At 42.3% G+C, this 66,135-nt stretch overlaps 1 protein-coding gene and 1 long non-coding RNA gene across 15 annotated transcripts; one reads left to right on the top strand and one right to left on the bottom strand.

Moving 5' to 3' along the window:
• The first annotated feature begins 36,017 nt into the window (after positions 1-36,017).
• Positions 36,018-56,528, top strand: ZBTB38 (zinc finger and BTB domain containing 38). Of its 14 annotated transcripts, none has more exons than XM_075201623.1 (4): positions 36,324-36,677; positions 37,268-37,555; positions 41,100-41,358; positions 50,748-56,528. In XM_075201623.1, the coding sequence occupies exon 4, from the start codon at positions 50,768-50,770 to the stop codon at positions 54,518-54,520; it is 3,753 nt and encodes a 1,250-aa protein (XP_075057724.1). In that variant the 5' UTR covers positions 36,324-36,677; positions 37,268-37,555; positions 41,100-41,358; positions 50,748-50,767; the 3' UTR covers positions 54,521-56,528. The 14 variants fall into 14 exon arrangements, with proteins under 14 accessions (XP_075057727.1, XP_075057733.1, XP_075057724.1 ...); XM_075201619.1 differs by having other exon boundaries at positions 36,324-36,809; XM_075201626.1 differs by lacking the exons at positions 36,324-36,677; positions 37,268-37,555 and adding an exon at positions 36,018-36,304.
• Positions 38,184-47,477, bottom strand: LOC142143639 (uncharacterized). Its single transcript, XR_012689558.1, has 3 exons — positions 47,403-47,477; positions 44,975-45,051; positions 38,184-38,271 (listed from the first exon to the last, which is right to left on the bottom strand). It is a non-coding gene; the product is annotated as an uncharacterized LOC142143639 (long non-coding RNA).
• Positions 56,529-66,135: the final 9,607 nt, after the last annotated feature.

Genomic DNA, 66,135 nt, shown 5'->3' with positions numbered 1-66,135 from the left:
TTTGTAGGATAGCTAAGAACAATGACTATAAGATGCATTCTTATGTACCGCCCCCTAGTGGCGTTTTAGTAAAACCTTGCACCTCAGTGAGTACAGGAGGGGTCACCTAGAGGGCAAGCTAGAAGTTTATGAAAAGTTAAATAAACTGGTTACCATGGTGATAACCCAGCCCAGCCTGTCAGACTGAGTGAGAAGAAGGAGGGGCTGTCAGAAAGGGGGGTAAAAGAGATAGAGGGAGAGAAGAGACAGGAGAAGAGAGATGTAGCTGGGGACCTGGGAGAGTGGGGTGGAAGCTCCAGGATTCCCCAGCATTGCCTGGAAGTCTGAGCACGGTGACTGTGCCAGGGCAAGTAATGTGTGCCCTGGATGAGGGGGAGAACTCCATGTCACTATAGAGAACCCAAGAGAGAGGGGGACACTTTTCATGGAAGAGACCCTGGAGTGAGGGTTGCTACAAGAGGCATGGTAGCTGTATTGTCAGACCCTGAGGCTGAGAGAACACAGAGTGAAGTGTCAGAGCCCACAGGAGACATCATCCCGCAGAGGAGGGGTGAGCTGCGGTTGAGAGGTACACAGAGTGTGTCAGAGCTGCATGGAGAAGAAGCTGCCTGCCTGTTAGCATCCATGTGAGTGCCCCTGCAGAGGAGGGTGATCTGCAGTGACGTATGGAGTGTAAGAGACATGTGAGTTATGTTATATAACATCTGGATAACATTAAGAACTGTGCAGGAGGAGTAATAAGATATTTGCAACTATATTCATATTGCTCATTAAGAACTGTGCTGGAGAGAGTAAGGAGCTGTATATATTTCTTTATTGCTGCAACCATTATGATTATCGTGCTGGAGGAAGAGGAGTGTAAATAAAGAGTTCAGTTTGTCATAGAGATGGTCTGGCGCCCAAATTATTGTGACTTCTATTACACTGCACGAAAGTGACATCCCCTCTGTCCCACTAACTACAAAGAAACACCTGCATGTTCAGGGGCCCCCTGATCATTTACACTCATGCCCATCGGCTAGCCAAGGCTTGAGAAGTCGGTGCACTGTGTACCCTTTGCACCCCACACTACACACAGTGACAGGGGGTTACATAATGGCGCCCAACGTGGGGCTCAAGCACAACAGATAGAGCAAGTGCTTGCAGGACACAGGGACTGAGTGCAGTGTGCCCAGCCGGAGTAACACCCTTGGGGCACCATGTCTGACTGTCTCTAGGTACCCAACAGAGACCAAGGGTAATAAGGAAGAGGTAAAGCAAGTTGTTTGCTGAGTAATTCTGTCCGGGACAGTATATGGAGCAGCAGTGTGCTTGTTGCTGAGACTTGTAGTGCCACTTAACCCAGCTCAGTGGGAAGCAAAGGAAGAGAAGGTTCAACGTGTGAGGTGTAATTATAATGCAGTCTGTATATTGCCTTTCCTGAGGATTTGGGAGAGCAAAGAGAGGCAGGCTGTGCAATGTGACATCTGTATATTGCCCTTACGGAGGATTAGGCAGAGCAAAGAAAGGCAGGTTGTCCACGTTGGAGAGAAAGGGGGGAAGGCGACCCTGCTGGTTACATGCCACCCCTGCATATATTGCTGAGAAGTATTTGTTGGGAGGGGCCCACGAGAGCCACCTGTCTCTTTTTGACCCAGGAGGGGGGAGACATGGGCAGGCACAGGCAGGTGCTACATTGCTTTGGCATAAAGCCACATTTGAATGTACATTGAAAGAAAACAAGACACCTGTGACTCACATGTTTACATCCATTGGGAGTGTTGTGGGGTATGCAATGTGAAATGTGTTTTATATTCATACTACCATTGTATTGCTATGCTGTATTCACTTTACACTATGATTTTTCATGCAATAGTGATGTAGAAAAATTTACATGTGTGTGCTCATATGTGAGTTAGGTGTGAGTGAGATGAGCTAGGCAGTTCCACTAGGTGTAGTTTAGGGTGCCCAGCTAATCGGGGGAGAATGTAACGCCCCCTAGTGGTGTTTTAGTAGAACCTTGCACCTCAGTGAGTACAGGAGGGGTCACCTAGAGGGCAAGCTAGAAGTTTATGAAAAGTTAAATAAACTGGTTACCATGGTGATAACCCAGCCTAGCCTGTGAGACTGAGTGAGAAGAAGGAGGGGCTGTCAGAAAGGGGGGTAAAAGAGATAGAGGGAGAGAAGAGACAGGAGAAGAGAGATGTAGCTGGGGACCTGGGAGAGTGGGGTGGAAGCTCCCAGGCTCCCCCAGCATTGCCTGGAAGTCTGAGCACGGTGACTGAGCCAGGGCAAGGAATGTGTGCCCTGGATGAGGGGGAGAACTCCATGTCACTATAGAGAACCCAAGAGAGAGGGGGACACTTTGCATGGAAGAGACCCTGGAGTGAGGGTTGCTACAAGAGGCATGGTAGCTGTATTGTCAGACCCTGAGGCTGAGAGAACATAGAGTGAAGTGTCAGAGCCCACAGGAGACATCATCCCGCAGAGGAGGGGTGAGCTGCAGTTGAGAGGTACACAGAGTGTCAGAGCTGCATGGAGAAGAAGCTGCCTGCCTGTTAGCATCCACGTGAGTGCCCTGCAGAGGAGGGTGATCTGCAGTGACGTATGGAGTGTAAGAGACATGTGAGTTATGTTATATAACATCTGGATAACATTAAGAACTGTGCAGGAGGAGTAATAAGATATTTGCAACCATATTCATATTGCTCATTAAGAACTGTGCTGGAGAGAGTAAGGAGCTGTATATATTTATTTATTGCTGCAACCATTATGATTATCGTGCTGGAGGAAGAGGAGTGTAAATAAAGAGTTCAGTTTGTCATAGAGATGGTCTGGCGCCCAAATTATTGTGACTTCTATTACACTGCACCAAAAAGACATCCCATGTGTCCCACTAACTACAAAGAAACACCTGCATGTGCAGGGGCCCCCTGATCATTTACACCCATGCCCATCAGCTAGCCAGGGCTTGAGAAGGAGGTGCACCCTTTGCACCCCACACTACACACAGTGACAGGGTGTTACACTTAGAAGATAGTTAATTTGCCATTTAAAGAAATAAAAGCTATCAGATTTCTGCTTTAATTAATTTTCTGTAAGTATATTGTTATGAAGGAAAAAAAAACCACAGACAGTATACCATGATGGAAAAATAAAAATAGCTTTGCTTTGCATTCAGTTCAATGATAGCTTACAGTCATAGAAAAGTTATAGTTTGTTCTCTATTACAGCAATTCTAGACACAACTCTAATATTCTTCTCTGATGAAGAAGTCCAGCAGAGAAATTAGGGAATATGATTTAGACAACCAATTACTAAGGGCTCAATTCATTAAGTGGCAAAAAGTCTTATTGATGATGAAAACAGGTGTTTTTGCTACTGATAGGGCTCATTACTGCATCACCCTATCTATCAAACTGCAGATGATAGTCCCATTGGTATTAAGTGTAATTGATGAAGGCTCCCACATGCTTATGTATAGGGAATCCTTTAAAATGAGTAAAGCATTATTTAATGGAGTAATGTTTAAATAATATTGATTCACTTATCAAAATAAATACAAATTATTATTATTATTATTTATCTTTAATTTATAAGGTGCCACAAAGGGTCCGCAGCGCCTTACATGACATACAGAAAACAGTGAGCCATGACACAACATGATGGAACGTGGAAGATCGTTCCACAGCTGGGGAGCAGCCCGGGCAAAGTCCTGGAGACGGGAGTAAGAAGAGGTGATCAGAGAAGCAGTGAGGCAGTGCTCACAGGCAGAGCGGAGGGGGTGGCTAGGAGTGTAGGTAGAGATGAGATTGGAGATGCAGGGATGGGAGGATTGTTTAAGAGCTTTAAAGGTGAGGAGTTTAAATTTAATTCTGTAGGCCATGGGGAGCCAATGTAGTGACTGTTGGAGGGAGAAAGCAAAGGTAGAGTGGGGGGAAAGAAAAATGAGGCGGGCAGCAGCATTGAGGATAGACTTAAAAGGGTCAAGGTGAGAATCAGGTAGGCCACAGAAAAGGAGGTTACAATAGTCAAGGGAGATTACAAGCGAATGAACAAAGGTTTTCTTCCGTGGTGAGAAAGGGACGTATCTTGAATATATTCCGAAGGTGGAAGTTGCAGGATTTTGAGAGGGACTGAATGTGAGGCATGAAGGAGAGGGAGGAATCAAGGATGACCCCAAGGCATCACACTTGAGGGACAGAAACAAGGGTAGTGTTAATAGAGAGGGGGGGTGAGAGAGTCCTGGACGGGGAAGACGATAAGCTCAGTCTTGAAAATATTGAGTTTAAGGAAGCGTTGAGACATCCAAGATGAGATGGCCGAGAGACAGCAGGAGACACAAGACAGAAGGGAAGGGGAGAAATCAGGTGATGAAAGATAGATTTGGGTATCATCAGCGTAGAGGTGGTACTGGAGGCCAAAGGAGCAGATGAGGACACCTAGGGAGGAGGTGTAGAGGGAGAAAAGCAAGGGGCCAAGAACTGAACCTTGAGGAACACCAACAGGTAAGGGAAGAGGGGTGTGGTGTGGAGTCATGTGTAGAGACTGAGAAGGAGCAGTTGGTGAGGTAAGAGGAAAACCAGGAGAGGACAGTGTTAAAGAGGCCTATAGAATTGAGAGTTTGCAAAAGGAGTGCGTGGTCAACGGTTTCGAATGCAGCAGAGAGTTGTGATAAATGGAACATTTTCTAATTGGTCAAAAGTCTTAAGTGGAGTACCTCAAGGTTCCATGCTGGGACCACTCCTTTTTAATATATTTATTAATGACCTTGGTGATGGTTTAGAGAGTAAAGTTTCTATTTTTGCAGATGACACTAAACTATGTAAGGTAATAAAATCAGAGCAAGATGTAGCTTCTCTACAGAGGGACTTAATTAAACTGGAGGATTGGGCGGCTAAATGGAATATGAGGTTTAACACAGATAAATGTAAGGTTATGCATTCAGGTATCAAAAACAAGAACGCAATCTATAAATTAAATAGAATTAATTTAGGAGAATCTATAATGGAAAAGGATTTGGGAGTGCTCATAGACAGTAGACTTAGCAATAGTGCTCAATGTCAAGCAGCAGCTGCAAGGGCAAACAAAGTATTGGCATGCATAAAAAGGGGCATAGATGCAAGGGAAGACAGTGTAATTTTGCCACTGTATAAATCGTTGGTAAGACCTCATCTTGAATATGCAGTACAGTTCTGGGCACCACTCTATAAAAAAGATAATTTGGAACTAGAAAGGGTTCAGAGAAGGGCGACAAAATTGATAAAGGGTATGGAGTCATTAAGTTATGAGGAAAGGTTAGCCAGTTTAGGCATGTTTACTTTAGAAAAGAGGCGTCTAAGGGGAGATATGATTACTATGTACAAATACATTAGGGGTCAATACGGAGAGCTTTCATGGGAACTTTTTACCCCAAGGACCATACACAGGACACGTGGTCATCCCCTAAGGTTAGAGGAGAGGAAATTTCACAATCAGCAAAGGAAGGGGTTCTTTACAGTAAGGGCAGTCAAGATATGGAATTCATTGCCAGGGAAGGTTGTGATGGCAGATTCAATAGATATGTTTAAGAAAGGGTTAGACAAATTTTTAGCGGAAAGGTGTATCCAGGGATACGACCGTTAATTTAAAATAAAGGATAGTAGTGGATATAGGGTAAAAATTGGATTGCAATATTGAGTCTGGAGGGATTTTCAAAATTGAAACAGATTGGCGGTTGCTTACTCTGGATATATTTCAAATATAAGTGCAGGATCGCAGGAGATCCAAAATAGGTTGAACTTGATGGACTGGTGTCTTTTTTCAACCTCATCAACTATGTTACTATGTAGAGGTCAAGAAGGATAAGAAGGGAGTAGTGTCTTTTGGATTTAGCAAGGAGGAGGTCATTAGTGACCTTAGTTTCAGTGGAGTGGAGTGGGCAAAAATCGGATTGGAGTGGGTCAAGGAGTGAGTGCGAAGAGAGAAATGAGGCGAGATGGTTGTAGACAACCCGTTCAAGGAGTTTGGAGGCAAAAGGAAGAAGCAAAATAGAGTGGTAATTAGAGAGAGAGGCGGGATCAAGGGACGGTTTCTTGAGTATGAGGGAAACAAGAGTATGTTTAAAAGAGGAGGGGAAGAATCCAGAGGAGAGGGATAGGTTAAGGAGGTGGGCAAGGTCGGAGCAGGCTTCAAGAGAGAGGGAGTGGAGGAGGTGAGAGGGAATTGGGCCCTGTGGGCTCGTGGAGGGGGGTAAGGAAGAGAGAAGGGTATGGACTTCATCTGCAGATACCGAAGTGAAGGAAGAGAAGGAGGGTGAGCTAGCAAGAGGGGAGGGGACAAAGAAGGTAGCAGTCGCAAAGGAGGATGGGCAGGGAGGGGGGAGAGGGTGGGGTAAGAAGGGACTGCTGGGAGATGTCATGACGTATAGACTCAATCTTGGAGGTGAAGTGGGTAGCAAAGTCGACAGCAGAGAGCTTGGGGGGGAGGGGGAGAGGGGGAGGGGAGAGGAGGGAGCTGAAGGTGGCAAAAAGCCGACGGGGGTTGGAGAATTTGGAAGAAATGAGATCTTTAAAGAAGGATTGTTTAGAGAGCGATAGGGCCGAACTGTAAGAGGCAAGTATGAACTTGAAGTGGAGGAAGTCAGCATGAGTGCGTGACTTTCTCCAGCCATCTCCTGCCCTAGTCACAGCGCTGCTAATGCAATGGCTGCAGAATAAAGCACAAGGTGTCACACTGCTCTCCTCCAATCAGCAAGCTAGGTGGCTGGAGTGTGATGAATGATGCGGAAACTGGAATAGACTGAGGATGGGAGACAAAGTGCGGACCTTGTCTCTGCCACCACTGGAATGGTGCCACCTGTGGCACGTTTATCACCTTGTCTTGGAAAGGAATGGCCCTGATAGGGCCCATTTCAAAGGGCCCTATCAGGGCTTATGCTATTTTGTGATGTCATGCACCTATTCTTGAGTAAAAGCACCCATTTTGTTTATGGATCCATAACAATTTGTGGGCCAATATGGTGGCATCTGTGAGAGTGCAACATTTTGCATCTTCTGATTGGAGGAGCTGGGTGGATTGAGAGTGTAGGTGAATGCACCTGCTTTTGCACCCACATTTGAAAATGAGATTTCATATCCTGGGATGAAATTGTTTAAATAGAGAGAGATAAATGAATTGAGACACATTTAAATGTGAGCAGACTGGCCCTGTTTTTGAACTGCATTTTCCTCTCTGCTTGGGACTCAGGAGGTCCCAGTAATCAGAAGTTGTCCTATACTTTCAATCGAACTTATTTTGCACCTTGATTTTTTTATTACATTTTTATAGAGGAGGAGCAAGATACATCTCGACTAATGTAATAAAAACATTCAAACACACAGAAATAACACATATAACAAATTGAGATTGTCTTTATTGTAAAGTACTAATGACAGTCCCAATGTCCTATCATTCCCATGATTCATTTTAGACATTCTGTAATTAAAGCCAAACCAAGCAAAGACAAAACAAGCGAGTATTTTAGGGAAAAAAATGTAAGTGTTTAAATTAATGATGGGTTTGTCCTAAGTGGTAGTAGGTTATACTTGGAAGTGTCACTTTTACTGTATCCACCATGAGGATTTCCAGTGAGACCCACAATTCCATAAAAGTAGGCACAAATTAATTTCTGAAGCACTAAGCCACTCCCATTCCTCTAAAAACACGCTTGTACTGCCATGCACCAGAGGTACCTGGTGAGCAGGGACATACCTCACAACATCCAGTCAGAACAAATGTTGGGATGGTACCCTCAAATCGGGACTGTCCTACCAAAATAGGTACATTTTGTAAGTATACATTCAATCTGTGCTCTCAGCACGAGTATCTGCTGAGGCAGGAGAATAAACTGTTTGGAGATATTTCACTAACAGCAAGTGTTCTGGACATAAGATCTATCAGATTCTACTAATTGGAGGGAGAAAGAGTTAAACATTTCCGCTGAGTGGAGTTCTTTTTTAATAGTGTTAGACGGAAATTATGAGAACTAGCAGCAAGTGTTGCCTCCCCTCTAGTGGTCAATGACAGACAGAGCACTAAGGAAAAAGTACAATATTCTTTATGCTGTTAATGCTTAGGATTTTGTTATTTTAAATAGAAACCAAGGACATCATTTTGACACTGGCCTTCCCCAGTCCATAAAAATTCACCATTCATTTATTTGTTAATGTCAAATCAAGTAAGACTGTTATAGTAACCTGTTTCCACAAAACCCATAAATCTACCACAGGAAGAAATTAGAGATGAGCGCACTCGGATTTCTGAAATCCGAGCCCACCCGAACGTTGCCGATCCGAGTCGGATCCGAGACAGATCCGGGTATTGGCGCCAAATGAAAACCTGAAACCGAGGCTCGGAGTCATAATCCCGCTGTCGGATCTCGCGATACTCGGATCCTATAAATTCCCTGCTAGTCGCCGCCATCTTCACTCGGGCATTGATCAGGGTAGAGGGAGGGTGTGTTAGGTGGTCCTCTGTCCTGGTAGATCTCGTGCTGTGCTGTTTAGTTCTGTGCTGTGCTGTGCTGTGCTGTGCTGTGTTCTGCAGTATCAGTCCAGTGGTGCTGTGTGCTGTGCTCTGTCAATTTTGAGTTCAGTGGTGCTGCTGGGTCCTGTGCTGTGTCCTGTTCAGTCCAGTGGTGCTGTGTCCTGTGCTCTGTGCTTCTAAGGCCATAGTTATTTCCCCATTATTCCCAAGTGTTTAAAAAATTAAAAAAAACTTTAAAAAAAAATACAAAAAAATAATTTAAAAAAAAATTAATTACAACAAAATTTGCAAAACCAATCCTGCAGTATAAGCCCATTGGTACTGCAATATTACCAAGTTCACACATTCAGCAGTAAAAGTCCAGTGGTACTGCAATATTACAAAGTTCACACATTCTGCAGTATCAGTCCAGTGGTGCTGTGTCCTGTGCTCTGTCCTTCTGAGTTCAGTGGTGCTGCTGGGTCCTGTGCTGTGTCCTGTTCAGTCCAGTGGTGCTGTGTCCTGTGCTCTGTGCTTCTAAGGCCATAGTTATTTCCCCATTATTCCCAAGTGTTTAAAAAATTAAAAAAAACTTTAAAAAAAAATACAAAAAAATAATTTAAAAAAAAATTAATTACAACAAAATTTGCAAAACCAATCCTGCAGTATAAGCCCATTGGTACTGCAATATTACCAAGTTCACACATTCAGCAGTAAAAGTCCAGTGGTACTGCAATATTACAAAGTTCACACATTCTGCAGTATCAGTCCAGTGGTGCTGTGTCCTGTGCTCTGTCCTTCTGAGTTCAGTGGTGCTGCTGGGTCCTGTGCTGTGTCCTGTTCAGTCCAGTGGTGCTGTGTCCTGTGCTCTGTGCTTCTAAGGGCATAGTTATTTCCCCATTATTCCCAAGTGTTTAAAAAATAAAAAAATTTTTAAAAAAAAGTAATTATAACAAAATTTGCAAAACCAATCCAGCAGTATAAGTCCATTGGTACTGCAATATTACCAAGTTCACACATTCTGCAGTATCTTGTGCTACATATAATGGAGACCAAAAATTTGGAGGATAAAGTAGGGAAAGATCAAGACCCACTTCCTCCTAATGCTGAAGCTGCTGCCACTAGTCATGACATAGACGATGAAATGCCATCAACGTCGTCTTCCAAGCCCGATGCCCAATCTCCTAGTACAGGGCATGTAAAATCCAAAAAGCCCAAGTTAAGTAAAAGTAGCAAAAAGAGAAACTTAAAATCATCTGCGGAGAAACGTAAAGTTGCCAATATGCCATTTACGACACGGAGTGGCAAGGAACGGCTTAGGCCCTGGCCCGTGTTCATGACTAGTGGTTCAGCTTCACCCACGGATCTTAGCCCTCCTCCTCCTCCCCCCCCTACAAAAAAATGAAGAGAGTTATGCTGTCAGCAACAACACAGCAAACAACTCTGCCTTCTAAAGAGAAATTATCACAAATCCACAAGGCGAGTCCAAGGATGTTGGTGGTTGTCAAGCCTGACCTTCCCATCACTGTACGGGAAGAGGTGGCTCGGGAGGAGGCTATTGATGATGTAGCTGGCGCTGTGGAGGAACTTGATGATGAGGATGGTGATGTGGTTATTGAAAATGAGGCACCAGGGGGGGAAACAGCTGATGTCCATGGGATGAAAAAGCCCATCGTCATGCCTGGTCAGAAGACCAAAAAATGCACCTCTTCGGTCTGGAGTTATTTTTATCCAAATCCGGACAACCAATGTATGGCCATATGTAGCTTATGTAAAGCTCAAATAAGCAGGGGTAAGGATCTTGCCACCTAGGGACATTCTCCCTTATATGTCACCTGAATAACCTTCATAGTTCAGTGGTTAGTTCAGGAACTGGGGCTAGGACCGTCATCGGTACAGGGACACCTAAATCCCGTGGTCCAGTTGGATACACACCAGCAACACCCTCCTCATCAACTTCCTCCACGATCTCCATCAGATTCAGTCCTGCAGCCCAAGTCAGCAGCCAGACTGAGTCCTCTTCAATACGGGATTTATCCGAGAAATCCTGCAGCGGTACGCCTACTACTGCCTCTGCTGCTGTTGCTGCTGTTAGTCGGTCATCTTCCCAGAGGGGAAGACCGCTAAGTCTTTCACAAAACAATTGACCGTCCAACAGTCGTCTGCCATGACCACAAAATACGATAGTAGTCACCCTATTGCAAAGCGTATAACTGCGGCTGTAACTGCAATGTTGGTGTTAGACGTGCGCCCGGTGTCCGCCATCAGTGGAGTGGGATTTAGAGGGTTGATGGAGGTATTGTGTCCCCGGTACCAAATCCCGTCGAGATTCCACTTCACTAGGCAGGCGATACCAAAAATGTACAGAGAAGTACGATCAAGTGTCCTCAGTGCTCTAAAAAATGCGGTTGTACCCACTGTCCACTTAACCACGGACATGTGGACAAGTGGTTCTGGGCAAACGAAGGACTATATGACTGTGACAGCCCACTGGGTAGATGCATCCCCTTCCGCAGCAACAGCAACAGCTGCATCAGTAGCAGCATCTACAAAATGGCTGCTCGTGCAAAGGCAGGCAACATTGTGTATTACAGGCTTTAATAAGAGGCACAACGCTGACAACATATTAGAGAAACTGAGGGAAATTATCTCCCAGTGGCTTACCCCACTTAGACTCTCATGGGGATTTGTGGTGTCAGACAATGCCAGTAACATTGTGCGGGCATTAAATATGGGCAATTTCCAGCACGTCCCATGTTTTGCCCACACCATTAATTTGGTGGTGCAGCATTACCTCAAGAGTGATAGGGGTGTGCAGGAGATGCTTGCGGTGGCGCGCAAAATTGCTGGACACTTTCGGCATTCAGCCAGTGCCTACCGCAGACTAGAGGCACATCAAAAAACCATGAACCTGCCCTGCCATCACCTCAAACAAGAGGTTGTGACGCGCTGGAACTCCACCCTCTATATGCTGCAGAGGATGGAGGAGCAGCAAAAGGCCATTCAGGCCTACACAGCCACCTACGACATAGGCAAAGGAGTGGGGATGCGCCTGAGTCAAGCGCAGTGGAGACTGATTTCCATGTTGTGCAAGGTTCTACAGCCGTTTGAACTTGCCACACTGCCAGCTTGAGTCAGGTCATTCCCCTGATCAGGCTGTTGCAGAAGCAGCTGGAGAAAGTGAGGGAAGAGCTGGTAAACCATTGCGATTACACCAAGCATGTAGCTCTTGTGGATGTAGCCCTTCGTGCTCGATCCTCGGTTTAAAGCGTATGTTGTGTCTCTGTTTCCGGCGGACACAAGTCTACAGCGGTGCAAAGACCTGCTGGTCAGGAGATTGTCCTCTGAAGAGGACCGTGACATGCCAACAGCTCCACCCTCATTTTCTTCCACATCTATGGCTGCGAGGAAAAAGCTCAGTTTTCCTAAAAGAGCCGCTGGCGGGGATGCTGATAACATCTGGTCCGAACTGAAGGACCTGCCAACCATTGCAGACATGTCTACTGTCGCTGCATTGGATGCTGTCACAATTGAAAAAATAGTGGAGGATTATTTTGCTGACACCATCCAAATAGACATGTCAGACAGTCCATATTGTTACTGGCAGGAAAAAAAGGCAGTTTGGAAGCCCCTGTAAAAAAACTGGCTCTATTTTACCTGAGTTGTCCCCCCTCCAGTGTGTACTCGGAAAGAGTTTTTAGTGCAGTGGGGAACCTGGTAAGTGAGCGGCGCAGGAGGTTGCTTCCTCACAACGTTGAAAAAATTATGTTTATAAAAATTAATAATCAATTCCTTATCGAAGTACAGCACTGCTCTCCAGATAGTACAGAGGGACCTGTGGTTGTGGAGTCCAGCGGGGACGAATTGATAATGTGTGAGGAGGAGGAAGGAAGTACACACTGTAGGGGGAGAGGAATCAGAGGTTGAGGATGAGGACGACATCTTTCCTCAGTAGAGCCTGTTTAGTTTGTACAGGGAGAGATGAATTGTTTTTTTGGTGTGGGGGCCCAAACAAACCAATCATTTCAGCCAGTTGTTTGGTAGGCCCTGTCGCTGAAATGATTGGTTTGTTATAGTGTGCATGTCCTATTTCAACAACATAAGGGTGGGTGGGAGGGCCCAAGGACAATTCCATCTTGCAACTCTTTTTTTGGCATTATGTGACCATTCAACAGTCGTTTGCCATGTTCAAAAAGTAAAACAAAATGTCAACAAATTCAAAAAATGAAACCAAAAGTAAAATGCCCTGTCATTATTTAAAACAAGAGGTATTGACATGCTAGAATTACTGTAGTGTTTATATGTTATAAACACTACACTTGGAAGTTGGAGGAGGTATTGTGGTCCCGGTACCAAATTTAGTACCGGGGCCACTCCACTATGCAGTCCAGATAGAGGTGTATCAGATATTAAACAACGTTGACTGTTGCTGCAAAATTTTTAAATAATATTGTGGGGAACACTACACTATGCAGTCCATAAACTTTTTTGGTGGAATTCAGACCCGTGGAGGGTTTTTATAATTATGTTGTGGCCCCGGTAAAAAATTGTGTACCGGGGCCACCCCACTACGCAGTCAAGAAACTTTTTTTTGGGAATTCAGACCCGTGGAGGGTTTTTTAATTATATTGTAGGGACCACTCCTCTACGCAGTCCAGATACATTTTTTGGTGCGATTCAGACCCGTGGAGGTTTTTTTTAATTATATTGTAGGGACCACTCCTCTACGCAGTCCAGGTACATTTTTTGGTGCGATTCAGACCAGTTCAGGGTTTTTAAATTATATTGTGGTGACCACTCCTCTATGCAGTCCAGGTACATTTTTTGGTGCGATTCAGACCAGTTCAGGGTTTTTAAATTATATTGTGGTGACCACTCCTCTACGCAGTCCAGGTACATTTTTTGGTGCGATTCAGACCAGTTGATGGTTTTCTTATTATATTGTGGTCACCACTCCTCTAAGCAGTCCAGGTACAATTTTTGGTGTAATTAAGACGAGTTGATGGTTTTCTTATTATATTGTGGGGACCACTCCACTACGCAGTCCAGAAAGATACCTCGTTGCAACTTTTGGACTAATAATAATATTGTGAGGTGTTCAGAATACACTGTAAATTAGTGGAAATGATTGTTATTGAATGTAATTGAGGTTAATAATAGCGTAGGAGTGAAAATAAGCCCAAAAACTTGATTTTTGAACTTTTTATGCTTTTTTAAAAAAAAATCCAAATCCAAAACCTTAAATCCGAACCAAAACCTTTCGGCAGGTGTTTTGCGAAACAAATCCGAACCCAAAACCTCAAGAAAATCCGAATCCAAAACACAAAACACGAGACACCAAAAGTCGCCGGTGCACATCCCTAGAAAAAATACAGTATTGACTACAGAACTTTAAGATTGATAATGCACCTGGCCCAGATGGCAGCAATCCAAATGTGCTAATTTCCAGAATTAATAGATCTCTATTTATTTGTTGTATGGACTAAATATTAAAAGGGTCTCTATTATATGCTATGTTGAAACATTTTGTACCAGAAAAACATATTATACTACTTTCCTACCTTTTTTTTCCCAATGCTATTTATTGAAAGTATCATAAAGAGTCGAAATGAAAGCTACAGTATCCCAATAGAAACATGCATTATTCAATTGGACCCATGACCCTATGATTCCTCATTGGGTGCACACATATATCTTGACAGGAAACACCGCCAGGTAAGACACACATTTCATGACCACCAATTGGTGTACACCTGGAGACTCCAGCAACCTTTACGACCGTGACTACATTTTTTCCTCCTATCCGCATGGAGTCTATGCTAGGATAGACTATATTTTTCTTGGTCATAGACATTTACACCTCTTACAAGAGGCGGGGATAGACTCCATAACCTGGTCAAGTCAGGCCCGTACATTTTCTACTATTCGATTGCCTGGTTCGGACTTTAAACAGTAGGCTTGGAGACATTTGTTTCAGGACATCTTTTGTAATACTCAATTAGAGTCCTCCATAGAGGATTATATAGCTATCAATGATAAAATCTCGATCCTGGAAGCACATAAATGTGTCATTAGAGGTAAATGTATTCAGCTGGGGTCTTTCATGAAACAACAGATAGAAGCCCAAATTAACTGCCTTCTACAAAAAATGTTAAAAGAAATACCTCCTACTTCCAAAGTATTAAGGATTATAAAGGACACACATTTTGAAATGGGGGAGATAGCCTCCATCCTCCATTTTTATTATACTAAAATGTATATCGCTGGTTCAAAATCCACATCATGTTTTGAGGAGCAGGATCGTCGGGAGGAGATTGACAGCTACTTCATCATCATCATCATCATCATCATTTGTTTATATAGTGCCACTAATTCTGCAGTGCTGTACAGAGAACTCACTCACATCAGTCCCTACCCCATTGGGGCTTACAGTCTAAATTCCCTAACACACACACACACACACACACAGACTAGGGTCAATTTGTTAGCAGCCAATTAACTTACCAGTATGTTTTTGGAGTGTGGGAGGAAACCGGAGCACCCGGAGGAAATCCACGCAAACACGGTGAGAACATACAAACTCCTCACAGATAAGGCCATGGTCGGGAATTGAACTCATGACCCCAGTGCTGTAAGGCAGATGTGCTAACCACTATGCCACCGTGCTGCCCAATATGAGGTTTGGCTCTCAGTATCAGACCAGAATGAGTCCAGCTTCATTTCACAAGTCAGAATTCCAAGATCATAATATTACTTGCAATCGCTTAACATTTTCGCAACTTTATGTTGAGGATAGAGAATCTCTGGAATAGTCTTTTACTTCTCAGGAGCTGTAACAAGCTATTCTCTGTCTAGTAAGAGCCGGGACCAGATGGCTTCACCATTGTTATGTACTTGCCCTTAGATTTGCCCTCATTCAAGATGGCCGTGATTGCCTCATGAAGTTTCCATCTTGGATCTCTGTTATGAACTTGCCCTTACAATAGCCTTTATCCAAGATGGCCGGGACTGTCTCATGAAGATTCCATCTTGGATCCCATTTCCTGTTTGGGCCTAGAAAATGCACTTCCTGTTATGAAGCCTTTGCACGAGTATTGTATTTGTATCTGACCCAGATACTTCCAAAGAACCTTGCTTCCTTGTGATTTGGACTACAAGTACTTGATACTTCCACCAGACCTTTATCCTCTTGTGACTTTGGACTTTATTTGTTGGACTCTGGAGATTTATTAATATACCAAAATAAATCCTGTTTATTTTAGAAATACCTGGCTATTGGGTTCCGTTTGTGATACCAGAAGTGTGACAACCATCTTCTATGTTAACACCTTTAGGGATAAACTTGTTCCTTTGCGTCTTTCCGGATTTAATGCAGTATCTGTGGACTCAAAATAAAACACTAGTCATGCTAATAATGTAGCCAAGCTGATTTTATAATTTTTTTAAATAAATTATTGATGTCAACATCTCTGTAACCCCTGAGTAGATTGGTTCCAATAATATGATGGAGTGATGATGGAGTGATGTTTGGGCAGGACCACCAGATATGTAGAAAAGATCCCACCTTACCGCAAACTCTTCAGCATTGCTCAGAGATTGTACCATAAATAATTTTTAACCATGCTGGAACCAGGTATCACCTAAAGTACACTTTATAAACATTCTCCTTGTCAAGGGAAGAAATTAAGTCTTTAAAGACCCTTATCCTCACTGTAGTTCAGGTGCCCTCTTTCAGTGGTCTGCCTAAATCAGTTTCCCAATTAAATTCACATTTGGGGGTAGTAACTTGTTTGGTAATAAGCAGGTTATAAACCATGGAGATAATGCTTCTTGGGAGAGGGTTGTGTACAGAGAGTGATTTGAGTCAGAGACCTAATAATATCACGCTTAGGAAGGGAGTCTACAAAGTGCTTCACCTGTAAGTATGCAAATGAGCTGATAGATGGAATATCAAATTCTTCTTGTAGGATAGCCAGCGGAATGCAGTGGCCAGAATCAATGACATCTCCAACCATCCTTATATCTTTCTCATGCCAAAATAGTAAATGAGAGATACATTGCCCTGGAGAGAAGTCAGGGGTGTTCCAGAGGGGCATAATGGAGGAGGGAACTGAAGTGGTCTCAAAATGAAATTTGCAGTAATCCCATATTTGACATGTAAAAGTAAAGACTACCGCCAGCTGGCAAACCCAATGATGATGCCAGAGAGGGCATTTTACAAAATAAGGATTCCTGACGAAACCAAGCTACAGCCTAACTCAGGTGAGTCAAACAATAGTAGAAACAGATGTTTGGAAAGCCCCTTCCACCCTTAGAGTTTGCCCTATGCACTGTCGAAAAACTGGTACGTGGGTGCTTATTTCTACACATAAATTGGGAAAACCAGCTGTGCAATTGTGTCAAAATAGATCTGGGTACCTTGACTGTGTGGGTGTGAAAAAGGTAGAGCAGTAACGGCAAGACATTCATCTTGAGTGTTTCAATTCTACCCGACCATGAAATAATTAATTACAATTTTTACCATCTGAGCAGATCCAATTTGATTGATTTGATCATTCAGGGAAAATTTTCAGCGTAAAGAGTTTCATATCTCAAGTTTATATAGATACTCAAATATTTGATTTTTGCATGCTGCCAGGAGAAACTATAATTGCTCTTCAGGAGTTCTAGGGTAAGAGGCGGTAAATGAAGAGCAAGGGATTCTGTCTTAGAAAAATTAACTTTATAGCCCAGGATTGCTCCTTATATGGAGAGTATGCGAAACATGTTTGGTTTGGATATGCGAAGGGAGGTCAGTGTGAGGAGTATATCATCTGCGAATATACTCAATTTTCATTAGTCCCAACCATAACACCTTTGATGTCTAAGAAAAGGCGAATTCTCGTCACCACGGACTCAAAAATTAGAGCATATATGAGAGGGGACAACGGACACCCCTGCCTCTTGCCATTAGTAACTGGAAGGCGATTTGAGAGTACACCATTTACAGAGACCATGGTCAATGGACATGAGTACAAAGTCTGAATCTCTTTAAGAAAGGCTCTGCCAAAGCCAAATTCCTTGAGGGTTTCTAGCATAAATTGGCAGCTAATACAATCAAATGCTTTATCTGCATTCTGTTCTTTTTAGAATACAATGAATAAGGCTAATGACCTACCTGGCGTTATCACAGGCTTGCCTACCAGGTATAAACCCTACCTGATCGTTATGAATCAGTTCAGGCAAAACTATATTAAGATGCTCTGTAAGAACTATCACACAAATCTTAATGTCAGTGTTCAGCAGTGAAATAAGTAGGTAATGAGTGCAGTTGAATGGACCCTTGCCCTTTGGAGATTACAACAATTCTAGATTCAAGTGCCTCTATCGAAAAAGAGACATCTTTTCACACACTGTTGAACACTTCAGCAAGATAAAGCGAGAGCAATGCTTTAAATGTTTTGTAATAAATAGCCATGAAGCCATTAGGGCATTGTGCCTTGATGGATTTTAACTTTTAAATAACATCTGAGATTTCTTGGATAGTGAATTCCGCACCTAGCATCTCGAGTGCACCAGGGGCAAGCCTGGGTAAGTTAGTAGGGCGGGTAGTCTTAAGTAGATTCCACAGGAGAGGAGAAGGGGCTCACATTTTGTGAAATATTATAAGGTCTACTGTAAAATTGTCTGAACTACTCTCAGATCTTATTAGGGCTATGTGTCATTTTACTCATAGGTGATTTGATCGTAAGAACATTGCTTTGTGAAAGTTTTGCCACCTGTCCGCCTTATCACCCTTTTCAGAGAAATTTGGTTTAACTATTTAAGTGAGTCCCCTGCTTTAGCGGAAAGCAGGAAGTTTAGCTCACCTTTAGTGGCTAATAATTTATTATAGTTCCCTGCAAAACTCATAGGTTTGTTGATCTAATCTAGTCTTGCAACCACTTTAGAGGCATCAAATAATATCTGTAACCTAACTTTTTTTGCATATGTGATAGCTTTAACTAAACTAACCTGGATTACAGCTATATGGGCATCCCAGCATGGGTTAAATCATTGGTTCAGCATTAGTTGAGAAATAATGTCAGAGTTCACAATTAATTTCTCATTTTAGCTGGGTATTGAAGAGAGTTCTTTATTTCTAAGAGTCAGGTAAATTGCCGCAATCCAGACTGAGGGACCTCAATATCCACCTTTACTGGGCCATGATCCAACCAAGTGCTGGGGAAGATGTCGACACTAAGGATATGTCATGCAACATCAACACTCAGAAGACCATGTCTAAATGTGTGTGGACATCATGGACAATGGAGTAAAAGATGTAATTTTTAGCAGTGGGTTCTTGACTTTCCATGCATCAAAGTGGAGATGCTGGGTGAGAGGGACCCAAGGGCTCTAAAATGATTAGCAGTGATCTGATCAGTTGGTTTAGGTTGGGGCTTGGATCTATCCAGCTGGTTATCGAGTGTAGTATTAAAGTCATCTGCCAAGACCACCCTACCCTTCCGGTGTTGTGATATGAGATTGCTCAGGATATAGAAAAATTGAACTTTAAAATGTTCTAGGGAATCCAAAAGAAGTAAGAAATATAAAAAAGTCCAGGAGATCACTAGTTAGGAAAGGATCATAAAATTTTAGGTCTAGGCATCCGCCTTGAGAACGGGATAAAATGTACTGAACTGGTGAATGTCCTTAAAAAGTCCAACAGGGATAAGTGAACCAATAGAAGAACAACTAGGGGTAACTGATGTAATTGGAGGAAGTTTTTAGGAGGCAGGTTGCCAGACCTGCTTTGGAGTCCTCTGAGGCAAAAAGAGAATCATTCTTTTCTGGTGGATGGCCTGGAGATAAAGATGCAGGGAGCTGGAGGTTCAATTTCCAGAATATAAGTTGAGCATCATCAAGGGATTTTGCCATTTGCATTGTAGCATCCCCTAGAAATTGGAGGAAGAAAAGAAAGCCCCACCTGTATTTTATTTTGTTGCCTCACATCTTGTGTCACATATTTCATATCCTTGCACTTGAGTAAGGTTGTCACAGGTCTCCCCAGGTATCTCCACCCGAGCCTCTAAACAACGACTATCCCTTTAAACCTCTCTTCTTAGCACAGGCTGTCAGCCACGGTTTGCACTATTGATTACTTCACCTGTGTGTTAGTCAGTTCTGCCATTGGTCAGCCTCCCTTTATAAGGTCCCTCCTTTCACCTTCTCATTGCTGGTTCTTCAAGTCATACTTGACCTGATTCCTCCTCCATGATCCATCGGCCTGCACTGCTGACTACTGCTGCCTTGTTCCACATCCCGTGGTAAGCTGTGCTTTATGGTTGCTGTGTGTCTGGACTCCATTGATCTCTGTACACCTGTTCCACTGTCTGTGGTATGGCTGTAATCAATACCCGCTATCTACTCTCCCTGCACTGCTGACTACTGCTGTCTCGTTCCACATCCTTGTGGTAAGCTGTGGCTCATCGTTGCTGTGTATGTCTGGACCCTGCTGATCTCCATGCACCAGTTCCACTTACCAGTGGTAATCGCTGTGATCAATGCTCGCTATCTACTCTGTCTGCACCGCTGACTACTGCGGTTATGTTCTACATCCTGGTGATAAGCTGTGGCTCATCGTTGCTAGACTTTGCTGATCTTGTGTACCGGTTTCACTTATCCATGGTGGTCGCTGGGATCAACGTTTGCTATCTACGTTACCTGCACCATTGTCTACTGCCAACTCATTTTACATCCCTGTGGTGAGCTGTGATTCATTGTTGCTGCATATCTGGATTTCGTTGATCTGCTCATCTCCAGTAAACTTCATTGAATTGTGTATTATGTTCCACTCCCTGGTGGTACCTGTTGTGATTATACTCGTAGGGTAATCTATCTGCACTATTGAACTTTTGCTGACGGTTCCTACTTTCTTGTATGTCAAGAAAGGAAGCCCAAATTCCCTTGTGGGAATCCCTGGTGAATACCTTTTATCTTGTTAGACTCCGTGCCACTAGGGAAGTCCAGTCAATACCAGTTGAAACAGCAGGATCTCACTCATTCATTCGTGAGCTAACCTGACAAAGGTTGAGGCGGCAAGGTCTTGAAATATAAGCACCTTGGTCACATCGAACGAGATCTCAGGACGTCTTCTCACCTCTGAGAATTTGTTCTTTTGCCTTGTAATAATGCAGGTATAGGATTATGTCCCTTGACATATCAGAATCCTGGAATCGGCGGGGGGCCGATGAGCTCTGTCAAGTAAGAAGATGTCATCAGAGATTGAGGGAGTCAACATTAAGAAGAGGCATAAAAGGTAATCCTCTAGTTGAGGCCCTTTAACTAATTCAGGGTTATTACAGATCCTAAGTATCACATAACGGGCCTGCCGATTGTTAGGATCTGCCTGCAAGCCCCTTGCAGTACATACTGCTTTGCTTGGCAGCTCCTGCCTTTTGACTTTATTAGTGTTTATTTGCAGCAGTACCTCTGATCACCAGAGGTGCTGCTATCTTGCTTTTCATGTTTGCATTAACACTTTCTCCAATTATCCCATGCACCTGGGTGTGGTTTCTTTTCCCTTATATATACCTGTTCCTCCCAGCAGTCATTGCTGGTTATTGTTGTCATCCTGATGTTATATCCTGTGGTTACACCCTGTGATTCTTCCTCCTGCATTGTTCCTGTGATTCTACTGCATTAGGATCTCATCATTCATTCTGCTGACCTGTTTCATATGTGAATCTGGGATTTACCTGTGCATTCCCTGTATCTGCTGCCTGGAATCTTCCCTCACCTTCCATTTACCTGCAACTGCTGAATATCTGGTATTTCTGCAAACTTATGATTTCATCACCTGTTTATATTTGCCAGCAATAAACATTGTTTGTTCTTCACCTATTCATGGCTCTTTACCTGTATCTCTACGTTGTATCGTGACAGTAATCGTGACACCGATCACTTGGTCAGGCTCCAGTTCTCCTATCTGTGGGTTCCCTTGCCGTTCCTCCTCGGCATGAACGGCGCCATGCCTGAAATTGGGTCTGTGCATGCGCAGACCCAACCTTTAAAGACTCCCATTAGTGCCTATTGGATACTGACCACTAATGGCCAGACTATTTAAAGCACCTGGTTCATTCATCCTGTGCCAGCTCTTTGAGTCTTTCTATCTGTGAGGTTCTGTCTACTCCTGACTCCTTTATTTACGCTGCTGATCCAGTCATCTTGCTGCCCAGATTCCATGGACCTGATGTGAATCCTTGCTGCAGAACTCTACACATACATGTTCCAGCTACCATGCTTTCCAGCATCACCTGGACCACTGTGTATCTGCGGTGCTATCGGTCACATCTCCATGGATCTAGCCACTCAGCTGCACAGCATACCTGTACCTCTGTGAACCCTTGTTACAAAACATTACACTCACCTGTTCCAGTTACCGTGCTTCCCAGCATCACCTGGACCACCGTGTATCAATGCTGCTACCTCTCACACCTACAATGATCCAGCCACCCTGCTGCCCAGCATATACGGACCTCTGTGAATCCTTGCTGCAGAAAATTACGTTCACCTGTTCCAGTTACCGTGCCTCCCAGCATCACCTGGTCCACCGTGTATCACTGCAACTACCTCTTTCATCTCCATTGATCCTGCTGCCCAGCATACTTGGACCTCTGTGAATCCCTGGTGCAGAACATTACACTCACATGTTCCAGTGGCCGTGCATCCCAGCATCATCCGTTGATCCAGCCACCCTGCTGCCCACCATACCTGGACCTCTGTGTATCCTTGTTGCATAAATGTACACCTACCAGTTCTAACTATCGTGCTTCCTAGCATTACCAGGACCATTGTGCATTGCTGTCTTGACTTTCACCTCTCTGTCTATCCTGGTATCCTGCTGCCTAGTATATCTGGACTCCAGCGTTCCTGCCTTCCAATTATTACTACCTATTTCATCTCCATTCAGTCAGCACACTTCGCAGGGCCCCACTTGTTGCCTGCTGGAAGAACCGCGACCCGCAGACAGAAGCCACTAAGCCCACACTTCTTTGCTGGGGTCCCTGGTGAACACCTTCTGTTCTATTACACTCTGTGCCTCCCTGTAGGTGGCGCTAAACCAAACAGGCCATGAGGGTCCCACTTCACCATTGATTCGTGACACTAAGATTATTGCTTCTGCCCGGTTTTCTGTGTCTTCTTGTTTATCAGCCAGCACCAGGAGATTATTCTGTATATGAACATTTTCCTCTATGTTCCTATCATCTCCTCCTGAGTTCTCTCAAGTGCATCAATTCCAATATCAGCAACTTCTGAGGTGATATTAGACAGTGCTTTAGTAACCTCATCCTTGATGATTTGTTTAATGTTTTTCATTTCAGAGAGAATGGTAACAATGTCTGCTTTTGTAAATGGGACAATGGGATCATCTGTTCCAGATTCCACATCGGATTCACTCCCTGACAGTGAGGCCAATGGTGCTCGTTTGGATGGGGTAGGTTGTCCTGAGGTAAGGTATTTAACAAGCATCTGGTAGCCAGATTTCTTGTGCTTGGGTATAATAACAAAGTGTGAAGACAGATGGATTTAACATATTGGAGGCTGTGAAACAAGTGTGATAGCAGACCTGCTATACGGTGGGTGTATTGGGAGTGTTGGGCAGTGGTTATAGGAGATGTGAGGTCACAGGGCACTGTGAGGTAAATTAAAAGGTCATGTAACCTATATCAGATACAGCTCACATGGAAACAATGAGCTTTCCATTTTTCCAGTGCACTAATTGCTGCAAAAGTGTACTTTAGAATTTAACAAAGAAAATCAGGCAAAACAGTCAGTAGAGGGAAATAATTAGAGCACTTAAGATCCCAGAAATGTTGCATTGTAAGTGCTGTAAGTCAATATTAAAGTGGGAGCTCCCTCTGCATGTGATATTTCTGAAGAACTTGGGCTCTGCCCAATGGCTCTCCATTAACAGATATAGGGGGGAAAAGCAGTAAGAAAAGAGGTTTGCAGAGAATTAGGAAAGTTGAAGGCAGGGGAGGGAATCCCAGCAACTACCCCTCAGCAAATCAAAAGGTGGCATGTGGAAGCGTGGATGAGTCATTAGTGCACTCATCAGGAGATCTCACCTCCAGGAACACAGCCGGATCAATGCACCACACAGTCAGTGTGCCTCTCAGGCTCTCGGTTGTGCGCCTTGCAATGGAGACTGGACTACAGCAGGTCATACAGCTTTTGATCCTAATTGCGTCTGCCAAACACACCAATGAGGGCTAATAGTGTTTGAGATTAGACGGAGCACTAGTGGAATTCGACCGTCTGTAACGGCGGCCAAGTCATACCCCTCAAACATACTCTTTGACTCGAAATTCTGCAACTAAACTCTATTTAAACCAAGTTTATAATATAGAGTTGCAGCTGTTCAATGTGGTGTCCATATATAACTGAAAGCCCCATGCCATCTTCAGGCCGGGGCCAAGATGGGCCTAGCTCTGTACTCTTAAAGACCTTTAAGGCACTAATTGGTACATACAGAGACACAAGTCTTCTGATCCAGACACTACATTTTAGCAGAGAAGTGCGAGGCTATACCTCTAACATGCTAAACTGATAAGAGGGTCTAAGGAGATTAGTATCCAGCTCTACAGCGATGCTGTACTGTAAGCCACTAGTCTCAGTTATCAACAAGAGAATTAGTCTGCCAATGCTCTGGAGACAGTGGTACTCCCAATTTCAGTTGGTCCACACGCTGAGTGCTCCCCCTACCTCAACCCAGCTTCCTTCTCTGTTTCTGGCCCAGGCTGAAAAGAGCAGATTGGCCGCTCTGTATGGATTTATATCTGCATCTTCCCATCAGCTCTGGTGGATGGTGCTCATTGCAGGGAAGTATGTCAGGGTGTCAGGGACTACGCACAGCTGCCTGATAATTCCTGGAGCCAGAGGTACACAGGGAGCAGTGGGAGTTACACAGTCTACATGTAATCAACTTATTGTGTTTATAATGTGCTTAGTAAACAGTCTAAATACTTTGGAAACAGGGCGAAGAAACATGAATTAAGATAATTGTAGATGCTATGCTTGTATTTCTTGACTGCACTAGAGAAACTCATGTCTGTACTTGCCAGCAGCTGAAGGAATGTCAGTAACTAGGATCCTGATTCCCTTTGTGGAATTCTACCAAGGAACAGTTCTGTCCTTTGTCATTTCTGACTGGCTGCCAGGGGCACATCCACTTTGGCTGTACAGAGTTGGGCTTAAACTGAACTGAAAAGAGAGATTGCCAGTGAGCACAGATCCATGATTTAGTTACACAGCGCAATCCTTTGTATTTGATCTACACTATTGTGCATGCTGGGCTGTGTACACCACAGCAAATTAGTGAAATACATGTAGAAAGAAAAAACTTCTATAGCATTAAGCTATCCGCTTTATTCAATTTACTTAAAAACTATCATTTATGAATTGTGGATTACAATTCAAGAGAGACAACCTACCTTCATGTTAACAAAGGAAATACATCAATCTATATACCATATATCTATTTTCATACTATAAACCATTATTGACGATGGTCAGCAAGGAGTCATATAGTTAATTAATTCAGTTATTTTCTGGTCACTTATATTTATGTGAGCTGTCTGGGCGGTCAATATTAATTTAACACTAATCTGACACTTAGTCACACAGACAGGATGTGAATAGACACAAAATCATATCACATATTTTTAAGGAATTTGTATATTCCCATATTACACAACTATCACCCTACATATTTTTGCTGGTCCTAATGTTACCAAAATGATCCTGGGTGATCACGCACCTAAAACACCCACGTCAAAGAGAGGACAATCACATTACAAACAGTGAGGCCCCTGCCCTCCATCTTGGTTGGACCCTTGGGTGTCAGCCGATTGTGCAGTTTGTTACATGAAAATCCTCAGTCAGTGCTGTGCAAATGCTGCCATGGCAATGTCATAATCACCATGCTAACCCATTGTGTATGACAGAGAAAAGGAGTGTAACGCTGCACATACACAATATTGGGGGGCAGATGGGGAAAGAGCTTGTCACAAATGGTATATATAGTATGTAGTAACTTGAAAACAGTGATGATCCCAATCTCTGGAAAGCGCTTCCTCGCTCTTTCAGACATCACCCCATCCTCCAACATTCTAACATAATAAACTAAACTGATATGTTTGATAATTGATTTTCTTATCCCTATTTTAAAGAGTAAGCAATGGCTGCAGATTACTGTATTCGAACGTCCTTCCACGTACCATTAGTTTAGCATTTACTCTCAAAGGCTTCAAGCGTGCCCTTAAGACTCATTTCTTTATTCAAGTCTATCAGTCCTCCTCCTAACTCTCTCCCTGTCAGGCGCCGTCTCCGCACTGACACTTGGTGCAGGAGACGGACGCATGCACCTTCTCAGCAACCACGTCCTGTTGCCTAGCAGCAGTACGCTATCTCTGCTCACATGTCTGCAGCCAGCATGTCTGACTGCCAAAATCTCCCTAACCCAATCAGGAGGCATCTTAGGGTATATAAAGCAGCCTCTGACACATGTCTAGTGCCAGAGTATTGGTTCACTCCAGCTCCAGTGTTTCCTGAACTTCTGATCCAGTGTGTTATTCGGTTCTGACTCGGCTTCCTGTGACTACTCTCCTGTGTTTTGTTTTGGTACCTTACTGCCCGGCTGGTTTGACTATTTGGCTTGACCTGACTTCTCTCTGGATCCTCCCTCTGTACTGCACCGCTCAGTTGGCTCTGACGTGGATTGCCTGACTACGCCTGTCTACTACTGTCGCTACACCGGTGACTGTCTTGGAGAACCGCGACCTGCGTACCCTCTGCAGCTAAGCCCAAACCCCCATGCAGGGGTTCTGGTGAATACCGGGGATACGTTAGACTCCGCGCCTCCCTGTTCAATTACGCTAATACCGGTTAGCGGCCATCTCTGCAATTCCGTGACACTCCCCCAGTTAGTACCACCCTATTTGTGTCTCCCCCTTTCCTTTAGGATGTAAGCTCTCAGGAGCAGGGCCCTCTTTCCTTGTGTGCTCCTTTTACTATTCCATCACCCTCTGTACCTCTTGGCCTGCTTCCCTAACCCTATTTTCTTAAGCTTCGGCCTACTTCTCGCTGATTTCTACCATCACTTTCACTCATTGTCCCAGTAATAATTTGATTTGCATTACCATGTTACCTGTGTCTGTGTGTATATATTTTTGTTCATTTTTGTTCTTTCTGTATCATGTTTTGTGGCTCACTGTTTTTGGTATGTTATGTACGGCGCTGCGGACCCTTTGTGGCGCCTTATAAATTAAAGATAATAATAATAATAAATATTATAGGGATTACAGTTTACTAGAATAGGACTACCATTTAAACACCGTAAACCATCCAGTTGTATTTCAAATGTTATGTTATTTTAGTTCCTTTCTAGACACTGACATTTTCCCTTAGCCCTTCTCTCACTGATACTATTGGCTGTCCTGGCAGAATCACTAAATCTTTGCAAACCTACGGTACTGGGTATAAGGTAGGTGTTTGTTTAAAATCCCATTCTCATGGGCAGGGGCGGATTGGGAACTTAAAGTGGCCCTGGAAAAAATTATTGAAGTGGCCTCATGTCGGCGGGACCAAAATAACTGTAGGGGGGACCAACACAAAAGTAGGCGGGATTTAGAACTACAGGAATTTGGTTGTAGTAACATTTAGGAAAACCTAGATGTGATGACTTTACACACAGTGGGTCATCTCTAAAGCCATGCAGGTCAAATGTATAGTATACTATAGGCAGCCCCCTCTTAGTATAGTATAGTATAGGTAGCCCCCCAATAGTATAGTATAGGTAGCTCCCCTTAGTATAGTATAGTATACTAAGCCCCCCTCACTTACCTTCAGTTGCTCTGAGCAGCGTCTCTTCTCACATCAGGTAGACAGGAAGTGAAGTCAGACTTCCTGTCTGCCGAACAGCACCGTGGGAGCCTAGCAATTGGCTGCCTGTTGCTGCCCACTGAACACCAATATTTTAGATTGCTTTCCTGTACGTGCCTCCCCCCGCCGCATCTAAACACGCCCCCCGGAAAAATCTGAGGTGGCCTCCAGGTGGCCTCGTTAGGCATCGGCCTACCGGGAAACTTCCCTGTAAGGTCTATGGCCAATCCGCCCCTGCTCATGGGATCTATCAATTAGAGTCTTACATTTGATTGCCTCTTTTGCCAAGGGTTTACAGAAAATGTTCTGTTCCACACCTGGTTAGGGCAACCAATTCTGTAAAGGTCTGTAATATTTCTCCTAACCAGATCATCAGAGGTGGTGTACGTGTTAATTTTTTTTTTCCCCTAAAGTTTTAAATGGTGGAATGTGACTCAACAGAATTAGTCAGGGATTCCAATGTATCCAAAATTACATTGTCAGTCAAGATAATTTCTCTATTGTTATTAATATAAAAATTCTGGTAAACAGACTCAAGTTCTTAATCTACAGGTTTAAGAAGTGGGATTGACATTTTAATACACTTGTTTGGCAACCTGAAAGTACATGTTCAGAAAAATTAAGTATATTTAGGCCTGTGGTTGGGTTGGGCTCATCCTGTGACTTCACTCTTCTCCTCCTGCTGCTTGCAGAGCTTTGTATTTGTGGATCCCTTAGCTGTATGAGAGGGCTCTCTTCCATCTCCATATTGTGCACTCACTCTTCCTGTGGTTTGGCCCCAAAAAATAATAATTTGTGTTTATATGTCCATGAACCTTATAAGAAAAAAGGTGAATACCAGTAGACTGATAACGATAGGAATCTTCTGATGTAGTGCTGCTTTCTGGACCAGAGGTGATACATTATGAGACTTGATGGTATAATATATACTACAAATTTATACTTATTGCCCCAGTTATGTTTCCCCGACTAAAAGTTGTTTTTGTCGCATTGAAAACGGTTTCTCTTATTAGTCTGTAATTTTTCTAATTCCCATCAAGTTCAGTTTGTACCTTTGTGAAAGCATTGTTGAATCAACTCATGAATTCCTAAGGGTTTTATCTCTGCTCATAAGTTATCAAGACATTTGGAGACCTCCTTCAGAATATAGATTTAATCCACACCCGGAGTAGTTAGTAATGTGGTTAAAGCTTGTTCACATCTCTGCATCAGGTCACGTTTAGGGTTCATACGATAGGAAGCAATGTGTTTGTAAATCTGGTGGAATCGCCTTATGGTTTAAGTAGCATGCACCCAGCCCCTACCTGGGGGGAGGGGGGCTAGGGGGAAAATTTCCCTGGGCCTCGAACTGGCATGGGGCCTCATGATTGTTTTTGTGTTCCAATTTTGAGTTGTTTTTTTTTAATATTTATCCATTTGCTAATTTGTCAATTTCCAAATAAGTAAATTCAAAGTCAAACCTAGCGCCTAAACCTGTTACTTGGTTAAACTGTCAAAATGCGCAGTGGCGCATGCACTTATTGCTCTCTCTGCGTGCATGATGCATCTATCCACACAGACAGATGAGAACGTCCTTTGTCCTTGAGGTTTGTCAGGTTAAGTGACTCGTAACTTCGCAAGGCAATGGTTTGTTTATAATTAGGAAACTGGACTGGACTGGAATGTTTCCTGATCAATGTTTACTCGAGGAATTGTAGAAAGCTTGTGTTAGGTAAGTTAATTTAATCATTTTTTTATTATCACAATGTTCATGCTTGTATAGATTCAACAGCTTTTGTTTTTATCAACATTTTAAAATATCACTTTTTTACATGAACAACTGAATGCTTTTAGAGATAAATAGCATAAATTAGGTAACAGGGCCGTAACTAGGGTGGTGCGACTTGGTATCTAGCGTATAGTGCAGGCTGCCCTGTCAATTTGCCGGGTGCCACCTGCAATGTTTTTATAAGCGCTGCGCCCAGCTCATTCTCTGCGGTCTCCTTCCAGCTCCGCAGGTCTGTCAGATCTTCAGGAAAGGAGCGGGAAAGATAGTGACGCCTGAGCCTTGTGTGTGATGGATGGGGTACAATTAGGGTAAGTGTGTAGGGGGCAATTGAGGTGCTGGGATAAATTAGGCTTGTGGGAGAAATGATTTGGAGGGCTGGAGTAGGTCAAGGACATGAGGAGAGCAGTTTGAGGTATGAGGGGAACAGTATGAGCAATGAGGAGTGCAGTGTGAGGTGTGATGGTGCAGTGTGAGCGGTGGGGGGAAGGAGTGAGCTGCAGGGTGAGCAGTGAGGTGTGATGGTGCAGTGTGAGCGATGGGGGGAGTGAGTAGTGGGGTGAACAGCAGGGGCGGGCTGGGAAATTTCAGCCCAGGGGGTGCACAGGCGGCCGCATCACATGACATGCGATGCGGCCGCATCAATGATGACGCGCCCGCATCGCGTGTCATGTGATGCGGCCGCCTGTGCGCTGACGCGGCCGCGTCGCGTGTCATGTGATGCGGCCGCCAGTGCGCCGATGCCCCCCTGCCACGCCCACCCCTGGTGAGCAGTGAGGTGTGATGTGGCAGTGTGAGCTGTGGGTGGAGGGAGCAAGCATGACATAAAGCCTTTAACCCTCTCGCCATTCATATTCGGTTTCCAGCTATTTATAACAGCAATTTTGATAATAGTAATAATCATTTTTATACAATAAATGTTTCAGAATATTGCAAGGAACCTTACAATGTCGTCGAGTAAATTTGAAAGTGGGGCAACAGCAACAATCAATGGAAGCTGAATTTAAAAATTCAAGGCCGATAATTTCAATTTTTAAATCAATGGTAGAAGAACACGATCCTCACCCAAGTGATAAAACAAGTGCTTCAAGATCAGGAACAAATCCAGGTGAAAGTGAAACCAATCAAACCAGTCAAACCACCCCAATTGCAAAAGATGACAATTCTCTTCCAAATTTATTGACTGAGGCTGAAGTTCAACATGTGAATGAAGGCATTTGTCAAGAAGGAAATGTGCAATACCGCCAAGTCCACCCACATCGAGACAGCAGAAGATCCAGTTTACAATCTAGACACTAAATAACATTCTACTAGACGCTAGTAAGCATTCATCCCCACTGGTTATGCTGGAGTGTAGCACAACAGTCTCTCCGCTGTACGCCTTGATTCATTTTCATTAAAATTGCAGGAAACGCTTCGGTTTTATCTGCTCAATACTAATGGACCTGGAGTAGAGGTTGGAAGAATCTGTACGACCGAAAACCATCACACGAGAATTCAACGCTCCACAAAGACAATTATGTGGCATGGAAGTCAGCCTTCAGAGCAATATTAATGCTTAAAATTTTCAATTGAAGAACGGTTTCTCATGTTTGATAATTTCACAAAAATATAAATGGAAATTAAATTGTTGATCGAGTATTGGAAAATTTGTAGGATTAAAGTTGGATCTTCAAGCATGCATTGGCCAAGCCTACTACAATTGATCTTACATAGCTGGGAAATACAATGGGCACAAGCAATTCTGCTTGAGCAAAACTCATATTGTATTTTCTCCAGCTGTAGAAACGACACACTATGCCTTGTGGGTGTTGACTGCTCTGAATCGTGTAAGGAGGCAATTATCTACTTTGGAACTGTGCAACAAATGTACAATATTTTCAGTTCCTCTCCTCAAAGGTGTGAAATTCTGAAAGCGCATCTCCCTGCTTCACTTTGTCATAAAGTGCAAAACTGTAGCGAATAACACTGAGATTCCAACCGAGTTCTTCACCAGTCGCCAAGTACCTACTCAATGCGATGTTTAAAATCCTTCATCGTTGACTTACTTCATTGGAAGTAATTTGTAACTTGCAACAAAAATGGGTAATGAAGACCTGTGCTCCGCAGCTGAAAACTTTCAGCAACAATACATGAAAGATATTGCCCAAGATTTCAGTGGCAAACTAATTTTCCTGAAGCAAATGTATAGTAGAAATTAAGCCGAAGGAATTTGTTACAGAAATGTTAGAACTAGGACTTTCTGGGGTGTTTCCCAACATCACAATTGCTTTGCGCATTTTCCTGTTTGTCAGAATCTGTTGCTTCTGAATGAACATTCAGTTTGCTGAAGAACATAAAAATTGTCGCTCAACTATGGGGCAAGAGCGATTGAATGGGATGATCATGCTTAATATTAACTGTGACGTGGCACAAAAGTCGGAATTTTCCAAAATGATTGCTGCATTTGCAGAAAAAAAGCTAGAAAAACACTTCTAATTTGTAATCTCCAATAATCCAGTACATCAGTATATGTCTAAAATATTTTATTTGTAAATATTATTAAAGTTAAGCAATAAAATTAATTTTAAATACATTTTAAATTAAATTTTAATGTTTTTTTTGTGGGTTTTTTTTAAGAAAGAGGGGGTAGGGGGCCTTTTAATTTGGGTTTCCCCAGGCCTCTATGGACCTCTGAAAGGGGCTGCATCCACCAGATTTGTGTCTGCTGAAATTGTTTGAAACTATAACATTTCTGTAATGATTCATTGGTTTCAATTTGTGTACTTGATGGATTTAAAACTGATTTAAAAGGAGATAATGGCCTAATGCTGTATAAAACAGGACAGATGTCAGACCCACCTATCGGGTATACTGCATAAAATGGGACCAAAATCCATCTATCAGTCTCATAAGTCCTCCAAGAACGCTTTCACTGTTACATACTGAAACTTTACACCTGTCTTTTTGAATACCCAATTCCCCTATGTAACAGTAAATATATGGTTGCACTTGATAACAGTTATATACAGTAAATCACTGACTTAAACAATGGTATTTGAGGACCTATTTACATCATGTGTAACTTCTTTTCTCCCTATATCTGTCCCAATCAAAAATCGTTTGAGCCTATTATATAAATATTTACACCTAGACAAGACACTGGCTATAAAAAGTGGCTTTCTGTTGACTACATTTAATATAATCATAACTGCCATATACACCGATCAGTATCAACATTAAAACAACAAGCCTAATATTGTGTAGGATCCCTCGTATCGCCAAATCAGCTCTAACCCGTTGAGGCATGGGCTGAAGACCTCTGAGGTGTGCTGTGGTATCTGGCACCAAAATGTTATTAGCAGATCCTTTAAGACCTGTAAGTTGCGAGGTGGAATGGATCAGACTTGTTTTTCCAGCACATAGCACAGATTCTCAATTGGACCGAGATCTTGGGAATTTGGAGGCCAAGTCAACACCTTGAACTCTTTGCCATGTTCCTCAATCCATTCCTGGCAGGGCACATTATCATCACCATCATCATCAACATTTATTTATATAGTGCCAGCAGATTACGTAGCACTTTCCAATTGGGAACAAACAGTAATAAAACAATACTAGGAAATACATACAGAGAGGTAAGAGGGCCCTGCTGACAAGCTTACGATCTATACAACTATGTTTGATACATAAGGTTAAGTGCTACATCACACTGAACATTTGTTCAGCTAGAATGTAAAGGTTACAAAGCATTTCGTGGGCTGTATGCTCAGTCACACAACTATGTTGGTCAGAGGGCTGTTGTCTTAGGTTAGCTGTGTAGAGGGTGGTAATAGGGAGATTAAGAGGGTGGTTGAGGAATATTATAAGCTTGTCTAAAGAGGTGGGTTTTCAGAGAAAGCTTGAAGGTTTGAAGACTTGTGGTGTGAAGGAGTGAATTCCATAAAGTAGGTGCAGCCCGGAAAATGTCCTGTGCCCGAGAATGGGAGTTAGTGATGAGAGTGGAAGAGAGACGCAGATCTTGTGCAGAACAGAGGTGTTGAGTTGGGAGATATTTTGAGACAAGTGAGGAGATGCATGTTGGTGCAAATATGTTGAAGGCCTTGTATGTTAGTAGAAGAATTATATATTTGCTTTGTTGAAAAAGAGGCAACCAATGTAGAGATTGACAGAGTGATTCAGCAGAGGAAAAACGATTTGCAAAGAAAATCAATCTAGCCGCTGTATACAAAATAGATTGTAGGGGCTCGAGTCTGATCTGGAAGACCAGTAAAGGGGGAATTGCAATAGTCGATGTGGGAGATGATGAGTGCAGGAATTAAAGTTTTTGCTGTGTCTTGTGTGAGATATGTATGTATTCTATATATTCTGTATATATATATGCAGCATTATGTAAATATAGAGTTGATGTGTTGAACAAAGGATAGTTGTGAGTTAAGGATTACATCTAGGCAGCGAGTTTGCAGGGGATTTATGGTCATGTTGTCAACAGAAATAGTAATGTCAGGCAGGGAGCTTCTATTGTTGGGTGGGAATATTATTAATTCTGTTTTTGAAATATTGAGTTTGAATTGGCGAGAGCACATCCAAGATGAAATGGCAGAAAGACAGTCAGTAACGCGAGACAACACAGATGGTGAAAGATCAGGAGAGGATAGATAAATTTGTGTATCATCCGCATAGATATGATACTTAAATGCAAAGGAGCTTATTAGTTTTCCAAGAGAAGTGATGTAGATAGAGAATGGCAGAGGACCTAGGACCTAGCCTTTTGGTACTCCAACTGATAAAGGAAGAGGAGTGGAGTTTGTTCCAGAGGAATTAATACTGAAAGAGCAATTACATAGGTAGGATGAGAACCAGGGTAGGATAGTGTTTTAAAGACCTAAGAATTGTAGCGTTTGTATGAGGAGAGAGTGGTCAAGAATGTCAAATGCAGCAGAGAGATCCAGGAGAATTAGTAGAGAGCAATGACCTTCAGTTTTAGCTGTGATTAAATCAATGACAACCTTGGTCAGCCCAGTCTTTGTGGATTGTTGAGAGTGAAAGCCTGAATTAAGAGGATCCAATAGGTTGTTTGCTGAAAGGAAACGTGTGAAGCGAGTGTAGGCAATTCTCTCGAGAAGTTTGTGAAGGTATGGGATCGAGAGGATAGGAGGTAGAGTAGGAAGATAAGAAGAGAGTAAAAACTTCCTCTTCATTTGTGGGATCAAATGAAGAGAGGGTGTCAGAGTATGTCAGGAAAGAATCGAGCTGATTGCTTGTCGAGGGAGATGATACCATTTCATTATCCTGCTGAAAGAGGCCATTGCCAATAGTGAATAACGTTGTACTTGGTCTGCAACAATGTTTAGGTAGATGGTACATGTCAAAGTAACATCCATATGAATGCCAGAACCCAGGGTTTCCCAGCAGACCCTTGCCTATAGTACCACACTGCCTCTACCAGTTTGCCTTCCTGGTGCCATCTCTTCCCTAGGTAAAAGACGCAGACTCACCCAGCTGTCCACATAATGCTAAAGATAATGTAATTCATCAGACCAGCAAACTTTCTTCGATTGCTCCATTTCTGGTGCTCACATGCCCATTGTAGGTGCTTTTGGCAGTGGGCAGGGGTCAGCATGGGCACTATGACCAGTCTGCAGCTACACAGCTGCATACGCAACAAGTTGTGATGCACTGTGTGTTCTGACACCTTTCTATCATAGCCAGCATTAACTTTTTCAGCAATTTTTGCTACAGTGACTCTGCTGTGGGATTGGACCAGATGGGCTAGCCTTCTTTATCCATACGCATTAATAACCCTTAGGCGCCCATGACTCTGTCTCTGGACCATTTATGGTAGGTACTAACCACTGCATACCAGGAACACCCCTTTAGACTTGCTATTTTGGAGATGCTCTGACCCAGTTGTCTAGCCATCACAATTTGACCCTTTAAAATTGCTCAGATCCTTACACTTGCCCATTTTTTCTGCTTCCAACATATCAACTTCAAGAACTGACTGTTTACTTGCTGCCTAATAAATTCCACCACTTGACAGGTGCCATTATAATGAGATAATTAATGTTATTCACTTCACTTGTCAGTGGTTTTAATGTTGTGGTTGATCGGTGTACATATGTAGTGAGAGTGCTTTTGTAGGTAAGCTAGAGCCATGGCGTGGGCTGAATCTGTGCTTAAGAGAATGAAAGTACCAAAGACACCAATCAGAATGCGGCATACAGCTCACTAGGAACCAATGACCTAATGGAGACACGCTTTGCCTCAGTGATGCCACTATCTCCTAGTGACCTGGTTGACTGAATATTTTTTTAGCCCACAAGATGGCTGCCTCCAGGTTATGTACATGCAAATGGTTTTGGTTACAAAGTACTATATTTACTTTCTTTAATATTTTGAATGCTGGTGTATCTATAAGCAGTGTAATGGGTGCAAAGGCTACGGGACTGGAGATCAGGGAGGCCTGGCATCAGGATCCAACCTCTATGCCGGCCCTGCTCTGCTGGTATGTGTGGGGACTGGCACCTGAGCAGTGAAACCCCTCTTTGGGGTCTGATGTAACGCGGAGCCCTCTTAAATTTACTATGGGGCTCAGCGATTAAAATCTATGCCCCTGTATGTTCCCATGGCTCCATACCAACACTACTGTAACCACCTTTTCTGGAAAAAAAAAGCATCCTTTCTTTCGCTGCTATTAATCTTACCTACTGACGTCACTGGCTTTGAGTCCCATTTTTACCAACAAGGCCGATGAAATGCCAGCCAGGTAGCAACCACCCACCCCCTATAAAATGAAAGCATAAAAGTACTTTACCCTGATCAGACAACAGCACTTCCGCATGCTGCACTGAATGAATGCATTCTCCTAGCTTGTTTACACTGCCACTATCTCATGGTTAGAGTGCTGTGAAGTATGCAGAGCAGGCAGCCAGACAGTTAACACAGTCACCAGTCTGTAGGTGCGTGCAGTTTAGTGAGTGCTTCGCTATGACTTGTTTACATTATGTGGGCCACTGTACTCACATCATGCAACTGAAAACTGCAATGGATTATTTTTTTTATCTCAGCAGAATCCAGTTTCTGTAGGATTTACATTTTGTCTGAAGAGGAAATAACAATTCTTTAGTACGTATTTTCCTGTGCGACTGAGCAGCTGTAATGCTGATATATTTAGCACTTGCCGAGCTTGTGGTAAGTAGGGTGTTGCCTTAAATACAATTAGCCGGTCAGATGACTGGATCTCTGCTCTTGTGGCTTGCAAACTGTGGAAAAGGATATTGCTTTTAATAAAACTTAAACTGCAGCTTACAAAACAAAAAAGGGAGCAAATGTTTCTGAACGGGCAGGGCGGTGTTATGAATCCTGACTGAAGACTGAACATCACCCTTTGCAGAAGACCATGTTTAAGCAATAGGCTTTATTTTGCAGACAGAAGAGGGATGTCATACATAGTATGCATCCTACATCAGCCCCGGAATGGTTGTACGCACGGCTATACAAGGCGACGCTGCTATCTCTGAGAATCCTGACATATAATATCTGGGAAACAGCCGGCTAAGAAAAGGTTGTTCTTTTTTTTTTTTTTTCATTATTAGAATGCCTTTTTCATTTTGCAATTCTTGCTTTCTGCTCCTTAATCCGAGGCTCTTCATATCTTGTCCGTCAGCCACACCGTTAGTTACATACTGCGTTTAAGGTGAGCTGGATGTATCCTTCCTCGTCTGTAAGCGATGCTGCAGAAACACATCTCTTGCAAGGCTGAAATGGCAGCAAGGATTAATGCCTTGTCTTCTGCATGCTGAGCTCTGAATCCATTATATGCTGCTGTCAGTATGTAAATACTCTGCCTGACATAACATGCTGCACATCTAGTCTCTCACTTCCATGTCTAAACATTGCATCACCATTTTACAGCTGGCATTTTCATTATCATCATATGCAAAATACAAGCCTTAAAAAAAACAACCATAGACTGTTAAAGGCAGCGTGATAGTATTAATCTTGCTTTTAATCCTGTCCTGTATTTACCCAGCTAAATAATGTATGCTGTATTGTTAATTAATGTGAATATCAAATTAAAGCGCTTGAAAACTAATATGCTTGCAATGCTGGTAGGAGGAATGGAAAAAAAATCTATTTTTAACTCCTGCGTAGCACTGAAGCCGGGCTCTTCTATGCGGAAGTTGTAGGGAAAAGGTTGGTTCTCCAGGGGAACAGAGAAGTGGCCCTTTGCGGTGGTCAGTCCTGCTGGTACTCACACACAGCTGCAGATCTATGGGACACAGCATGAGGAAAACCCGGAGGTGGCTCATCGTTGCTACCACCACCCCTTCCCTGACAGAAAATCCACTTCTCACGAATGTCAGCCGTCTCAGCTGCTCCCCAGCTGATTTTACCAACGACAGCTCCTCAGACCCATGAAGCGAGGACCGAATAAAAAAGGTTTATCTTTATTTTTCCTTAACTGCGCAACATGCAGGAAGATTGAACATATTTTCTGTGTTAACAATCTCTTAAATGGTTCACAGAGGTAGGTTGAAAGTGCATGTTGTTATCGTTCGTACTCAGCGCCAACTACATAGGTACAATTTACACTAAACATGCACAGCTAACACCATACACAGTGGGATTTCTGGATTTTACAACACACAACTGAACATAAATGAAGCAGTGGGGAATGACAAAATAGGCGATATAACTGACTGTATGATTCACCTGTATTGGGTGCAGACAGGCGATCTGCCTGTTCTTAACATATGAAATAAATGCATCCATTTATTTTTTTTCAAATGACCTGGACATACCTCAACTCTTGCTTAGGTGTATAAAATTAATTTCTGTGTGAAAGGTGCATTGCAAACTATGGCGGATGGTTTATTGCACACGTTAACTGTTCACTGCTCTCAGGCTGAATATGGGATTGCATGCTGGCTAGACTAAACAAAAAGCGAATAATAATAATTCAGCTGGTAAAATTTAAAAAAGCTTTTTTTTTTTTGTTAAGGCATCAATATATGACATTCGAATGAATTTTTGTCCTGGCAACCCATACAGATTCTCACTATTCCCTTCCATTGTTAAAACATTCAACAACGTGAAGTGAGGCCTTTCTTTGACAGTAACCCCTTGAGTTCTGCTCCGCTTCCAATTGGTGTGCGCTAGAAAACATAATGGAATAAGGTTTTTAGCTATCACAAAAGTAACGCGCACCTTAACGTTAAAAAGAGAGATTTTTATGTTGCACTGGGAAAAGACACAAAAAGATCTTTTGAAACGACAAAAAATAAAGAGGTACTTGGTCGTTGCTGGCTATGTTATTGCATAAATGTCACTGCCCCTATTTGCTGACTAACATTTGAGGCCTGCATGGGCCGCTTTGGTGGTTGAAGGGTTAACATCTATCCTGACGCAGGATGATTTGATGTCATGAATCCAAATCCGTACAGAACAGGGTGTTTTTCTTTTTTTTTTTTTCGTATGCATTCCTTGTCTTGCTCTGTGCGTGTTTGCAGCAAAGCTCCTTTAAGAATGGGACTCTGCGTTGGTGATGATCTCTCTAGACTGGGCCTTCGCCTTGTTTCTGTGGCAACGGGAAATTTTTTCGCTAAATGGTTTTAACACTGGGGGAAGAAAATGTTATTTCTAGAAAATTTTCCACCAGGCAAGTAGCAAATGCTTTCCACAGAGTGCAGTTATTCCTTTATTTTTGTTTTTCTCTTCTGGGAAATGATTTATTGATTTCATCTGTGTGTGCAGACAAAGCTGCGTGATGTGCATACTTAAATCTGTCGCAGATTGTTTTACATTATTCCTAATACAAACGTATATATAAGAGAAATATCCATATGAAGCTGCATTTAATACTCTTTAGACCGGAGGAGTTCTTCAATGAACTGTGTTGCAGATAACAAAAGCCCTCTAACTATCCATTTTCTTCTGTCTTAATATCTTTTCATTTTTTTTTGCCTCAGATGCATGTAAATAGATATATAGAAGTGTTAAAAACAGCGGTTACGAGTTGATTGATGATAACCTTTAAACTTTTAACATAAATAAATATTCCTATCCTGTTGCCTTAAACTGCAGGACATGTGTGACTAACTGTTAGGCTGCTGGGTTGTATGCTCGCTGGTTTCAGTCGCTTCCTGTTCGTGTTGTGTTCCATGGGCAAAGAAGACACTTGCAGCTGTGGCCATTTTGAGTCACCATACCTGCTGCAAAATGGTTGCCAGGCACTTATTAGTTTACGCAGGTTTTTTTTTTTGGTTTTTTTTATTGTTTTTATTGGATGGACTTTCTCTTATCCCTCTCCACATTCCTGGTAATGACATTTAAATTGAAAACGATCCTGCAACTGCATGCACCAGTAATAAACTTGGTGAAGTGAACCCTTACACTCCCAGAGGAGAATAATCACAGAGCTGTTTGATAGTGATAATTTGACTTTGAAGCTTTTTCTTATTTCTGTTTGTAACGCTAACTTTAAACATCAGTCCATTCTATGTATAATCAGATACGCTCAGCGTTGTATGCCTAGCTGGCTTGTTTTGCATACAAAATGAAGTCTAAAATACAAAACAAGAGGAAAAAAAAGGAAACCTCAATTGCTCTAATCCGCTGGAGGGGGAAAGGGAAGGTGAGAAGGAACGAAAACAGAATATTCAGTTTATTAGATATAATCATAAATGGTCCCTCAAGGCAGAAACGCCAAGGTCAATCTGAGTCTAAGATAGCGTATCTCTGTCTGTCCAGGGATATCAGATCAGAGCAGACTGATAGTTGTTGTATTAAATGGCAGCGTCTCACTGGCTTTTATTTACTTCCTGTTCACAGTTTGTATCAAGGGTGACTTAGAAAGCTGCATCTGCCGCCATTTTGAGACACCCTGCAACCTGCTACAAAATGGTTGCCAGGAATCAATACATGATCATGGTGACTCAGTTAACATTATACTCTTTCTCTTGATGATTTCTCTCCTAATGTCCTCTGATAACATATTACGTATAATGCATCCTGTATCTGCAGTCAGCAAATATAAACTACTAGTTAAAATGACGGAAAAAATAAGAATAAGATCATCTTGTACCTTTTTTGGTAACAGTTAAACTTCGCGCATCATTTATCACACAAATGTGGAATCAAGTACCCGCTCAAAAAACAATCAAAAAGAACACAATCCCTTTTTCACAAATATTTATTTACATTTTTTTGTGTAAATCTTCTTAGAGTCTTTTACCAATTTCCCCTGTTCCATGCCACCAATAAGTTTGATTTTCATGTTGGCAGATCGCCGTACTCTGGTTATTGCCACATAAAGGTGCCCGTGACTAAAACTAGGATCAGGTAAATATATGCCAAGTTATCCGTTATTTCAGGCCGTTTTGGATTACATGTCATTGTGATAAAATAATCTGTCTTTTGTACTTGAGAACAATGGCCATTGCATCTTGGTCATTCTATGCCATATTCTTGGTCTTCCTTGAAATAAAGAAGGAAGGATGGCAGTTTTTTCAGGGAGTGACCCTGGTCTTGCTTCACTACGCCAGTGAATGATAAGGACGGTATAATTCCGTTCTCAACTGTTTTTTATTTTGTCCTGTATAATTAAGCCGTTTGGCTCCAGTTTTCACGTAAGTATCAACTAACTATTGTTGAGTCAGCTTACCAGCAGATAGAAAAGGGCAAAACTGGTTATGGATTGATAGTCTGTGACCGTAGTATTGCAATTGTGTTACTCGTGTACGTGCTTATATATCTATATTATATATTTTACAAAATTTGTTTGTGTGTTTTGTATGTGTATTTATAAAGGTGAGGAGCAGAGTTTGCCTCATATATATATATATATATATATATATATATATATATATATATATCTATATATTTAAAAAAAATAAAAAAAAAATCTTCTTTTGTTCGTTCGTAATCTGTCATAGTCCAAATGGGAAATAAAATCTTCTTTTCTTATTTTTTGTATCCACCATAGGTCAAATGGAAGTCCCCCTTGAAAAATCCCCATAAAATAGGCCCTCCTATGCACTATGAGCGGCCTAAGTGAAATGGTGCATCTCTTCCTTATTTCGGTGGGAATGTCTTCACTCCACCCAACTCCTTCCCACTGTTCTTCCACAAATAAACACCATGACACTTTGATGCACAAACCTATGCACCCTGGTGAAAATCTAGCCGTATCTGTGCAAATATAGGTGCACCAGGGGTCCAAAAATGTTTAATAAGAAGTAAAAGTAAGTACCACTTAACTTGATTTGAAACCAATTCTATACAAAGAAAAAAGAAGTTTCACTATGCAGCACACTGAAGGACACATAATGTTTATTATCTTAAAATATTCATCTTTATTTACATTTAATTAATGTCTGTTGATTTCCTACCACAAAGTTCAACAAAAAACCAGCGAAGTATAACTAAAAATAGTGATTTAATATTTTCCAATGTATACCTCTTTTATTTTGCCGGGAAATATGATAAAGAAACCATGTCTTCTTCGTTATGTATTTGATGGACTGTTATTTAACTGGGTCAGCGTAACAGTATCAGATTCAAATAATATATCTTTATCGTTGTTGCTGTGATTTACTGATTATTTTATTAATTCTGAGGAAATATGTATCATTCTAATTTTTAATTGTACATCTGATACTTTGTAGCTCATTTGCTACAATTTGAAAATGAAACATTCCAAGGGGGTATATGTACTGAACTGCAGGTTTGAAAAAGTGGAGATGTAACAACCAATCAGATTCTAGTTATCATTTATTTAGTACATTCTATAAATCTAGAAAAGCTAGAATCTGATTGGTTGCTATAGGCAACATCTCCACTTTTTCAAACCTGCAGTTTAATAAATACACCCCAAGGTGTCTGTTATCTATTAGGGACTAGCCAGTATAAATGATTGTTAATTCTCATAGATTATTCCCACTAAGAGTTTTCTTTCTTAAAGGTTTCACCATTACCCTTCTTATTTATAGGCGGGCTCTTGATGATTGAGAGAGTCTCTCTAATGAAGTAATGTTTCTGATTATGTCATACTAGTTGTCCCTCCTTGGCCAAAATATAACAGCCTCTATCCCTGACTAATCATTAATCATCTATTTTTCCCCATATATAATATTGCGGAATACGAGGTACAGGGACGATATACAGTTGTCTGCCCGCAGGCAGAACAAGCCAACCTGTGGAAAATGTACCCTCCATGTGTGTGTGTGTGTGTGTGTGTGTGTGTGTGTGCCAAAAGGGCTTCAGATCTGGTTGTTCAGTGATAGGACTGCAAGTGTGTGGCTAGTGTAAGACAGATACGCTCATCTGCTGATACAGAGATAAAGAAAATGGCAATTATCATGTGATTAGGATGTGACATAAGATATTATGCTAATTGTATTGATGTTATGGATGATATTTGAAATGGATACAAAGTGAAAGTGAAATTAAATAGCTAGTGTCTGGTAATGTACGTCTATGTAGGTGTGTCCACATAGGTGTTTTCTAGAGCTGCCCTTTAACCAGAATGCTGCTCTAGAAAACTGCTGAGATCCATTATTCTCTATGCTCTGCCGTCTATGCTCACAGACAGCAATGATATATACGTGGCTCAGCCCTTAAGCTGAGAAAGTAAATATGAGTTAACTGATGGATGGTCAATGCTTGAGACAACAAGCTACAATAATATTCACCATCTACACTGGACCATATTGCTCTCAGTTACGTCACATGGACGTCCGCTCAATGTCTACAATACAATGCTGCCAAGACAATACTACTAGTGATTCCACTTTGTATTGCCCATTCTCTGCCTGATATATAATATCAGCCAACCATCCCTGACTGCCCCTATCCTTTACTCCTCACATTCTCTGTTTCTAAAGTGTCCTCTACTTTCAACTAAAAATGTTCCTTGAATTTATCCATATCCCTCACAAACCCCAACCAAAACCCTTGTTCATGCACTTATACTTTCCCACATAGACTATTATACTGCTATTACGAATGGCCTTCCTATGACTCAGCTAGCACAATCCAACCTGAATGACGCATCAAGACTAACATTCCCATTAATGGGTCTTCTAGTGCTGCTCTCTCCATGACATCTGCTGCCTGTACTGCGCACAATCCATTAAAAGATTGTAACTTTGCCAGTAGGGTCCTCTTTTACCTTCGTAACCATATGAACCCTCTATCTAGTGCTACAAGTTGTTTATAGCTAATAACAGTGCTATGAGAAACCCATTTTAAGTGCTAATAAAAAAATAAAACAAGTGCCAGGGCCAGGTGCCCAGCATGCCCTCAATGCCAGGTCTGTACTTGAACACAATCAGCAGAGCAAATGCACTGCAGTCTTGTGCCTGGTTAGATTATCACCAAACACACATTATTGTCAGGCAATGACCATATGTGCTGGTGACGGTGGTGGCAGCAAGTTGGCAACTTTGACTTATAGGCAAATGTCCTGTGACTGTCCCATAACTAGCATAATGCATTCAGTAAGTAATACTAATACTAATGGCACACACATATTTAAAAAAAATATATATTATTGTTTTTTTCTTGTGATCGGTTATCAGTGATAAAGTCCCGGAGACTGCTGTGTTTGATTTGCTTCGGTCATTAGTTGTGTGCAAGTGAGTCATTTTGTATAAGATTTGGTGCTGTTTTTATTTTTGTAGGACTGCAAATTCCAGGTGTAAGAACATGATAGGCTGAATTCCGGGGGGAAGGGAGACACTTATGGGTGTAAGAAAACAGACAGACTTCCATCGGATTCACAAAGAAACAAGCACACACACTCGCAAATCACTACTGTGCAGTAGTCCATTGCAAATAATCAGAGATTAGCTTTTAAATGTACTTCAAGTTAGAGATCGAAAGTGAATATATGATTATATGTTATACGTCACTGTCCATTTGTATTTTGTTATTATATAAAGCCTGATGTACATTATAATTCTATCTTTTAGTCTTTAGAGGCAGAGGATACTGGGAGCTATTACCAAACCTGCAAAACTGTGGCCCTGCAGCGCAAATGTCATTTTGTGATTTCACACGCCTTAGTTTGTGTGAATACGCCTGTGTTTACACATTGGCAAAACAACATGATTTTGCTTTGCAGGACAATATATTTAATTATGCCAAGAAACCAAAGCCACCGATTTGTAGCCATCCACAGAAGTAGCTTTTTTTTATCACAAACAAGGAGCCCAAATACCAATGTAGTAAAAACATTCAAATGTACGAATGTGAAGACATTACTACAGACCTACTGCCATCATCTCACTGCATAAATCAGGCAGTATTTAGGAGAACAATGTAAGAGATATAACTAATTCAGGGGGTGGTCCTAAAGTCATAGTAGGGAGAAATTATGTTCTTACTTTTTGTATTTCCATTCGGTCCCATAATCCTGCAAATTCTCATACACAGCGGGTTCCCAGAGGCATTTCCCAATTTGGGAAACATGTTTACCTAACACATATGTAGTTCACCTACATACGCGTTAGGTAAACATATTTAAATGCGCTGTACTTCTGCATACTCTGCGGTTAGTAAATGAACCTTAGTGGTGGCAGAAGCTCAAGACAAAAACTACAAACAATGATTTTACTGAGAGAACAGTAGATACAAACTGCCAGGACATGTAGTGGGGGAAATACAACAGTATTTGTAATTTAAACATCCCAGTTTAAATTTAACATAGGTCTAGTCCCGAATAAGCCATTATTAAGTAAATTGTCCAGACTATATGGACCAACAGACGTCAATTTTCTATAATTCTAATTCACTATGTGAAGCATCCAGGGCCATATCCTCTATTCACTTGTTTTTAAACACAAACAAGGTACTCACTTTGCTGGTTGACATCTTATTTTAGAGTTATGGAAAACAGGTCATGTTCAGACAAAGAATATTCCAGGAAGCAGCTCCTGCAAGACAAGTATACATATGTATTTATATATGCAAACATACACACATGGAAGACCCGTTCTTATACATTACTCATTCTGGAACAATAAGATCTTCTCATAAAACAATTCTCATAGCTGCCCATCCCTAAATTAAACTAAGTCAAGGTATAGGAATATTTAAATATATGCGTCTGACATTTGCCTGATAGATATGCAGACCTATTATGCCATTAATAGAAGCCTAATACCTCAGAATGTTCTATTATCATATAGTATTTAAATGATGGCGGTTAAGGAGGGGGCATGTTAGGGGAGGTCAGAGGCGGAACTAGAGAGCCCCGGTGCAGGGAAGCGGGAGGAGGGTTGCGGAGCCCACAGCTTTCTAGTTTCCCGTGGAGCGGGCCCCATTATCTCCATGGGCCCCAGTGCATCCCATCTGCTGCACCAATGGTAGTTTCGCCACTGGGACCGGTATAATTGTAAGATATAAAGGATCCCTTCACTAGTGTTCACACAGACTTAACATAAACACTTCAGATTCCTGGGATCCGAAAGTTTTCTTTGCCTTTTTTATTTTTAATATTGCTCATTACACTGTTACATGGTTTATTGTTCTGATTATAATTCACAGAATCACATTATTTTCTATGCTGTACAAAGTTAAAAATCTATTAAAATCAAGTACTTAAATAACTACGTACAATACATGTTTATTTCCAATTAAGGGATATAGTGGCACATGTTCATTGCCAAAAAAAGCTAAGTGTCACATATTTATGAGGTAATTTCTCTGAGCCCTCCTGGGCTCCCGGCAGACTAAGCCATCCTCCCGAATCCTGATTCTCTTTCTTCTGGAAACTGCAGCTCTATTGAAATCATTGATACCTGACCATGGCCCAGCACTCAGGGTGTATTCACTGCTGTTAAGCAATGATTTGTACCTGTTTTCTTTCTCTGCAGACCAACCCTTTAAATCACCAGACAAATGCTAATATTTAGTATAACAATATTCAGCAGTGGAAACTATCTGTAGCAAATGCACCCAATAAATCACTCGTAAAAATAAACACAACACTTTTCCGCTGTGGAAAACCACAGCTGAAGAATCACCAGTGTAACAATATCCTACAGCATGGGGAAATATCATTAACACTACTGCAGTTTTCCAAATTCCTATTTTTCATAAAAATTCACATCATTTATGGAACAGATAAGACATTTTGGGAGGTATTGGAGAAGTTTATCATTACACTGAAGAGAGACGAAAATAAAGAGAGACGTGGTGGACTTGGGTGGAAAAAAGGTGCTGAAACCAGGGCCGGTGCCAGGGTCCTCGGCTCCCTAGGCACGATTTCAAAATCCGCCCCCCCCAGGCACAATTTCAAAATCCGCCCCCCCCCCCCCGTGATGATGTCACGCCCGACACTCAGTGAGGGGAGGGGGAGTGGAGGAGGGGTAGGGACGGTGCGCCCCATCAGCTGTTGGAGGGGAGGGCGGCGGTGGTGATTCATAGCTGTGCGGCGGCCGTGGAAGGTATGCTCAGCGGTCGCCGCACAGTATTAAAGTATAATACTATCTGCATTTTACTTCTGTGGCGCCCACCAGAGCCCGGCGCCCTAGGCAACTGCCTAACGTTGCCTAATGGGAGCGCCGGGCCTGGCTGAAACAGTCAGTATGTAATAACCTATACATAGGAACATACCCCTCTATTAATGATTGTATCCCTTCCTTTCACAAAAACATATGATTTCATATATAAATGAAAATATCTGCTCCCCATAGAACATAACAACCAGGCTAAAAATAAGTAAATGACAAACAGAGCAGTCAGTGTGTTCTGAGAACACAGGAAGTGGATCAGTCATATTCTGCAGAGCTGATCTCAGTCATTTGGGCAGATGCCAAAATCATAGCTTTACTCTTCCAGGCCTATTTCTTGGGTGACTGTGGGATATTAGTATTGTATCTTAACACCCTTAGCTTTTGAGGGTTTAAGTGCAGAGGGAAGGGGGTATATAGCGAGCATCAGACGATGCAGAATGTAATATAACTGTATGTGAGTTCTGTATCTATCTGTATAGCCATCAGGCAGGAGCAGACAAGCGCTATATGCGGCCTATTTACTAGTGGGAAGTAATATATTAAAAATTGCATTAGTTATAACTAGGCAATCCCAGTCTCTCCAGCTGTTGAGGAACTACAAGTCACAGCTACCCTGGCACCTCCTATGCATGCATTGACTGCTAGGTTTCTACTTCTGCTACAAACTGCTATTAGTTTCCTGAAGAATGACTGCTGTATTTGCGGTATAACTGTTCGCTTAGTCATATTTGGGCTACATAACACGTCACCGGGTCCACAACACTGACGTCACGCATGTCAGCAGCATTAGGTCATTGCGATATAAGGAGGGGCCACCCGGCTGACATACAGCTCCTACTGCAAGTACTCGGGCGCCACCTGCTGGTGACAAACATAACACCGAGCTGAAATGCTGCTTGCAGCTTGTAAACATCACCGACTGCACGGAGGTAAGTAGTCTCTTTACAGGAACATGGCCTTGTCCAATAATACATCTGGGTGATTGTGGCTAATAACTTGTGTAAAGTTAATGCAATAAGCAGTTCTACTTTTAAAGTATGTTTTTTTGCATCAGTTGATTGCACAATCGTCTTTGTTAGAGCTATTGCAATTGATGTCCGTGTAGTTAGTGACCAGTAATGATTTATGATGTGGTCATAGCAGCATCTCAGGGTCCAGAATATTTTATACTGCAGTGAGAAGTAAAAAAGTAAGTGTGAATGTGTATGGGAAATGTAGGGGCCCATCTAAGGTGTTAAATGTGTCTTAAATTATTATAGTTTTTGTAGCAGTGTTTTCTTTGCCTGCCTAGTAAAGAGTGGTACTGATATAACAAGTGCTGATTTACGTGTGGCATAGACCAACATTGCACTGTGTCTCTTAGACTGCATGTAGAACTTAGCATGGGTGCTATGATTCATAGATAGGCCTCAGTGTGAATGCAAACTTCACAGCATAACTGGCAGAAAATGTGGAAATCAAGATATGTTGGGTTATGGTTAACCAGCCAAATCCTTGATGTTGCTACTGATAAGCCTTCTTTTAGTCCAATTTGGAATTCTTACCCTCTTTCTTTTCCAAGGTATCACTCTTTTTTTGCCTGATGTATGTGTCTTTATGGATGAATTACTCTGCTAGCTCCAAAAAGTATCTGTCAGGCTTGTAAATTCGTCATAGTACCAGATAGGACACTATAGGACCCTAAAGCGCATGTCTTTCACAGCTGAAAACAACTCCACAAAGCTCATATAAACACATTTGGCCCACATCAATCTTTAGTTTGACCTTTATATTTTTATTTCCTCAAAATACTGTACGTTTGGCTCTCACTCATGTTTTAGTTAACTCCTAACGGTGAAGCTGGGTACACACCTATGCAATCATACTTCAGATGCAAGGTCTCTAATGATTTCACCCTAAGAGCATTTGATTTATGTGCAGACACCTACATGATTTACCTTCAGATCTGTGATCTTCTCTCATAACCATCTGCTGAAAAGATCACACGCACACACAGATATCTGTCTACACTGCTACAATATGTAAACATAATGTTAGGGGAACGATAGGCAGAAGTGTTGGACAGACGACCGTGAATGCGTACACACTTCCACGTTTGCCCAACATTGCTCCATTATTGATAGTGATTTTTAGGTAGTTTATAAAAATCAAATCAACATATGCTGTGTGTTTTGGTATGTTAATGACCAATCAGTCGTAAACTGTGTGATCTGCACGATAATTGCATCAGTGTGTACCCAGCTTAAGTGGATCAGGGCTGCTTTTTTTCAATCCATTGGTTACTATGTGCATAGATACGTCCCTAGTCTTTCATTTGCAGCTTTCACGTGGTTGCTTGTATCACAGGACTTAGTACTGATTTCTGGCCCCTCCAGGAGGTATTCGTTTCAGACAAAGATGTCAGGAGTGCCCTCATATAAGTGCTGTCACCATCCCTTCATGATCATTTAAATATTTTAGTTGATAGTGAAATCTTATTTCTGCAGATCCTGTGCCACCTTTAGGAATATTTTATGCCTTGTCCACAGCTACAAAGGAAGCCTATCTACTCGGCCTGTTAGGCCTATCAGCAGGTGCATTTGTTACAGCATCCATCTTATCTCTCAGATACATGTGCATGTATCCAGTCGCATGTCCTTGCAAATGCTGACTTGTGAAATCACTACACCATCTAATGCATTGCGGGATGGCTTCGTATTTGACCTCCATTGTTTTGGTTGAAAACTTTCAGTGACTCGTCTTCAAAGTCGTAGTCTGCTTCAGAAATGAGGGATAGCTGGTAGCTGTGTCAGTGGATGTCATAGTGCAAATATCTGTGCATGGAGACAATAAGGGCTCCCATTGGGGCTTCGTGTAAGTACGCTTGGTGTCACCCGTGTCATTCACATAGACTATAAAAAAGCATTGTATGTACAGAATGCAATAAAAGCATCTTTATTTATTTAATGTTAAAAAAAAGTATTAAATACATATTTTTACTCATGATTATGCTGTTCAATTATTTTATCATATCATATACTAGCTGAAGTACTGGTATTGCCCGGGTTTAATTATTCAGGTTATTAAGTTATCCAAATCCATCCAGTGGAGGGCCCAGAACAGGCTCCCCAGGTCAATGTTCTTCCCAGCATACACCAACGGGAGGTCCGACCAGGGTCTAATCCCCCTTGTATGTCTTCTGGGATCCAATGTTACCACTCTGTGAAGTTTTTGACCAAATTCATCCAGTGTAAGGCTCAGAACAGGCTCCATGGGTCAAAGTTCTGCCCAACGTACAGCAACGGGAGGTCCGACCAGGACCCTAACTCCCCCAAAACCTGTCCAGGATCCAACTGGACCACCTTGCGTTGGTTTCATCCCAATCGGTGCAGGGGTGTCCTAATGCATAATCTGACAGACAAACAAACAAACAGACCAATTAATTTTATATATATTATATATTTTATCTTGACTGCCCTTACTGTAAAGAACCCCTTCCTTTGCTGGTTGTGAAATTTCCTCTCCTCTAACCTTAGGGGGTGACCGCGTGTCCTGTGTATGATCCTTGGGGTAAAAAGTTCCCATGAAAGTTCTCTGTATTGAACCTTAATGTATTTGTATATAGTAATCATATCCCCTTAGATGCCTCTTCTCTAATGTAAACATGCCTAAACTGGCTAACCTTTCCTCATAACTTAATGACTTCATACCCTTTATCAATTTTGTCGCCCTTCTCTGAACCCTTTCTAGTTCCAAAATATCTTTTTTATAGAGTGGTGCCCAGAACTGTACTGCATATTCAAGATGAGGTCTTACCAACTGGACTTGTGTATTACATTTCTACTATGTCTAGACAGCATAGAAAGCATAGATTGCTAATGATCCAGCTTTATGTTTGCTTATATAAATGCACTAAAGTTCTAATCCTCCTATCTGACTTCAATTTTTTTACTTTGCAAATGAGTGTATTCTTTAAATGGGAGAAGTTTTCCGTGTTTCATATGGCTTAGACATAGACAGAACAATTTCTGAAATGTTTTATATGACCAGGGTGACATGCATGCAGGGCTATATGGCCGTGTTTAATCAAACTAAATTTTGTTTTGTTTTTTTTGTTGTTTCTTCTTTTGCAGATTCCCATGCCTAGATCAGAATGTGCACTTCAGAAGACGTAACAGACTGTCTTCATGGTGAGAGCCTTCTTTGCAGCCTAAATGAGCAGCGTATGCAAGGGTTCTTATGTGATGTCACCATCGTGGTTGAAGACACCAAATTCAAGGCCCACAGAAACATACTGGCAGCCTCCAGTCTGTATTTTAGGAACCAGTTCCGGAGCCAGAGTATCTTAATCCAAGGACATGTCTTGGAGCTCACAGATTTCAAAGCAGACACATTTACAGAGATACTAAATTTCATTTACAGCTCTAAGATTGCCGTGAAGAAAAAGGAGACACTTACTGATCTTGCAGATGCTGGTAGGAAACTAGGAATATCCTTTTTGGAAAACATCAAAACGTCGAAGAAATCTTCTGCTGTTGCATGTTCTGCAGAAAATGAGGAAAAGTTGACAGCTTCATTTTATCGAGAACAGAATGGTTTGAAATCAGAGACTCTAGACAAAAAGGGAGATGACCCCGCAGTTGCTAGTGGACCAAGAATAACCAATGCATTTTCTATTCTGGAAACTGAAGCCAATGGTTTTTCTCCTCTCGATTTGAGAGCAAATTTTAAGAAGAGCACAGGCCCGACTGAAGAGGTGCATGATGGGAGTAACTGTGAGAATGGTGTCTGTAGTGATGGAGAGCCAGTGAACACCCTGGCTGAGCACTCTTATGCAGTGTCTTCTGGGGATGCACAGTACAAAAGAGACTCTGTGTTTGACCATGGGAGTAGACTTAACCATGCAAGTGAAAAGGAAAGCACAATGCCTTGTACAGTTCCTACCATCCAAGAAGCAACATCAGCTAGCACCATGCCTGTACTTGAAACTCAGTGTTTTATCCCACAGACTATAATCCAAAGCTGTACTTCAACAGACAATGTCAGCTGCTCAGCCGAGCAAACTGCCAACCCTTCTAATTTCTACAGCCAAAGGGAAGATGAAAACCTCTTAATGCAACTTCCTCCAAGCAACCCGTCTGTCCCACAACCGTTCTATGATACTGGTCGGTATCCACTTCCTAAAAGGCTCCAAGAGACATTTAACTGCAAGAACTGCAATAAAGGATTTGCGCACTTTAAACGCCTACAGCGGCACGAACAGATTTGTTTCAAAGTGGTGCACACAGAAAAAGATGTGAGGTTGCCCAACAGCCTTTCACAAGATACCTCAGCAGATCCAGGGTCTGACCAGAGTTCTCATTCACATGGCACCTCGCCTGGAACGGACCATTTTGTGAAGATAGTGGATGGTAAAATATTCTATGTCTGCATTGTGTGCAAGAGGAATTATGTAACTCTGTCAAGTCTTCGGCGTCATTCAAATGTTCATTCTTGGAGAAAATCATATCCTTGCCATTATTGTAACAAAGTTTTCGCTTTGGCAGAATATAGAACCAAACATGAAATTTGGCACACAGGAGACCGGCGATATCAGTGTATATTCTGTCTAGAAACATTCATGACTTATTACATCCTCAAAAATCATCAGAAATCTTCCCATGGAATTGACCCGAGACTGGGAGTGGGCAATAAAGCAAACAATAGAGGCCTCAAGTCTAGTATCTATCCCTACAAGCTCTATAGACTTCTGCCCATGAAATGTAAAAGAGCACCATTGAAGAGTGCTAGGAATGATTCCACAGAGCTCCCCGGAATACATTTCCAAGGTAACAGTTCTTTTAATGCAGGCACCATTGTTCACAATACACTCAGCTCCCAGCCTTTTGCCTTGGAAAGCCAGGAGAACTTTTCTTGTACGTTGGATCCACCATCACAAAGTGTGGCGAGCTCAACCACAAACCAGGACACTTGGCCGTTTCATATTTTACAGTCCGAGAAAGAAACAAGTGTTTTGCCTGCTGGGAAATGTAATTCTCCTTTGCAAGTTTTAGACTCCACATCAAAAGATTGTGATAGTGCAGTGAGTGCTTTATGTAGTGAAAACCAGAATATTTCTTCTGTTATCAACACTACCATTTCGCCACCCTCAGTAATTATGCACAGCAGCAGGGTATCTTCTGTGATAATGCATGGGAATGCTGTGACAGGAACTACAACAACAAATGGAATTGGGTGGAATCACAGTAGACCCATTGTATCACCAGAAAGAGAAGATGTTTGTCAGGAAAATAACTCTGAGGTAGCAGGGGCAAGAGCCGCTAGAGTGGAGGAAAAGTCTGAAGGGAGCAACGTTGGAGAATCCCGCCAGGAAGTGCGGGACCTCTTTCTTCCTGCCACCTCATCAAAAAAGAACAAAAGCGTTATCCGTGAAGGGAATAAAACAGAAACTTACATAGCCAAACCAGCCCTACCTGGAACTCTAGTAAACAGTGGAATTGCCCCTTTTTGCCAGATCACAGTAAAAATTGGAAGTGAGGCTTTGGTGAAAAGACAAATCTCTGGTTCATCCTTGTTTTTCAGGAAAAGTGGAAGACCAAAACACTCTGAGTCCAGATCAGAGAGAGCATGGCTAGATTCTGATGATAAGAAAGAGAGGAGCTCCCACCGACTTCGTAAATCAGAAAATGTCAAAATGGAAGAGATGTTTGACGATAACAGTGACCAGGATGTGTCTGACAAACCATGGCGACCTTATTATAACTACAAGCCCAAAAAGAAGTCCAAGCACTTTAAGAAATTCAGAAAACTGAAGAAAAGGAAAAAGCACAGTAGACCAAGACCTACTGAGGAGAGTGTCAGTGAAGTAGAGACAAAATGCACTTCTTTGGAGACAGTGGAAGAAAATGAAAATGGCACAGAGGACATCTTGGAGACGGCAGACTTTGAATGCCCTGAAAACACAGCTGAGGAGGAAATGGATAATTCAGAGTGGCACCTGGACAACGGGCCTTGTTTTTGTGAACTGTGTCAAAAATCTTTCCGGAATCCTTCAACATTGAAGGTCCACATGCGTTGTCACACCGGCGAAAAGCCCTACGCGTGCAAGACATGTGGAAAGTGCTTCTCTTTCCCTGGGAATTTAAACAAACATGAACGCATCCACCTGGGTGTAAGGAACTTCATGTGTCAGTACTGCAGCAAGTCGTTCATGCTAAATGAAACTCTGAAAAAGCACGAGAGGATTCACACTGGAGAAAAAACGTACGACTGCCAGTTTTGCTCCCAGCAATTCTTATACCTTTGTACAAAAAAGAACCACGAGCAAAAACATTTAGCGGAACGAAGTGTAAAAGGGTTCGTTTGTGTTCAGTGCTCAAAAATCTGCAAGACAGCTGCCGCCTTCGGGATGCACCAAAAAAAACACTATCTCAGGGGTCTAAAGCATAAGGAACATAAAGACTTCCCACCATCTGCAGTGGACGTAGGAGGCTGGGGTGATGTTGCTAGTACCAATTGCAAAGAGTCCAATATAGCTGGAGAAAGGAGTTCCATGAACGTGCCTGAAAGCCTTCCTCCTGCCTTTGATGACTGCGAGGCTCCATTGTTGTCTTTTAACAGCAGTGTTACAGAGGTAATCCCCCAGAATGCTAATGCTGCAAGTCTTGTAGAGAATGTAAATGAAATCGGCGAAACTGAAAGTCGTTTCATGACTCCACCGCCACTTCCAGCTGGGTTACACAGCAGTGTCCTTATGGAGGCTCCGAAAGGCTGGAAGTACTGGAAAACGAGGCAGTATAATTTGGAGGAAAGTTTGAACTCTGATCACTCTTCCTTGAAAGAGAGCACTAAGACTTTCACTGAATTAAAGACAATGACAAATTTTGAGACCCCCTTTGTCCCATAGAAGATTATGATGGAACATATTAAAGCAAGCATTGCAAACTATTTTTGTTAACCCCTTTGCTGCTTGTAGACAATTGCAGGTCCCAAAGCAGCAACAACGGTTCAACAGAGACAAGGTTAATAAAAGTGTTAATAAGTGTTACTTACCTTGAACTGTACATCCTTGGACCAGTCCTGTGTAGAAATTATCAGCATATAACATGTTCTTGAGAGCAAATTAGACAGGTAACACATTCTGTGCAGTTTATAGTACAATATAAGTTTGTTAAAGCAGCAGTCACCATTTTCTCTTTCTGCTTATACATATTGGGGGAGCCGTAGAAGTCTTCGGAAAATCCTTCCTGCCATACTAAATCCAAGTGAGGGTTTTACCTTGTTTTCAGTATATAGTGGAAGAAAAATAATTTTAACAACAAATAATCTTGTAGCACTTTTCAATAATGATTTCACAGTTCCTAATGACCGTCCAGATTCTGATATTGTAACGCTATTGTCAATGGGATGAAACTGTGTGGACTGCTTCTTTAAATATTCTATATTATACTTTTAGTATCAACTGTACAGCATAATTTATATTGTATTTAGTGTGTTATTTAGGAAACACCTCATTGCAACCAGGACAAAAGAAAAATGTGTTTCTTCTACATATGAACCACACATAACATGTTATATAGTGAATACACGAGATAACTATTTGTCATTGTTTCTTTAAACTGAGATTCTGCATTAAGAGGATGTACAGTGTTGTATTGGCTGTTAATAATGTTTAAGAATCCTTTAGGAATTGGACTGTACCTAAAAGAACCAGAAAGTATGGAAGATCATTTTAACTATGCAACCAAAGGATATTTGTTGTGTGTTTTAGTACACTAGTTCAAAAATTCATGTATACCTATGGTTTTCTCCCTTAGATTTCATCAACTTTTAAAATATTATAGAAGTCGAATATGCTTTTAGGCTAGTGACACAAGGCACTTTCGGCATCTATCAAATTCAGCATTTGTGCGCTCTTATTCACATAGGCAGCAGTGTGCACTGACAAGCTGTATAAAACCTGCTGGCAGCGCTCATAGAACTTCCCTGCGCTGGTGTGCCAGGATCTCCCATGTGTCCACACTGTGCCCTATGTGTGGGCAAATAGCATGTGAGAGTGTCAAACTTGATGCTTATGTCACTAGCCTAAGGGTGGGTATCTGGGTATGTTCATCTGGGTATGTAGGCCTATTTTTCAAGCATTACGAAAAAACGCTTTAAATATTAGCCAACATATCTTTCCAGTACTGTCAACATTTTTAGTTAAATAGATTAATTTGATAAATTAGCACGGTATCACATTCAGGGGACCTATTTCTTAAACAAACAAAAAAACTTTGGAGATTTTGTTAGCTAATTTTTTATTTTATATTCTTTTTTTATTTTTTTATAAGTCACGAGCCAACATTCGTGTTTACTATTTACTTTTTTTTTTTTTTTGTTAGTTAGTTTGTTTCTTAGTTTTCCATTTAAGAATACAATGAGATGAGGTAAACGGAAATCGGTTATGACCAAGGAACCGGTAATTTCCAAAAACTATGAACCACTATGGAGATAATATGTTTAAAAGTGCTTTACTGATCATTACAAAGGAGGTTAGTGGTGGCAGTAAAAAGTATAGACGTCTATATTTATAATATAAAATGTTTTTGATTGGTCTGTTATTATTTTGTTAAAATGTTTCTGCATTTTGTTTTGATGTTTAGTTCCACTTGTCACAGAAAAAAGACAATTGTGAGAAATGTTTGTAGGATATCTTAAAACATTGATATTTAATGTCTTCTTGGAATTGTTAAGCCTGACAAAGGGTTTGCTGGAAGATTATGTTAGGTCTTTTATATTTATGTATGTGTATATATACATATGTGTATATATATATATATATATATATATATATATATATATATATATATATATATATTAAAAGGAGAAATGTTTCTGAAAAATAAATTGCAAAGGGTATTGGATTAAAATTATGTAGTGTCACAGAAAATCCTTGTTTGCCAATAATACAGAAGTTTATAGTGCACCTACACACACATACCTGTAGTTATATATGTAGTAATTGGTTCTTCGGTTTTTGTTGTGTTTGTGGGGGGTGTGTTTGAAAATTAGAATGAAGCATTGAATCCAAGTGTCAAGTTTACCTCTAGGTTCTCTGCTGTACTATGATGTACAGAAATAGGGAAAATACAAATCGAAGGTGCAATGATAAACTTGTGTGGTGGCCGAGTCTGATGGGATTTCTTTCCCTTACATTGTCCTCTAGACACGAGTCAGGTTCTTTTTTATTCGGACATCCGGTGGTCAGGAGATAAATACTTCAATGAGAGGGACAAGGATTGGTCAAATAACTTGGGTTTATTAATAATGCGGTAAAGATAATTTTGGTAAGCAACCGCGCCACTGACCCCTTCAACTCAATGGCAAAACACTCATTTGATCAACATAGAGCACAATAGCATTTAACATATAATATACAATAAATCAATTTTCAGGTAAATCACTTAACAATAACATTCAACTAAAACATTTGGTGCACCAATATTATCCCTGGTAACGTTACCATATTTTACACTCAGTCCTGGGTTGAACTGTGCACAGGAATTTAGTAGACGTGCTGCACGTGGTTGGGGCCCATAAATTACTTTTTCACGCCAAATAAACTGATGATCTTTTGTATTACACAGTCTCTTTTGTGTGTATTCACAGACCTCTCTATTTTCTCTCCTCTCACACTGTTCTCAGTACATAGCTCAGTCTGTTTAGTGTGATGTCACAGATCTCTATACTGCTTATTTGTTTTCAGTACTTTCCTTTTTACTCACACCTCTCTTTGGCTCACTTCTTATCTTCTCTTCTTACACTTCACTTTTAATCTGCTTATAGATCACTTTGTCCGATTTTCATTCTGTCCCTATTTTTCTCTCTCAGTCTATGCAGACACAGGGATCTCTCTCCCTCAGAAGTCTAGAACTTTCCTCTTACCACTGCCTTCTGGGAGTTCACAGTTATTACCAAAGTTAGTGGAATTGTTGCTATGCCACACACTCCTCCTTCCTGTTACTCCCGGCAACCACCAACCACTCCCAACTGTCACTTCTCCCTCAAGAAAATATTTAATTTTTTTAAAATCTTTATAAACACTTTTAACAATTAACAAATTAAATTAACAAATTAGAAACATATAGATACACCCCAGGGTACTCAGATTTTGGGGCATCACATTTGCTCTGTTTATTGTAACTGCATATACAGCAGTAGTATATTCAGTGAGTCTCAGAACAAAGTTGTCGAGGTCGCTAAATGCACAAAGTGTCAGATGAAAGCCAGGTGACGTACAGGAGCAGGTAGTCGGATGAAAGCCAGGTGACGTACAGGAGCAGGTAGTCGGATGAAAGCCAGGTGATTTACAGGAGCAGGTAGTCGGATGAAAGCCAGGTGATGTACAGGAGCAGGTAGTCGGATGAAAGCCAGGTGACGTACAGGAGCAGGTAGTCGGATGAAAGCCAGGTGACGTACAGGAGCAGGTAGTCGGATGAAAGCCAGGTGATGTACAGGAGCAGGTAGTCGGATGAAAGCCAGGTGACGTACAGGAGCAGGTAGTCGGATGAAAGCCAGGTGATGTACAGGAGCAGGTAGTCGGATGAAAGCCAGGTGATTTACAGGAGCAGGTAGTCGGATGAAAGCCAGGTGATGTACAGGAGCAGGTAGTCGGATGAAAGCCAGGTGATGTACAGGAGCAGGTAGTCGGATGAAAGCCAGGTGATGTACAGGAGCAGGTAGTCGGATGAAAGCCAGGTGATGTACAGGAGCAGGTAGTCAGATGAAATCCAGGTGACGTACAGGAGCAGGTAGTCGGATGAAAGCCAGGTGATGTACAGGAGCAGGTAGTCGGATGAAAGCCAGGTGATGTACAGGAGCAGGTAGTCAGATGAAATCCAGGTGATGTACAGGAGCAGGTAGTCGGATGAAAGCCAGGTGATGTACAGGAGCAGGTAGTCGGATGAAAGCCAGGTGATGTACAGGAGCAGGTAGTCGGATGAAAGCCAGGTGATGTACAGGAGCAGGTAGTCGGATGAAAGCCAGGTGATGTACAGGAGCAGGTAGTCGGATGAAAGCCAGGTGACGTACAGGAGCAGGTAGTCGGATGAAAGCCAGGTGACGTACAGGAGCAGGTAGTCGGATGAAAGCCAGGTGACGTACAGGAGCAGGTAGTCGGATGAAAGCCAGGTGACGTACAGGAGCAGGTAGTCGGATGAAAGCCAGGTGACGTACAGGAGCAGGTAGTCGGATGAAAGCCAGGTGATGTACAGGAGCAGGTAGTCGGATGAAAGCCAGGTGACGTACAGGAGCAGGTAGTCGGATGAAAGCCAGGTGACGTACAGGAGCAGGTAGTCGGATGAAAGCCAGGTGACGTACAGGAGCAGGTAGTCGGATGAAAGCCAGGTGACGTACAGGAGCAGGTAGTCAGATGAAAGCCAGGTGACGTACAGGAGCAGGTAGTCGGATGAAAGCCAGGTGACGTACAGGAGCAGGTAGTCGGATGAAAGCCAGGTGATGTACAGGAGCAAGTAGTCGGATGAAAGCCAGGTGATGTACAGGAGCAGGTAGTCGGATGAAAGCCAGGTGATGTACAGGAGCAGGTAGTCGGATGAAAGCCAGGTGATGTACAGGAGCAGGTAGTCGGATGAAAGCCAGGTGACGTACAGGAGCAGGTAGTCGGATGAAAGCCAGGTGATGTACAGGAGCAAGTAGTCGGATGAAAGCCAGGTGACATACAGGAGCAGGTAGTCGGATGAAAGCCAGGTGATGTACAGGAGCAGGTAGTCGGATGAAAGCCAGGTGATGTACAGGAGCAGGTTGTCGGATATAAGCCAGGTGATCCACAGGAGCAAGTAGTCGGATGAAGCCAGGTGATACACAGGAGAAGGAAGTCAGATGAAAGCCAGGTGATACACAGGAGCAGGTAGATGAAAGCCAGGTGATACACAGGAGCAGGTAGTTTGATGAAAGTTGGGTTATACACAGGGGTTGGTAGCCAGATGAAATCCAGGTGTTACACAGGGGCAGGTAGTCAGATGAAAAACAGGTTATAGATAGGATCGGGTAGTCAGATGGAAGCCAGGGTATACACAGGGGCAGGTAATCAGATGAAAGCCAGGTTATACACAGGAGCTGGTAGCCAGATGAAAGCCAGGTTGCTCATAGGCGTGGTTAGTCAAACGAAATGGAGATGAAAGCCAGGTTGCACAAAGTTCAGGTTCTAAGGATACTAGCAGGGTCTAAATTGCCTGGAGTTACTCAAACAGGAACGTGATTATACTGCAGTATCAGAGATGCAAAATGTAACAAGCCTAACAAATATCAAGACAAGTCTCAAAATAGGTATAAGTAATTATGCTGCCTGTGTCAGGTCTAATTGGCGTAGTGTTTTAAACACAGTTGGAGTGGCCGGGCAGGATCCTCAGCCTGCCAGGCACATCTGTGTAGTGTGCAGCCTAAAACATTTCAATTGAAACAGCCACTGCAAGGGGGGTTTAGGGTAGAGATGCTGACTTCATTCCACCCATGGTAGCCATGGTTGGAACCATGGTAGTTCCGCCACTGTCTGCACCCACTATCATATCAGTGCAAGGGCTTGCTCAGAGCGGACGCGGGGGGTGGACAGACTGCTTCAGCAATGCCCTCCTCTAACTTTTTCCATAGTGCCCAGAAATGTAATGTTCTGTGTGTAAAAATACAGTAATTAATAAATTATAGTTTCAGGAATTGAAGTCTGAACATATGCAATGTGAACTATTTGTATCATGGGACCTCATTTACAAAGCACCTTTGATATGCTAAGGAAACTACTTTGGCTCTGCACTAATGCATCTATAGGGTTTGCCTATAGGCCTACTTTCTGGCCGAGAGATGCCTCCACAAGCTAGAAGTGTGCCTAATTTTGCAAAGAGGTAGAAAAATCTGAAGAGACGTACCGTGGAAAAGAGTAAACATCACACCAAAGTACAATCTCCTACCCTTTCAGAACCACCCCTTTCGTTAAATAAAACTTCTACATTCTTCTCTTAAAATACATAAATACATGCAGACAAGAGGTTCAACTGTTGTTCAGTCCAAACACTAGAATGGGGAAGAAATGTGATCCAAGTGGCTTTGACTGTGGAATGATTGTTGGTGCCAGACTGGGAAGTTTGAGTATCTCAGAAAGTACTGATCTCTTGGGATTTTAAAGCACAACATGTCCCAAAGCACATGTCTGGGTAACAAAAAAAAAATGTTCAGTGTACTCCAATGTCCTTCTCAATCACAAGATCGCAATTCAATACAGAATTTTTGGGTAGTGTTGGAATGGGAGATTCCCAGCATGAATCTGCAGCCGACAAATCTGCATGAATTGCATAATGCTATTGTCAGCATAGACTAATCCTTAAAGTCCTTCCCAGTACCTAATAAAGTGACCACTGAACATATATATGTATAGGATGACACCTGATCTCCACCACCTCTGAGCTTGTGCAAAAACTGTTTTTCCAAAGTGAAAATAACTGCACAGTTTTCCTCAAAGCGAAGGACACCTTTAAAATGCACCCTCGCCCCCCCTCCCCTTTTTTTTTTTGAAAGTTTTATTTTGAAAGGTCACATATACAGATAGTACTGTCGACAGCATGAAACCACAAGTAGACATTAACAAGCTATTCACATGATGCCTGCGTCCAGCGCAGAACAGAGAGAAAGATTTCAACCTGTCGACCGGGCTATAGACAAGAATGATAAAGGGTGACCTAAAGTTTTTGTAGTAAGAGAAGATATAAAGAGCAGAGAGAGAAAGAGGGAAAACAGGATAGGGAAAGAGGAAGAAGGAGAGAGAAAGTGAAGAGAGGGAGGAGAGTGACTAGATCCAATAAGATGAGTGGAAAGAGGTCTTGAGTAAAAAAAAAAGAAGTAAAAAAGGGACAATAAACTAAACTTTATAATAGCGCTGAGTTAAGTAAAGGGTGGAGGTACCTGAAAAAAGGATAGCCACAGGTCCCAGACCTTGGTGAAAGCTCTCGAGGAGTAGCGGATTATACTAGTCATGTATTCCATCTGTTGGATCTGCCAGACTCTATTAATTATAGTTTGAAAAGAGGGAGGGGGTTGGTGCCTTCAATCTGCTGCAATTTGACAGGAAACTGCCGAGAGGATGTCTGATTAATTTGTTCTGTTGGCGGGATGCCGAGGGAACTCCCATGGGAAGAAGGAAAAACTTAGGTTCCAGAGGGATGTCCACCTGCAGGATTGAGAAGATCAGATTCTTGACCTCCAGCCACAGACTTGACAGCTTTGGGCACGACCACCATATATGGAGGAACTACCTTCATGAGAGCAACCTCGCCAACACCGATCAGAAGAATTAGGTTGAATTCTACTAAGGCGCGAGGGCACATAATACCCTCTCCCCCCCCTTTATCTCTCCATTTCTCTCACTCCACTAAATGAAGTTCTGCATTCACACTGCTTAATAAGAGTAGGTGCTAGGAACAAACTTGCACTGCCCAGCTCCCCCTACTGGCCAGTGAACACTACTGCTCCTATGCAAATGCAGCCATCTTGCCACACAAACCAATGCACTTTGCCGATAATCTAGATACCAGTGCAAATCGTGAGGTCACAAAAGAGGATTGTGCGCTGTGCCTCACATGTTTTGTGCATTCTAGAGCATCTTACTGTAATAATCTCATACCCAGCACACATATCTGATTTCTTAAAGTTAATTTATACTGCTGGAGAGGCAGGGGTTAAGTGGTGAATTCCCATCTACTGATAAAGTGACTGGTCATGTTATTTGCAGCGTGAATAATACACCTAGTAAATGTATTTTAAACACAGGAGAGGTTTGCATGCGACAGGATGCCAGTAGAGAGTGACAGAGGGAACCTGGATCTTAGGTGCCAGGAGAGGAGAGAGGCTGTGAGGAATCAGGGTGCCATTTTGTTATAGGGAGAGGAAGAAAGGTGGATTGGCCACATAACAGAGATACTGAAGGTCTTCAGATCCGCTTCAGGAGAGGTATGGATTTGCTCAGTGAAGCTTGAAAGAGCCTGTGTGAACAGCAGATCAGCTCAGCAACTTTACCTTACTGGTTCCTGTGCCTAATACTGCTGTCTTGTGAGAAGTGACTGGTATAACTCCGGTGATGATCTGTCATTCAGACGTGTTCCCTTAAGCTTCACTGAGATTTCAGATGTTGGGCTTTTCCGATTTTACCCGAAAAGGATTTTCTGTTTTTGTTTATTAAATAAAACTAATTGTATTTATTGGGAGATAGGTAAAGCCTTACATAGTTACAACTTTATGCAAGCATCATGTATAAATATAATGGACAATGATATAACACTAGCTGATAAACATCTTACCAGAACACTTGCAAGCTCTGCCCATACAGAAGGAATAGCAGGGGGAGGAGAGTGACGCAGAGGGGAAGTAGGGCTAATGATGGAGAACCAACATGCGGGATGGGGAAGTCACGCATCTAATACCACTTGCAATGCAAGGTTGCCATTACATTAAAAAGGGTAGTCTAAAATTATGATGTATGGCCCAGAACAGTAAAATGTTGCAGAACAATTTTGAGGGGATTTTAATTATAAATGTAATATATTCCATCCAATATGTATGCCAAAGTCGACTGGGGAGCATGTGGCAGGTTTAGATATGTCAAAATAACTTGTTCTGAGGGAACTGGGCATGGAAGGAGAAAATACTTTGAGGGAAAAAGGGTGGCGTCAACCTGCATATTTCTAAGAATAAGATCTTTGCTTCCCTTCCAAAGTCCTGACACTTTAGAACATTCGCACCAGGGGGTAAATGTATCATACCCCGGTTTTTTCAACTCGCCGGGAATCGGCGAGTTGACAGCTAAAATTTAAAGCGGCGCTGGCTTGTAAAGGCAGCGCTTGCCTTTACAAGCCAGCGCAGCTTTAAATTTTAGCTGTCAACTCGCCGTTTCCCGGCGAGTTGAAAAAACCGGAGTATGATACATTTACCCCCTGATGTTCATAAAGGATCCAGGCAAGGAGCAGCCCATCCAGCATCTATCCAAGGTAGCCGGATAGAGCCTGTGCATTCAGGTGGGAGTGAAGTACCACTGCTCCAATAGTTTATATGAGTTTTATTTTAAGACATAAAACTGCTGAATGTATTGTCCCTAATTCTGCGCAATCCTCTGAGTGTCATACGCTGGGTCTTCAGTCCTACTAAACCGAGACCCGGCTCACTTACCTGACCGCCGGCGTCCTCTCTCTGCTCTGGCCGAGCGCCTTCTGTGTTGCGCAGACCCGATTTCTCTTTAAAAACTTCCTTAACTTCCTATTGGTTCTCCTCTGCTTTCCTACTATTTAAGGCACCTCCTTCCACTACCCAGTGCCTGTTCTTTTAGGTCTATATCTGTACTCTGAGGGAACTGGGCATGGAGGGAGAAAATACTTTGAGGGAAAAAGGGTGGCGTCAACCTGCAAATTTGTAAGAATAAGATCTTTGCTTCCCTTCCAAAGTCCTGACACTTTAGAACATTCGCACCAGATGTTCATAAAGGATCCAGGCAAGGAGCAGCCCATCCAGCATCTATCCAAGGTAGCCGGATAGAGCCTGTGCATTCAGGTGGGAGTGAAGTACCACTGCTCCAATAGTTTATATGAGTTTTATTTTAAGACATAAAACTGCTGAATGTATTGTCCCTAATTCTGCGCAATCCTCTGAGTGTCATACGCTGGGTCTTCAGTCCTACTAAACCGAGACCCGGCTCACTTACCTGACCGCCGGCGTCCTCTCTCTGCTCCGGCAGAGCGCCTTCTGTGTTGCGCAGACCCGATTTCTCTTTAAAAACTTCCTTAACTTCTTATTGGTTCTCCTCTGCTTTCCTACTATTTAAGGCACCTCCTTCCACTACCCAGTGCCTGTTCTTTTAGGTCTATATCTTTACTCTGTAGATGCAGTTCATCGCTCTTAAATGGTATACTCTGCAGCTGCAGTTCATCGCTCTCCACCATTCTAGTGGTAATACTCTGCAGCCGCAGTTCATCGCTCTCAAGTGGTATAGTCTGCAGCCACAGTTAATTGCTCTCCAGTGGTATACTCAGCAGCCGCAGTTCATTGCTCTCCAGTGGTATACTCAGCAACCACAGTTCATTGCTCTCCACCATTCCAGTGGTAATACTCTGCAGTCACAGTTCATCGCTCTCCAGTGGTATACTCTGCAGCCACAGTTCATCGCTCTCCAGTGGTATACTCTGCAGCCACAGTTCATCGCTCTCCACATTTTCAGTGGTAATACTCTGCAGCCGCAGTTCATTACTCTCCAGCATTCCAGTGGTAATACTCTGCAGCCGCAGTCCATCACTCTCCACCATTCCAGTAGTAATACTCTGCAGCCGCAGTCCATCACTTTCCACTATTCCAGTGATAATACCTTGCAGCCGCAAACATCATCTCTACCGTTTCAGTGGTAATAGTCTGCACCCCTCAGACTGTCCGGGTGGCACTCCCAGCCATATGCAGACCCGGCCGTTTTAGTTCTGTCCTACCTCTGACTGTTCCCTGCTAATCCTGCCAAGTACTCTCTAGAGGGCCGTGACCTACATAGTGGAAGCCGCTAAACCCACACCTTCTTGCGAGGGTCCCTGGAGAAGACCAACGGCTACATTAGAATCTGCACCTCTGCTAGAGTTGCCTCAAATTTGTCAGATTAGGATCTGAGAATCGTAGGCTCCGTGACACTGAGACTCAACTATAGCCTGGAAGCTCCGTTTGTACCATCATTGCAAGGAGACTTACCAGTTAATACTTACCAGATTTCATCCGTGCTGCCCCCCTCCACTGGAATAACCTCCGTCGTTCCATCCATCTTTCTCCTAATCTTAGCACCTTCAAACGAAATCTCAAAACCCACCTGTTGCTCAAAGCCTACTAGTCATCCACCTAACCTTCTCCATCCTTGTTCTCCTCACCTTTCACTTCCTGCTCCTCTTGCGCTTGAACCCTCCACTGACTCCTCTCGTGCTTCTGTCTGTTTCCCCTCCCCTTAGTATGTAAGCTCTTTCGAGCAGGACCCTCTTCCCCTTTGTTTCAATACCATTTCTTCTTCTCCAACACCACTGTACTTGCTATGCTTGGAGCTTTTGGAGTCCTGGTTTTACTCTGTAATATTGTAACTTGTTTGGTGTACGGTTGGTACTGTGTTTTGTATTTTGTATGGCGCTGTGGAAACATTGTGGTGCCATATACAGTAAATAAAGAATAATAATAATTAATAACTTGTGGTCTTTTTTTGCACGTGTACACATGCTTGCATGGTGTTATTTTAATATTAGTGAGGATTTAAATTGCTTGCAATACAGCTTTGATTGTAGTTTTACATTGTTATTAATAAAAGGTTATATTTTTTTATATATATATATATATATATATATATATATATATATATATATATATATTCTTTAATATCTGTGTTGGTGGTCCATTTGTGAATAGGGTAAATGACAACTGTCAGCGCTGTACATATGTTTTTCCTCTTTTTTTGCTACGGTCTACAACTGGGGA

Source organism: Mixophyes fleayi, chromosome 3, assembly GCF_038048845.1.
Source record: "Mixophyes fleayi isolate aMixFle1 chromosome 3, aMixFle1.hap1, whole genome shotgun sequence".
Lineage (NCBI taxonomy): Eukaryota > Metazoa > Chordata > Amphibia > Anura > Limnodynastidae > Mixophyes > Mixophyes fleayi.
Note: the sequence above shows the minus strand (reverse complement) of the source record. Positions and strands in the feature narration are given on the sequence as shown.

Excerpts from the sequence above, each read along its gene's own strand:
- ZBTB38 (XM_075201632.1), top strand. The coding sequence starts at position 50,768 with ATGTGCACTTCAGAAGACGTAACAGACTGTCTTCATGGTGAGAGCCTT.